The 60,948-nt window shown below is 41.3% G+C and overlaps 4 protein-coding genes across 4 annotated transcripts in view; 3 read left to right on the top strand and 1 right to left on the bottom strand.

The window, feature by feature from the left end:
- The first annotated feature begins 407 nt into the window (after positions 1 to 407).
- On the top strand, positions 408 to 5,227 carry slc2a11l (solute carrier family 2 member 11, like). Its single transcript, XM_056433186.1, is given in 14 exon segments — positions 408 to 425; positions 917 to 1,065; positions 1,148 to 1,176; positions 1,318 to 1,378; positions 1,380 to 1,445; positions 2,057 to 2,070; positions 2,073 to 2,090; positions 2,093 to 2,195; positions 2,276 to 2,353; positions 2,355 to 2,415; positions 3,396 to 3,500; positions 4,034 to 4,087; positions 4,089 to 4,162; positions 5,065 to 5,227. Coding segments are annotated over 14 exon segments (993 nt in total).
- An 857-nt stretch (positions 5,228 to 6,084) lies between these two features.
- Positions 6,085 to 13,871, top strand: nt5c2l1 (5'-nucleotidase, cytosolic II, like 1). Its single transcript, XM_056432813.1, has 18 exons — positions 6,085 to 6,312; positions 7,230 to 7,303; positions 7,493 to 7,610; positions 8,213 to 8,308; positions 8,793 to 8,884; positions 9,086 to 9,143; positions 9,272 to 9,365; positions 9,454 to 9,507; positions 9,586 to 9,669; positions 9,771 to 9,806; positions 9,897 to 10,004; positions 10,087 to 10,153; positions 10,338 to 10,508; positions 10,604 to 10,655; positions 11,106 to 11,166; positions 12,453 to 12,629; positions 12,748 to 12,830; positions 12,915 to 13,871. Exons 1-17 carry the CDS (start codon positions 6,251 to 6,253, stop codon positions 12,826 to 12,828), a joined length of 1,485 nt encoding a protein of 494 aa, XP_056288788.1. The 5' UTR covers positions 6,085 to 6,250; the 3' UTR covers positions 12,829 to 12,830; positions 12,915 to 13,871.
- A 13,300-nt stretch (positions 13,872 to 27,171) lies between these two features.
- sppl3 (signal peptide peptidase 3) lies at positions 27,172 to 49,803 on the bottom strand. The gene is made up of 11 exons (XM_056432824.1): positions 49,273 to 49,803; positions 36,466 to 36,543; positions 35,562 to 35,650; positions 35,357 to 35,476; positions 35,076 to 35,154; positions 34,171 to 34,283; positions 32,636 to 32,742; positions 31,126 to 31,289; positions 30,711 to 30,889; positions 30,401 to 30,510; positions 27,172 to 29,849 (listed from the first exon to the last, which is right to left on the bottom strand). The coding sequence occupies exons 1-11, from the start codon at positions 49,296 to 49,298 to the stop codon at positions 29,778 to 29,780; spliced, it is 1,137 nt and encodes a 378-aa protein (XP_056288799.1). The 5' UTR covers positions 49,299 to 49,803; the 3' UTR covers positions 27,172 to 29,777.
- Positions 49,804 to 57,657: 7,854 nt separating this feature from the next.
- Positions 57,658 to 60,948, top strand: part of gnaz (guanine nucleotide binding protein (G protein), alpha z polypeptide) — a 26,991-nt gene continuing 23,700 nt past the window's right edge. Inside the window, exon 1 of the mRNA XM_056432863.1 lies at positions 57,658 to 57,865. The gene's annotated coding sequence lies outside the window, so the exon portion shown is untranslated. The remainder of the gene's footprint in view (positions 57,866 to 60,948) is intronic.

Raw genomic sequence — 60,948 nt, 5'->3', positions numbered from 1 at the left:
CATTTCAGTGCAGAGTTAAAAGTCCTCTGCACCAGTTTAATGTGGGCTTGAATTGATAGGACTACAGACATGACAACAACCAGACAAAAAACACAGTACACTACCCTCCTGGTAGGTACGATTTAAGATAATAGTCTTTCTTATCTTTAAGATGAAGGTTCGCTCTATGAAGTAAGAGTGTATTAAGTATTACAAGTGATGCTGTAGCTTGCAGAAGTAACCCAACCAACATGACGAATATAGACAATGCAAAATGGGAGATTTAAGTAAAGGTAGAAGTAGGTTTGATGATCCAACATGTCTGATATCAAATTAAATGTAGACATGCATGATATGTGCCATTATAACTGTTCAGTTTTGTCGCTGGCATTGGTGGGTCATTTCAATATGGATTCAATGCATCTGTGATGACTTCTCCCTCTGCTGTAAGTAAAATATGAAACATATAAATCATGGTAAACTGTCAAGAACTTTCTTAACCCTTGTGTTGCCTTCGGGTCATTTTGACCCGAATCAATATTACACCCTCTCCCCGCCTATGGGTCATTTTGACCCGATTCAATGTTTCACCCTCCTGTTACCTTTATATTTACTAACATATTTTACCCTTTGGGTTCAATTTGACGCCAGCAATTAAAACCTCCAGAAAATTATTAGAATTAATATTGTTTTCCAAGTTTAAGTGTGAGGCACTTTATGTTTGTTTGTTGACTACCGAAAGAACACCGACATTAAACATTGAATGGGGTCAAATTAATCCGAAGGCGGGGGGAGGGTGTAATATTGATTCGGGTCAAAATGACCCGAAGGCAACACAAGGGTTAATACAGCTATTAAGGTGACTGTGAACACACCACTTGATACACAACATTATGCGTGGATAACTCAAATGAAACTATGAATGTGATAATTACAGTTTATAAAGGAGCTGGTGAATAAAACATGTCTACTGAGATACAGTGTCTCCTTCATCTGGTCCTTCACTGTGTCCATGTTTAGCATCGGGGGGTCACTGGGGTCACTGGGGTCGCTGGTGTCGGGTCAGCTAATCTCAAAATATATCAGGTCATTGGAAAGAACGAGAAAAGTTTACGTGTACCATCAAAATGAAGTTTTAGCTTTTGTTTTTATTTGGCTTTGGCCTCAGGGTTTCACAGTCTTCCTGTCCCACAGAGAGCAAACCCTTTTATTCAGCAATGTTGGGGCTATAATTGAGCTGTGTTGACGGTCTTGAGACAAACAAATTCACCTGATTATTTGTCACAGTTTATTATTGACTCTTCTTTAAATGTATGTTTCCCTATTGTACGCCTCTAGGAATCAATGTTGCAGCTCACATCGTGTACGTTATGGAACGTGTCCTGAAGAGCCTGGAGGGAGGGCGCGGTGGCCATCTCTACCTTCCTCTGCTTGAGGAGGTTCAGTGGTCAGCTGCTGGGGATCAGGTGAGGTGGCCGGCGTCATGGATACGGTGAGTCAAGGAAAGGGTTGGGTGGTTGGTTCAAATGACAGCTCCCATGTCTCAGACCCATTGTGTCCTCTTTAGGGGGGGGGGGAACATAGATGAAATCTTAAATGACATTGGTTTATTATATAGATGTGTGTTCTGATACTTCTTAAGGAAACACTTAAAGAGTGTATGTTTTTGGAAAAAGAGCATTCCATGTTAATAATAATATAAGTTCTAGTTATAGTGTTAATTGCCATGCAGCTCGCCTGCTTACACACTGCAACATTACTCGTCACGGCCTGTTGAAGTCACCCGATAAACAGTGTGACAAAACGTCCGACCCGTGTTGATTGTCAATCATATTGTCCAAACATTCAACATAACAAACACTGTATACAAGCCAAGCTTCTATCACTGCAAATTGCAAACATAATTTATTCTGTATTTATTTTAGAGATGAAATTATTTAGGGTCCTGATTAAAACTCAAGGACTATTTAGAATGTTTGGCCACATCTTTGAGTGAGAATAATTCAGTAATAACAATGGTGGTCCTGTAAATGTTCATCCCGCTCTGTCACAAGGTCCGTTGCCATTGCCCTTGCAGTGAGTTGCTTGGTACACAGAGAGGTGGCCCTGGCTGCTGGTTTCAATGGTTTTACAGCGTTACTCCAGCTCTCCACCCTGCCCTTCCTGCCAGAGTCTCCCAGCTTCCTGAAGGAGAAGAACCGCCAGGCCTGCGAGAAAGGTGTGAGATGGCATTTTTTGGCAAAATAATTGATCTGTAGAGTCCTTACCTCTTTAATCTTTGTTGTTCCCCTCTACTGGCTCTAAGGAGGCTTTGGGGCAGCAATGACGACAACAGGGCTGTGGAGGAGATGTTGGAGGAGAAGGCGGCCCTCAGGGATGGAGCTCGTCACCGTCATCGTTGTCTGCATCACAGTGCAGCTCCGTGGCATCAGCAGCGTGAGTTCATGTAACACTCAGAAGGAACACTGTGCACACGACCATACAATGTTAACTGCACTTTGGGATACAGTACATCACTTTGCATCATCTGACATTTCAGCTCTTTTTAGGTAATGTAGGCAGCAGAATTAATGATCCGCATAATCCCTGCATTTCCTAAACATGAGAGCTATTACTTGCATTGTTCACGTGTTGAGCAAAGAATAAAGATGAGACTTTCAGTCTGTGTTCGTGTTATTCAGACAGAGCTGGAGATGACATGTACTGAACGGGATCATGTTGAGGCTGTATATCTACAGTGTATGGTTATTTAAAAGTATTTGGGCATTTTGAGAGCAAGCGAGGTGAGATGAAACATAACTGTCATGTCAGTCCCTTAAATATTGGGCTAACCCAGGAGCTGTTTAGCTTGTGACTGTTTATGACTGGAAACACAGGGAAGCGGTTTGCTTGGCTCCTTTTCAACATAACGAAATATACCAACGAGCACCTCTAAAGCTCACTCAACCAACACTGAAATGTAAAAAAAAAAACTTGCCCCATACACCACCGTACAACTCTGAATGTGCCTCTTTTTTCATTTGTGTACAGATTAGGTAAACAGATTAGGTCAAATATTATGTGAAAATAATGTATTTATTCTTGAATAGGACTGAACAGTCGTTTACTCCTGTTTCCAGTCTTTGTGCTAAGCTATGCTAACCTCCTGCCAGCTGAAGCTGCAGCTATATATTTATAGCTATACATTTATTGACTTCATTTTCCATTTTCCAAGCTGACCAGACTTTTGAGTACATTTACTTTTAAAAATAGAAACTTGAAAACACCCAATCACTTGCTCTTCATTGGACGTTATCCTGTTGTACATGTTAAACAAAACAAAAAAATAAGAATGTACACATTTACGAGTGTATTCATATTAAAGGGGCTTCCAAATAGACGTGTGCTTTGGTTCTTATTCAAATACTTCTCTCCAGGTGTACTTTTATTCTGAAGATGTGTTTGGTGCAGCAGGAATCCAAGAACACCAGTTACGTTACGCCAGCGTGGGAATAGGGCTGTGTGAGTGGGCCACCTCTGCAGCCTGTAAGTCTTATTTGACTGATTGATCTATGACAAACTGGGAAATTATTATTATCATAATATCCTTCCGACATTTTGACATAGATGTCCTGTTTATCTACTATTTCTTTTTGTGATTTAGGAAAACAATTGTGAAAAACAACAACGCTCCTCTTCTCTCACAGATGTCCCCCCCCCCCCCCCATGTGACGCCTGTCCTACAGTCAGAGCTCCCCTCTGTGGTGAATGCTCTACATTTGTTTCTAAATGTCCTGCTGTTAGGAGGATACACGGGACAGTCTGCAACATCCTCCTCACTGTCACACTCTGTACCTGCTAGTGTGTCAACACAAAACAAGACACCGTCAGCAGCATATATTTCTGCATATTTGGATGTTTAAAAGATGACGAGTGATGACTGACACCAACTCAAATAACACATCAACTCAAGCAGATTTCAAAACTGATCTATTATTATCATTCAGGTGAAATCAGATTAAATGCTTCACTCAAACCGATTAATAAATGTCTCTAAAAAATGCTTTCTTTCCAGGAGAAACTGCAATACTTTAGTTTTCTCATGTTCCTGTTTTTCTGCGCCACCTGTGGGCCGGTACGTGAAGTTCAACGTCCCTGAGACCAAAAAGCTGGCAGCACTGGAGATTGCTGTGGCGTTTGAGGAGTACTGGGCATCACATAATAGTCCAATCTTTAACATTATTTTTATGTAATATTGCAAGCACATTGCAAGCGCTGTTTTATATTCAAGTGCTCTTATTATTTACCCAAGGACAGCTTGGCATTGTCAACCATAAACCTATTGATGTGTTACGTTAAAGTCTTCGTGCAGTTAAAATGAAAACATATGCAGTTTTATATGCTGTGATTGTTTAAATATCTGAATAAATAATTCAGTTAATAAATGTGTGGACTTTATACTCAGTTCTTAAATCTTAAAAATAGTCCAGGTAAGGACAACAACGTACTTAATTTCAGATCATTCTCTGACATAAGGTACATGCAGATATAGAACACATCTTCCTCACATGGGAAATCTTTGAACACACACTCTTCAAGGCAGACTTGAAACTTCTCCAGGTCCACAGGGTGCAAACAATCCGCCTGCGTCCAGGTGAGGGATCTGCAGGCAGTATGGAGGGTCGTCCATGAGGTGATGGGGAGTTGTGGACTTGACAGACTCTGTGGTTGTCCCAAGTCAATACAACCTCTTTAAGTTCTTCCTCGGAGGAAAATCATATTCACAAAGATTATATGACCACAATGCCAGTAAAGAGACAGGTGTGCCTTTTCCTGCCATGTAATTAGCTGCAGTGCAATACAGCTATGAAAAATGTGGCTGAAGAACCCACAAATAAAAAAAGTGTTTTCCATTATTATGTCATGCCTTTTATTACACAATTCTCTGCACACAACACAGGCATGACTTTCTTAAACAAGGTCATTTGTGGCTCTAAAAAATATATTGGGCAATAGCAGGTATACGTGTCAATACCTGTATTGTCTGAAGAAAACAAAACTTGTTTTGTCTGAGAAGTAGTCATCTTCTCTCAGTTTTTCCAATAGGGCCATCCAAAACGGGACTCACTCACTTCTCAAGACCAGCCACCATCGCTCAATCCGCTGGTTTCTCATGCTTGGACCAAAGGTGACACTGGCTGTCAATGACGTTGGCCACCTGAGCCACATCGGTTTCATTCGTTCTAGGCCAGAGCTGCTTCTTGCTTAAAATCCTCTCAAGGGTGCGTTTGCTTCGTACAATCTCATGTGAATTAGCAAGCAATTGAAGTATTTCATCTGTTGTAAAACCACGTTTAAAGTAGTCTTCAATGTACTCACCAGTGGCAGCTGGCCAATAGAGGGCCACGGGGCCTGGCCCCACCCACCTTTAAAAAAAAATTATACAGAAATGATAATAATAATGAGCCTTTACTCAATTGTTGTATCATATCATAAATCCCAGCTTACAGTATGCCAGCACATATGTGCAGTGGTGAAACACCAGTTGTCAGAAAACGTCTTACATTAATAATTACACTGTAAAGGAAGCATGCTGTCTCCAAAACGTTATCAAGAAGCACTCGTCAGAAATGAAGATGTACAAATCATACGGTGAACAATAAAACACGAGACATTCTTCAATCTCCCCTAAATCAAGTCTTTTTTTAGGAGATCATGGAGATCCTAAAGAATGTACATACAGATCTCGGGCTTTTGGTTTGTTTCTGCTCCACACATCTGTAAACAATATGTTTTTTATGGGGGTTTGATACTAATGCCAACATTGTTGACACTCCTTCTGGAGCCGACTTGTGCGGTTTAGCTTGAGGTGAAACTTAAGACACATTAACGATTCAATTATCTGGCATGTTTTGGCTTCATGAACACATTTCAGCTGTTTGGATCACAGCGGGACTGATTTCCATCAGGGAACTTCGAGCTATTACGTGGGCGTGCAGCCCCGGCACATGTGTGTGCCTCTGATAACACAATCTGCAAGTTCAAACCTAAATGCATGTCTTGCAGGACGAGTATGTGACGCGTGCTCAAGGCGAGAGGCACCATGCAGCTCCATTCAACCAGCCAACAGGGAGGAGTTGGCTTCTGTGTGATGGAGTGAAAAACACTCATGTTCATGCCTTACAAATGTGGGTGGAATTAGTTGACTGAATCGTGTTGCAGTTGCATGTGAATGTAACTCGCATGCAGGAGTTGGACATCAGCAGGCTTTGCGAACAATTTGAAGGGCACAATGGACTCAGATCCCAGCATCTCCTCTGAAGAGCCCAAGGCGAAGAGAAGCTTTGACCAAATGTGAGTCCATTTGATTTTATCAATGGAATACAATATTATACTCTGAAGTTAAGAACAGCACTACTGCTTATAATAGTATCCTTTCAACTTAACTCAAGTTTTGTCATTTTTTGTTGTTGTAATGTCTATGTCTCATCGGTCCCAAAATACTTTATTTACAATCCATTATACACATTAATAATTCTAATAATTGGTGTTGCACCCGATAAGTGACTATCTACAATAAGCGTGCTTGCATCAGAAACAAAGAGAGGTTTCCTCAATGTCTCAGCAGCAGAAACCCTCTAACCAAAAACTGGCAGGTTAGTTATTGACAGCCACCTTATAACTAACTGTGAGAGGAGGATGGGACTGGGGTCCTGCAGACTGCAGGCCTCACTCTCTCCGTCAGGGTGTCACTGATAAACAGCAGCATCTGGGAGCAAGTGGCCCAGGAAACCATGTACAGTTGCACCAGTCAACAAAGCAGTAAGTTAGAAAACACACCCTGGATCCTTTTATTTGTACATTCTTTGAAACAGTGGTGGGAGATCGTTGAGGCAATGATAACATCTCCACCCAGCTCCACCCTTGCTGCCAGAGCAGGAGCCCAGGGACTAACATTCTGATAATTGAGGTCAAAATGTTGATGAAATATCTGGATTTCACCGTGATGTAAAGCAACTGTGAGGAAACCTATTAATGTCACTGAGGAGCAACAAACCTTGACCTGAAAACCACAACAAATGCTCTCTTCGCCTGAGATGACATCTTCTCACAAAATACACCTGATGCAAACAAGTACTTCGACATACCTTTCCTTATTAATCCTCATTGGGCGTGTGAATGAACCCATGACACCTCTGAGGTCTATTGCTCAAACATGTTTGATAATGTGTCTGCAGACTTCAGCTGTGGTGTGTTGTGTGTCATCGCAGGTTGTTCGTCAACAGAAGTGTGAGCTTGGAAAACATCCAGTGCTATGGATTTGACATGGACTACACGATGGCGAGTATGTACCTTTGTGTGTGTGAAGTACTCTGACATAATGAGGAGGTTATGCATTAGACCTGTGTCATATGACTCTTTACTCTGCCTTTAGGGTTGTCTTTCTTTTCTTTAACTGGCTGCAGATTCACTGAAGTTTTGCTAAATGATGTTTCTTTGTGTGTGTGTGTGTGTGTGTGTGTGTGTGTGGCAGTATATAAGTCTCCTGACTACGAGAGCCTGGGCTTTGAGCTGATAAGAGACAGAATGGTGTCTGTGGGATACCCTCATGAGCTTCTGCGCTACACATACGACCCCAGCTTCCCCACACGGTCAGTTTTAAATGTTCCTCTGTAAATGAGATGCATGCAACAATTAAGTAATTAATTCATCTGAGGTATTGCAGAAATAGAATATGAAATACATTTTATTTTTTAAGTTTCATTGTCTCTTATCCAGGCAACACACTTTTTGAAGGACATATGTTTTGTACGAATGATGTAACCAACAAAACCCTTTCCCCCCCAAAGATTACTATTGGTTAAAAGTTTTAGGATAAACCCCTTGAATTAACCATCGTGTTTTCAAAATACTTATTCACAAGCAATAAATCAATCATCGGAAACTATTAGTCAGTTAATTAGTCAGTCTCTTATAAAAATAATAATCTTTAACTACAGTGAGAATACATTTACTGTTAATTTTGTCAGCAAAAATGACACCCAACATCATCTTGGTCTTCAGGAAATTATGATGGGCAATTTTCAATATTTCATAGATCAATCAATTCTCTCAAAGAATAATCATCAGGTTGGTTGATAAAGAAAATAATCGCTAGCTGCAACACTGAAATAAATATGTCTGCCTCCTTAATAACTGCATCAACTGTGAGTTCATGTCATATCTTGTTAACCTCCTTTTATTTAATCCTCAGTGGTTTAGTGATCGACACCAATTTCGGGAACCTCCTGAAGGTGGATTCAAATGGGAATGTTTTAGTCTGCAGTCACGGCTTCCACTTCCTCAAAGGGTAAAGTCAAAATCTTGGCAGAAAATATAGCGCAGAAATGTGAATGAAATGTGGCTTGATGCCGGACTTCTTCACTTGGAAACTCAGGTGAGATCAGACAGAGACGACTTGTCTAATCGATTAAAGTCACCTCTGAAAGTTATTTTAAAAATAAAATAAATATTAGAGGTGACTTAGAGGTGAAGTAGTTCAAAGAGATGTAGATTGGGTAAATTGGAAACTCTGAATTTGGATGTGAGTGTGACAATCAGGGTCAATGATACTCAATTAAAAACAAAAGAGTCTGTGTGATCGCAGCATGACGGTCAGCTGGGAGGAGCTGGCTCTGGTTTCAAACCACAGCAGCAGATAAGAATGACTTTGTCTAATTTAAGAGATTTGTACGAGATTTTCATCCGATTTTCAAAAAAATTTGCACATTTGTTTACAGTTAGCGTGTGTTTGTGTTTACAGTGTTGACCTGTGTTACGTTTGTGTTCCACAGAGAAGACGTTCACCAATACTACCCCAACAAGTTCATCCAAAGAGATGACACCGACCGTTTCTACATTCTCAACACTCTCTTCAATCTTTCAGGTATAAAATGCACCTGAATAAATGTGGAAATTGACCCACGATTAATATTGTGTGTCTCTCCTTTTTGCTACCCCAAACTCTTGAGAATTAAACATAAATAAAATACTAATTTGTACAGAAAAATGCAAAAAAAGGAAAGTGTTTGTATATAACAAAGCAATTTAAAAGTGCTCCTAACCTGTGTTTTCATGCACCCTGCAGAGACGTACTTCTACACCTGCCTTGTGGACTTCTTCACAAGATGCACCAGATACACAAAGTAGGTGGACTTGTTTGCCTCATTAAAGCTTGACTTTTCCTTTTTGTTTTTCAAATGAGTTATAAATGAACCGGTGAATTAATTATCAAACTTCAGCTCTCTTTTATCTGCTGTTGAATTTCTCCCAGCCTCCTGAAAGGTTTCCAGCACGGCGACTTGTTTATGTCCTACAGGAGCATGTTCCAGGATGCTCGAGACACGATGGACTTCCTTCACGACTCGGTGAATTAAAATAACAAATTATCATTGAAAAAAATGTTTTCCCCCCCGTTGGGTAATGAGACTTTGTCTCTAACTATGTGCTGTATAGGGAATCCTGAAGGACAGAACTATCAAGAATATGGAGAAATATGTGATTAAAGAAGTGAGTGTACTGACAAGATATTGCACCAAAATGACAACAAAAGAAAGATGAAATAAAGAAATTAATGTGTTTTCACAGCCAAATCTCCCTGTGCTCCTGACACGGATTAAAATGGTGGCCAAGGTCTTCCTCGCTACCAACAGTGACTACAACTACACTGAGGTGAGCTCTCAACTCATAGGGAACCATGACTACCACTCTTTCCCACATATTATAGGAAAATAAAGAGACATCCAAAATGTGTTTCCTCCTTCCTCGTCAAGGCCATCATGACATATCTGCTTGAAAATAATCCAAAGGTAAGATAATTTGATCTTTTTAAAATGATATATAATCAGAAAATGCCAATTTCATTGAATCGAATCAATTTAACGTGACTTAACCTCTAGTCTGGGAGTCAGAAAAAGCCCTGGCGCTCCTACTTTGACCTCATCGTGGTGGACACCAAGAAGCCCCTCTTCTTCGCAGAGGGGACGGTGCTGAGACAAGTGGACACGGTATGAAAAAGACGGCTACTGTAGACGCATATACATGTTGAAACTACAGCAGGTTTTATTAATGTTGCATTATGGGACGCAGGACACAGGAAAGCTTCGGATCGGGACGTACACAGGCGACCTCCAACATGGAACCGTTTACTCCGGAGGTGAGATTCAACTTTCATATATTCATTGTTCAGATATTCCTCCTTTAATTTTTCTGGAGGTTTAGCCTGAACACACAAACAGACACAAAGCAGCACACACATGACACACCAGCATCATCTCCACAGCGCTCATAAGATACACATAGCAGACATTGACACAGATCAAATCTGTTCTGGAATAAAGGATCTTCAGACATCATCTGTGACTTGCTGGACGTCCGAGGGAAAGACATCCTCTACGTCGGCGACCACATCTTTGGAGACATCCTCAAATCCAAGAAGCGTCAGGGCTGGAAGACGTTCCTCGTCGTACCGGAGCTCAACAAGGAGCTGCGAGTGTGGGACGAGAAGAAGAGTGAGACCAAGTAGACAATGTTGTTGTTGTTGTTGTTGTTGTTGTCTATTCTTTTGGATCACTTCAAACTCTCGTCGACTTTCTTTGTTTTGCAGATCTGTTTGAGGAGTTGAAACGTCTCGACATCTTCTTAGTTGAACTTTACAAGTGAGTTCTTCTGGTCTTGTTCCATAAACAACACTTAGTGAATGTTTATAAGGTTTAGAAACGCCACCTGAACTCATGAATGTGTCTTGAGTTCATTTAAATTGATTGAGCACATCATCATCTATGATGAATCAATGATACCCTAAAAATTAATTACCTGAATACTATAAAACATTTAATCATTTGTCAAATATGATTTGAATAATTCCCGAATTGTGGCATCTTCATTTGCCGTAATGCATTTAAAAGTATGAAGGAAAACAAATTATTGATTTATTCTCAAATATTTTTCATTTGTTGATGTTTTAAAGTTGCAACATGTGCCACTTAACATTAATATTATTCTACTAATGTCATAAAAAACTGGATTTAATTGATAACTTGCTACAAGAGCTAAGACACATTTACATGAAGCAACAACTGACCGGTCTGTGTGTTGGTCGCCTGAAGGCATCTGGACAGCGGCAGCAAGGAGGTTCCTGACATCCGGGCCATTCAGACGAGGATGAAGGTGAGAGAACAACTTCAAGTTATACACAAGGTTCATTTAGAGACCCCAGGGGTTCATTTAGAGACCCCAGGGGTCTACCACACAGCTTCAGTTATTCATATTACATCACATCTAAACTTCACGTGGACGAAGGTTAAGGAGGTTTTGGTTGTCCATTTAAATTCTTCCTCTTTTACATAAGTACATTAGATTATTAACAATGCATGAAACAATGGGACATTTGTTGCCGAGGAAGTTTTTGGTATGATGCCAAATTTGCTGGTGAATGTTTTTGGATCGAGCGACATCACCTCCTCCACCTCACAAGGGATCCAGCCCTGGTCTCCTTTGTTCTTGTCCTCTTCCTCTCGCTGCCTCCATGTTTGCAAAGTTCTCAGAATACAGGTGAACTAACCTGATGAGTTGTAGTGCTCAGGCTCATGTACTGATTGGTGCTTCATGAACGTCTCATGTGTGTTTTCAAAGTGTTTTAAGACATTTCCTTCTTGAACAAGTCTCTGGTTTAAGAAAGTGTTTTTTGAAGAAGTGTGTTGCACATGTTCAAACAAAAGGGAAAGCAGACAATGTGTTTGGACTGTTGTTGCTTTTGTTGAAGGCTGGTTTACAAAATTAAGGTGTTGATGCTTTTTTATTAACATTCACTTTTTGCGTGTCTTGCAAAAAAAAGCACAAGCAGTGTTACAGATGTTTGAGGTTTTTTTGCAACAGTTACTTTCTAAAACTGGTTCCTGCTTTTTGAAATTTAATTATATTGTTGCAACACAACTCCAAATAAATAGCTCTGTCCAGATGCAAAAGGCACACTAATATTCCAAGTATAAAAACATTGGCATTTCGAAATATTTGTTTATTATCTAATACGTATCAGACCGAACTACTTTAACTTAACTGCAGTCCTCACTCTCTGCACTACCGGCCTCCACAGTAGAGCACACCTGAGTCCTATTTATAATCTCAACGTGATAATTGCTAAATGTGTCTAATTGGTTACAGGTGCTCTCACACGTGCACTCGATGGAGGTGATTGCAAATTGAGTGTGGTATTTCAACGGCAGTGTTTAGCTAATACCCAGGTATGTTGTTATTGTTAATGATGTGATAATGTGCACGTGTGTGTAGTTATTTGCAAAAAGGTGTGTTTAGGAATTCAAGCGTAGAGCAGACAACGGGCTTGAGCGGACTTGGCCAATTAGATACACGAGGCTCGTGTTCGTGTGTCTTTGTGTCAGTTCAACACTCAGTCCGGGTGTTACTGCCGCTGTGGTTTGTTGTGTGTGTGTCTGCAGGTGCTGACCTACAGAATGGACACGTCGTACGGCCAGATGGGCAGCCTGCTGCGCAGCGGCGCCAGACAGACGCTGTTCGCCAGCCAGCTGATGCGTTACGCGGATCTCTACTCCTCCACCTGCATCAACCTGCTGCACTACCCCATTAATTACCTCTTCATGGCTCCCCCAGTCCTGGTCAGCCCTCCCCCTCTCTCCCACCCGCATACGCATGCGCCTGCACAGAAAACCAATCCGTGTTCATTCGTAATGTATCATAAAGCTCATTGGTCGTCTCACTCGTGCACTCTTTCAGATGCCCCACGAGTCAGCGGCGCAACACGCAGCGTCAGAGCTCGCGCGCACCAACAATATTACCCAGACGAGCAAAAACTAAAGGTTGTTGTCATTATTGCAGTAGCGAAATATCTCTTGTCCTCTACTGAATTGTGTTGATGCTTTATTATCGTTTCTCTCTCGCAGTGCTAAACACAGCTGACCGACATGTGCCATATAGGAAGGACGTGAGAAGAGGAGTATTCAAATGAATCCTTGAACTGATGATTGGGCTTGTTTGCACCTGTGCTTGTATCGAGGGTTTGTTGCAGCCATGACGGGCCTCCTTTACCACAATAAACTAACAGTGCTCCACCTAGTGGATATTAAGTGCTATGACATGCAGCAAGATTTGGGGATTGAAAGCAAAAACAGATTGAGGGTTATTGTATTAATCTGTCGTAATTTGTAGTGGTACATGTGCACTTTTTATGTTTGTGTGATGTTTTTTATGAATAAATACATCATTATATTGGTTTTAATTTAAGTACAACACATTTGACAGCATGCCAGTTTATATGTCATTAGTGTATCTCAGTGAATATTAAAGGACATCCTCACATAATCATGTTGTCACTGTTTTAGAGGCTTTTGAGACCCACAATGCACATTTTTTCGTATGGGCCATTTATTATATGTAAGTAGTTCCAATGAAAATTGGTCACACAGAGGTCTGTGGATTATTCAGAGTAACCAGGAAACAATGGGAAAGACACATTGCTTTGGAGTTTTTCAAATGTAATGTTTCAGCCCCACAAATCTCCTTTTCCTTTTAACAGCCAGAAATCTCAAGGACACATTATGTAAAACCTGGGGCAATAAGTGGTTCAGTAATATCTTTATTCTGTTGGTGTGAACTGACCCTTTTAGGTTTGTCTTTTGTACTACATCTGTTGTCCACTGGATGGCAGAGAGTCACCTCTTTCTGTGTGTGAGTGTGTGTGTGTGTGTGCGCGTGTGTGAACTGGCTGATGATCAAGTGAAAACTGTTTTATCTGACAAAACAAAGATTTGTCTCTTAACACAAGATAACACAAATAACTGTGTTTACAATGTTATACAATAAAATGTGTGCTTCCAACAGTAAACTCAGTACCTCATCTACTGGCAGGTTAAACTGTTTTTATTTTGCTTTTGGCACACACACGCAAATTATACACACACACAGACACAAATTATACACACACAGGACCTCCCTCTGGATCTCTCTCTGGCTCTAACAGTCCTCCCACTGGAGCCAGACCTTTATCAGAGAGAGCTGAGAGGAATTAGTCTCTCTGTTCATTACTGTGTAAATGGTGTCGGTGCTCACGTGTGAGAAATGAAGAAATCCTTTTCAAGTTCTAAATGTTTGAGCATTTTTATGGACATCTTGACATGATTCATATGAATTTGTGATAATCTATTATTCTTTCAAATGAATCATTACAAGCAAGTCTAATAAATGAGCCACGCAATACATGTATTGGCACCTCCCACCTACACGTACACACACACACACATACACTTTTCAAATTGATATATATCTTCTCACCTGCTAGAATACTCAGCTTTCATCACTCCTTTTTTCATGACTTCTCCACTGCGTTCTATCACAGGACATAAACTGATCTTAAGAGTCATCTGACCTCAAATGTTTAATGAAAGATAGGGAAACAAACGACTTTTTAATTGATGCAGTCATTGATTTTAAATGCAGTCAGACCTTTGATTCTGTGCTCCATGTCCCGTCCTTTGGATGTTATTAAGCCTCCACTGTGAAGCTAAAAGATCAGCCTGACACCAGAATAACTATCTGAGTGGAGATATTCAGGACATTTGAACTAAGGCTTGGTATCTGAATTTAATCACTTAATTGTTGCGAGAAACCGCCGGAATTAACTTTAAATAGAGTTCATGCTGATAACATTTAGTCTGTAATCAAGTCTTGCTTTTCGACTTGTAAAACTCTCTCCTGACTAACACACAGAGTTTATAACCCCTCCTTCCTCTCCGAGACAACATGCACTGTGATATAAGAGCTGCCTTCTCTCAGCGTACCTGTACTGAAGAGGCGTTCCAAGTATCAGGTTCTCGGTGCTGTTGTTTAGATTCACCGACAAGTCACTCTGCAGACAGATCTGCTTTCTTTAAAATAATACAGTATGATCACACTTCTGATAATGAGGAGGAAGAGGAAGCTGTTTGCAGTGTTGATCATATCCATGAACACAACTTCAAATTTATTACAAAACACAGGAAAACATTTTGGCAAAAGACATACTAATCATACATAAGTATAAATGTTAACATTCAAGTAGGAATTAAGTCAGATATGGCTTCATATTCTTTTGAAATATACTGTATATATATTTTAAAAGCATTTTATGTTTTGGCTTTTTATAAAGAATGTAAAAAATATTCATGTATTCATTTTCACAGAAGAAACCGTACAGTAAACCTTTTCAACTTGTGCCATTATATTTAACTGCCATATTCTAGATGAATGTAACTTTTTATTTTTTTTACATTTCCCAAAATTCACTTTATGAACGGTGTCAAAATAAAGTATTTCAAAAAAGTGTGGCTGCACTTCCAAGAGTTTTATCTATTGAGGTTTAAAATTAGACCATTGTTATTATCTGATCTGAGAACAGTAAAGAAGCACTCATTCAGACTGTGATGATATATTTGCACTATTTTTTCTGAAGTGAGTAGGCCGTTATAAAGGCCTGAGATCACAATGTTTCAACATAAGATATACAAACATTTTTATTAAGAATACCATTACCGTTTATTTTCCTTTCGTATGCTAATTATTTTTAATGCAAAGTTAGTTATACATAAGTCTCAGATTGGCCATTTCAAGCCTATATCTGCTTTTTTGACATCTGATAACCAAACAATTAATATATTAGCTATTTTTATAGCTTTCCTATAAAACAATGAGAAATTGAAAACTTTTATGTAGTCATCTTTATTCAGATAGAAGGCGTCAGAAAATTAACAGCATTTTTCTTTCATAACAAATGTTACATAAACCACAGAAATTAAAAACATGTGAAATTCTCTTGAGTACATCAAACTTTGTTTATTCCATATTAAAATCACATGTTCAAATCACAGTTACACTTTTCTTTCCAACAAATTTTCTTGAAGTGAATTAATTTGGGCTTTTGAAAAGCTTAATTAACTAATGTAATAAAAACCTGTCTACTCATGAACAGCTGGGTCAATGACATGCCACAAAAGAAAAGAAACAAAAACATTTCATGCATAGCAATTTGTTTTTATGTATTTAATGAAATGCAGATGCCATTGTCTCACTGGCTTGTGTTCTCTGTAGTTTTATCTGCACATGAAAAAGCTGCACAGCAAAGCACCGCTGACATGTTGGGTTTCATAGCAGGATACTTGCTGCTCTATGCAGTCAGATAACTGCAGAAGCACCACCGTCCCCCATTCCACACATTCCAGGATTTCCCAGCAAGCATTGCAAGCAAGCCTAAACAAGTCACGTTCTTTACTCGGGGAGAATTTCACACAGTCAAGTGACTGAGGTCTCCATTTGGCTTCCCAATCACACAAATGCACTTTTACATCTTCTAAAATTCAAAAGTTGGGGTTCATATACCACAACCACTCGTTCACCTGGAACACTATTTTTGCAGCAGTGACAAACATATTTGTGTCCTGTATCTGTTTTTAATAATTACGCGTGTCCTTCTGCTGCAGCTTGCAACAGCAAACTGGACTGTGGTGAAACCTTTCCACCCGGAAGGGTCTGCTGACAGTCTTCAAAACAAACAAACCTCTTTACTTGCTTACTTGAAGGTTCAAACACGAGGCACACACACACACACACACATCTAATCTCAACACAGAAAGAAAGACAGAAGAGAGGGCCTTACTCTCTACATTCCTCCCAAACCTCCCCTCCCCCCATCGACCTGCTACCACTGAGGATGCTCAAAAACACACATCGACCTCACCCACCCACTTTTTTTTCTCTCTTCTCCCAACTGCTTATTTTACCATCAGGACACCGATACACACCGTCAGTGTTTGGTGTGACGACAAAACAACGTAAAGACAAATAAACTCGGCAGGCCGAGCAAACTGCGAGAGCATCAGAGAACTCCTCTCCGATAACAGACTCGCAAATCCAGTTCAGATTATGGAAAAGTTTTCGTTATGACCTAATCTATCGATTTGCCCGTCTGGTGGTCACGTCACAAGTAGCCGCATTTTTCATGAGCTGTGGTGTAAAATAAAAAAAGGGGGTAAATGACATCCAAATAATGCACCACGACACATGATGGGAAAAAAATGAATGTTACAGTTGTGAAAAAAGCATTATGGAATTAGTCTTCTTCCTTTAAAATGCACATCTGTTCAATGCTTTTGTGTATTTTAAATTGAGGTCATGGGGTGTTGGTCAGCCTTCAAATGTGCGTAAACTCTTCTGTAAATACAGAAGTGGGTAAACAGTTTAGGGGGGTTGCTCTGCGCCACCACCTGCTATCAGTCATCAGCTCCACTTCTACACAAACGAGCCCTTTCGCACCAGTTTAGTGTGCGCTGAGGCCAAATGCTATGACAATACTATTGCACTGCTAGAATGGATGGTACAGTAGTGCAACATTGTCAAAGCAGCTGACCTCAGCATGTGTCAGCACGTGGACAGCCATTCTTCACTGCCAAACTCCAATTACATTTAAATAAGCAACAATGCCATCTGTCTGGATGGACTGTTCGTGTTAAGAAAGAAAGAGATATGTATTATAATTTCAATTAAACTTATTTATTTGGTCGAAGTAACACAGGCGGTTAAGTGTGGGCTAAAAGGGGAAATATAAAGTTCATGCATTTGATTTTTTTGAAAATCTCAACTGCTACAAAATAAAGCACAATAACACAGTTGAGATCGTCGTCCACCTCATTATGCTAGTTAGTAAAGACAACGTTGCTCAAAACCACACAAACACCCATGGTGACATTTAAGGACAGCCTCGGAGCTCCACGTGCAGGTTAAGTGTTAAGGCATGAAGGTGTGGTTCTGTTTCATCAGCCAATGCCCTTTTAATATTGCACTGCTCACCTCAATGTCCAGTAGTGCAACAGAAAAAGGGCAGTGGACAACAACATGGACACCACCAGACTCCACTAGCCTCCAGTTACAAAATAACATGAAAATAACACAAATTACACCAATTGTAAACTCTTGTCTCGAGTAGAATCCAGTCGTCTAACTGGATTTTTAGGTTTGCAAACTTTACTTTTTTGGAATTTTTACTAAACAAAATTAGCCTATTAAGATGATCTGTTTTGCACCAATTGAAACAAAACGGGATATTACCGTTTTTAACAATACAACTGTTCAGAGGTGGAGTTAAACTTCGTTAATTAAGCAGCATTGGTTACCCTCTCCCTCGGAGAATGGGTATTTCCCAGCATGTGGGGCCATACTATTCTTTCCAGTGAATGACATGCATTCTAATTTGGGGGGAGAAATGGGGGGTTGGAGACAAGGGGGGCGACACACTGACGATAGCTGCCCCCTCCATTCCTAAACTATCAAATACATGTTTTTAAAAAAAGAAAGAATTTCAGTATTATAATTCTTCCTTGGGAATAAGCTCAGAAATAAAAAAAAAACAGGCTCCGACAAAATAGAGAACTTTCATTGCTGCAACAAAAAGAACTTCAGAAAAAGTTGCATTTTTCCTTTCCCAGTGAAATGACTGAGCAACAAGTTGAAACAACGCAGACAATTAAAGCAAAGCAGGTCCTGCAAGTTTGCATAATCAAGGCGATGTTACACAACATATATACTCTATAACATGAAAGGGAGAGAAAAAAAGGGACGCTGGAAGCCTCGAGAACACCATGCAGCGTCCTCGTGTCTCGCATTATTCCTGTAAAACACACCAGTGCGTGTTGCGTTTTATTTGTTTTACCTGTTCTTGAAGCTTTCCTCCGCCACACACCCCGGTGGCCTCACCGCCTCCTTCGCGGTAGAAGCTGCTCGGCAAGCCGTTCCTGCCAGATCACAAGCCCCCCCGCACAATACTGACGACTTGTTAGATTGCACAACCGCCTATAGGCTGCATACACGCGCGCGCGCACACACACACACACGCGCGCCAGGAACCGTGGAAATGTTCCCCCTCAGAGACCCATTACGCTACGATAACAGCACCCCCCCCCTTAAAAAAAAAAGGCGCATGACCGTTCTATCAGTCCACCAGACGATAAATCGTCCGCTGGTCAAGTTTCGAAGCTTCCAGATGCGCAGGGCGCGAGGATCGACTCCTAACTCCTATGCCCGTTTCCTTACCCTCGGTCGCATAAATAAAACACACAATCTTTGCATGTCGACCTGTTTCAACTTCCAAGTTTGCACTGGGGCTCCGGACAATTTACGCAAAATCGGCTACTCCTCACAGTGGACACCCTCCCCCTCCTCCCTCTGCACAACCACCTCCTCCTCCTCCTCCCCTCCTCCGAAATCATGAATAGTATCGAGCCAAGGGAGGGACGATCCGTTATCGGGAAAAGAGAAGGGGAAAAAGTTGTCCATATACAACAAAGAAAAGCAACCCTCTCCACAAACCACTCCTCGCGGTCCTCTGCTTCGTGGATTCACGCCGTCGGCGCTGAAGGGCTGCGCGCGACTCGAGATCAAATGTGCGGAGCTCGAAGAGTCCGAAAAAAGAAGAAAAAAGGGCAAGTCTTCGTTCACGAGCACACGGCCTCTCGGATCCGGACTCCATCTTTGACTAGTTGACATTCAGAGCCTGCCGGAGCAAATTCCTCGTTTGCATGCCTCCCGCTGATTGGCCTCTTCCTGCGCTAGTCTTTGCTATATGATGAGCCATTGGTTTGGGTTCGGCGTGTTCAACTAGTCCAGCGCGATTGTGATTGGCTGTGCGCGAGGACGCGTCACACCGTACAACGAATACCTGATTACCTATGTCCCATTCACAAATTTCTCATCATATCCCCCCCTCACTGTATCTGGATTCTTGACCAATAATTAATTTCTTTACGTTTTGGCTCAATAAACATTTCAATGGGGATTATAATTAGCCTTAAATTGGCCTCCGGAGGCGCAGTAGCGTGTTCATTATAGTTCAAATATGCACTAAAGCTGGTTTATCTTCTAACCCATGCAGGCACCGCGGATCAGGCCTTTAATAGGGATCGATTTAAAAGAGTGACTTTTCATAGACAAATAAAAATGGAGGCGCTATTGGCTCTTGATTCCGATCTATATGGATATGATGGCGCATTATAAGCGAATTTAACACAAATGAAAATGAAAGTCATCGACGAAAAATACGAAATGGTTGTTGAAGTGAGACAAAGATCCGGGGTGGAGCCCGCGGGAGGAGCGTGTGTGATATGGTGTGTGAGGGATCAATGGTCGGATCAGATCGCACGGTGCGGGAGGCGGGACCGATGGGCGCCGCGGCCCCTCGCGACCCTTTGATTGACGCACAGAGAGGAGTAGCGGGCTGTGAAATTTGGCATTCCTGGCCAGAGGAGCTGAAATAATGTCATTATCCAGTGGGAGAGGGCCAACTTTTTACTCCCCTCACATCCACCCGACAGCAGCTCTGATTGTGCAGCCAGTCAGCAAAAAGAAAAAAAGAAAAAAAAAGGTTTGATGTAAGGCGGGGCGTGATGAATCCGGTGAAGGTTTGGAGCAGTGATGCCCCCTCTTCCTCCTAAAAAGACCCTCATCAAACTAGAGGCAACGTGTCCTGTCAAAGTTAAGACTTCTAAAACTGACATTTAGTTTTATTGTATCTTCTGTTTTCATTAACGCAGATGACAAACGTATTTCCCTTTGCCCATACACTCATAAAAACACAGATTAATGAGGTTCCTGTTTAAGTGGCTGAATAATAAGGTTATTGAATGGGTCTGCAATTCACATCATGAATATATAACGACACTGATTATAAGTATTTATCTAAGACACAATCAAGATGAGGTGCTCACACTGTGGAAATATGTGAATCCATATTATGACAAATTAAAACTAACTGGAGATAATTTGCACATATGAGATTAATTTATGAGGTACAACTATTTTAAAAAGTGCTTAAATGTGTGAAGTTATTTAGCATTGTCTTATATGTTTAATATCTGCTTTCATAAAGAGAATACAATGTAATCATTAGAAAATGTAAGATAATTCCAAATGTCCTTTTAAGTGATTAATTAGTATTTTAAAAAGGATTACAGAAGTTCAATGTTTTTAGTTCCTTTTCCCTTCAATAACACACGTTTGTTAAAATCATTCCACAACAGATGAAGAACACATGCAACATAACTAATGTATAAATAATTGTTTTGTTGAAATGACTGGTTGTTAGAATGTTTTTTGGGCTTTAAAATATAATAAACTCAATAACAGTTACATTTATTTATAAGTAAAAAGTAGCTACCGAGAGAAGAATGTGCACCATATTCTTGTATTTAAAATGTCAATAAAGATCAATGATAACATTACACTTTTAAATAAAACATTATCCGATTAAAAGAGATACATAAGGTAATTGAACAATTTCCAAATCCATTTTCCTTGCTTTGAAATTCAATTGTTAAATTAAAATGTTTGGTTTTTCATTCTTTAAAAAAGAAAAATCCAACTGCCACTAAATAACTATAAATTATTTTTTAGCAAAACATTGAAAAATAACAATAATTAATTCTTAAATGTGCCTGTCCTCAGAGATCCAGAAAAAACAATTTCATATCTTCATTTCATTCCTGATTGAAATGCCAGATGTGTCTTGTTTTCATGGATTTTACCAAATTTAATAATCATACACAACTTTAAAATTATTAAATTTAACAATAATTGTTTTCAATTATGAAGTAGATTCAAAGTAATGTAATCAAATGTATTTTATGTTGTTGAAAACGCAACTTTGAGTGAAAACAGGCCTACAAGCTCAACATAAGTGTTACAGTTTAAATAAGTGCTTTCTTTATACCAAACTTTATGAAATCTAAAGAACTAAATCAGACCATTTCATTAGATGTATTTTTAAATAATTGTAAATCATAGGTTTTCAAGTTGAACAATGATCTTTTGTTTGATTGTTTTGCTTCCTGTTTGGTTGCAATGCAAGTTTTTTGTAAATACATTTTGTATTTACAGAATAAAGACACTGGGAGCTCAGACCTGTCTAATCAGGTTTGATCCACAGGAACAAGTAGAAGATATACAGATAAGTATTTTTAAATGTACCTTGTTTAAAGCAGTTGAGATAAGCAGTGAAAAGAGACAAACAAATGTTTTGGAGAGCCTTTCTTCTAAAAATGAGCCTGAGGTGAAAAGAGCCACAAAGCACCACTCCCTGACTTTAAACTGCTGCCTGTGTGAGGTGTCATGGGGGCTGAGAAAAACCTTTTAAACATGGGAGTTATTGTTCTCTCGGTTTTTTTCCAACCTCCCATCCTCCGAAAATTTACCTCCTTTCTTCCTCTGCCCTTTAACCTCTCCCAACCCCCATCCCTCCATCTCACGTCTCTCTCCACATTCCCCCTCCTTCCTCTCATCGGCCAAAGACCAAACAACCGTGATGGATGGATCGTCATTGATAATTTCCCACCACAAAAAAAAAAAAAGGTTAATGGAGAGGGTTTCTGGAGGGTGGGGAGGGGGGAGGAGGGGGGAGGAGGGGGGCGTGAGCTTTCTGCTTCATCTTTTTCATAAAGTAGTGGTAGTAGTAGACCCCACCCTGAGCGCCCCCCCCCTCCGTGCACCCGGGCTCTTCCAAAGAGGGCTCCCCCCTCCCCTCCTCCCCTCTGCCTCCCTCTTGAAACAGACTCTATGGACTGCATGCATGACATTCCAGCTGTGTGGGTGGCACTGCCTTTTTACAGCGTCTCCAACAGGGCTCCTAAAGCACAGCAGCAGAAGAACCTCCACCCACGATCCATCTTCAGATACACTTCTCCAATCAGGAGCTCTGCTGTGCTCCCCATGACCCGGGATTTTAAACTGTGAAACGTCATGAGGAATATTGATATTTAGTTATCCAAAGGTTAAACTGTTCATAAAGCAGGATATGTAACAACAACAAAAAACATGTATTTCCTTATTTGCCTTTAACCCAGGTCTTCTTCACCCCAGGTCATCTTTAACAGCTTCATTAAAACACTTTGTAGAAGTATTTCACCAGCTTGATGCTTCATGACTTTTCAAAACAATATACGAAGAAGCTTTTGTAACTGATGAATTAAGGACTTATACGGTACTTCTCCAGGCTGGTAAACCTGGTGAAATACAAAAGATGTCCATATGCTCTGTGTGTGTGATGGTTGTTGAAAGCACGCTGCACAACGCCTTCAACATTTGACATATAGGTCTATTTGTATTTCTGTTATGGAGTTGTGTAACAGTGTGTTCACAAGAGGGGGAATACACTGTTCTTTCAAAATGTGTTTAATTAATTTGTATTTAATTTTTTCCTTCAAGGAAGACCAAGTTACAAATACAGTAAACATAAGAAACATGCTACCAGACAATAATGCAATAAAATTACAAATAATGATACAAATAAAATAAATTATATAAATTGACACTTAATATTGGATGGCACACTCATTGGTACATTTGCATGGGTTATTTAGACAGGAGGTTGCTCAGAGATTGTGCAGGGGTAATGCCTAAGGTCACTTTAGAGCCCTAATAAATTGAGGGCCCTTTACAAAGTCCAAGAAGGAAGTCCACATCTCTTCAAACTGTGCGTATTTTCTTTCAGTGAGTATGTTGTAATAAACTGTTGACCCTCTCATGAGTGACATGACTATGAAGGACAACATGCTGCATATGTTTGTCTCACAATTACTTTTTGTCAAATAAAGGGAAAGTATAAATGTTCACAAATATAGCTAGAACATGAAAAACATTTCATTTATGTACTTTTCTACATATTTGGTTTTCAGGAGGTCAGAAGAAAAGGTTGACTTTAGTACTTCTTCAGTATTTTGGAAAGTTAAGCTAATTTCAACAAAACACAAATGTAAAATGTCTTTTTACAAAATCAAATGTTGTAAATTCTTCAAATTGGAACCCTTCTGCTTTGAACCATGTGTTTTGCAAGATTGTTGAACACAGTGGAAAAATAACTGCTCCATCCATAAGTTCCAAAATAACTTCCTGGTGCAATTTAAGCAACAGACAAAAAAATATAAAAAATGAGCACGTGTTTCCACAAAGTAAATTTCAACTGCAAACCTGAGGCAAAAAACTACATGAGCTTAATCTTTAAACTTCCATGTAGAAAACCTTCTACACATAATACTTTGTGATTCCACACCCAATTGGACTTATAGAGTCCCAATGTAATGTTTGCCTCAAGGTGCTGTGCAATCTGTACAGCATACACCACCCTCCATGTCCACTCCACAATACCCTCCATTAAATCAATTAGTCATGATCCCAGAGGATTATCACACACAGTTTTTTTTAAACTCCAGATCTGCTGCTGGGAGACATCGATTCTTCACCGACAAACAACCGACTTCATCCATAAGTCACAGCTGCCCGCTGAGTGTACGTCAAGCTTGTTTTTTCCACGTTGCACCGGGCGGGCGCATGAGCAGAGTCCAAAGCATGAAAAAACTCAACCCCATTAACTGAACTTCAGAGGAATTCCTCACTTTACATACGGAATGCACTTTAGGTCAAAGGGCAAAGGGCCAGAGGGGAATCCACCCGCGCCCAGGCAGGCAGGCCTTATTTAAACAAGCCTGGAATGCCTGGTCGGGAGAGAAGAGAAGAAGAAGAAGAAGGGGAAGGAACCTCGCTGCCATTAACATGAGCAATAAATACCAGCACTTTTCAAATGACCTGCACTGACTGACTTCATGTGCCACTGCCTCTGAAATGTCTCATGAGTGTTTCACTCGATGATCGGGGGTCTGTGATATGAAGTCCACATCTCTGAATGACTTGTACAGGTACGCAGTCAAAACCCTTCAAAATACCCACTTCTTCCCCTACGTGGCTTTGAGGTCGAACAATCCTCTTATTTCACTCTGTCCGACAGAATCACACACATTATTTATGATTTTGTTATTTAAGGATGCACTGTTTTATCAGATACAAAGATTTGCACCATTTCATACACGTTTCCGTCACACTTTAGTAGATTTAGCAACTTGATGAATTTTCAATCGCAGTTTGTTTGGGGTTTGAAGACTATTCAATGAGATTGAGATGACTGACCCACAAGAGGGGAAAACAAACTGCACACAGGATTAAAACTCTTGTTTATTTATGATACAGTTTTGATCACGATTCTTGAAATTCATGCCGTCAACTTGCCGAGCAAAAGACGGACTTCCTCTCCTTCTAAATGAGGAGCAACACTGCTCCTATGAGCCCGCTGATTGAAGCTGCTATTGCCCAGTTCAGGATCAATGGGAGGAAGAGGAGTCTACGAGCAGCTCTGAGCATTACGAGCGTGGGCCGACCCGTCTGCTTTTAGGACCATCTCGCCAAAATGTCCTACAAATGACGTGCTACAATCCCCATGGCCGTGGTGGAATTCTGTCCACTTCAGGGCTTCAAAGCTGCACAGGACTCGTTGGTCGGTCTGGCCAATAGGTGAAGAGGGGTGGACCCTGCCTGCCTTGACCTCGCCGACCTGCCCCGACCCCTCCCCCCCCATCAACCACCCACCCAGTGTCCTGCTCCTCATCCCTCCCCCCCCCCCCCCATTGTCCACTTCATCCATCCATCCATCTAGCCAGCCAGCAGGTCCGGCTGTCAGCAACAAAGAACCCCTAAATATTCAGATTCAGCTCCTTTGAGAATGAAAACACAGATTGTAGCTCGGGTTCAGCTACACAAGAGGAAACAGCCATGTGAAATGAGTACTCGTGGTATCTTTTCACGACACTGGAAGTTCACAGGAGGCTGAATGGATTTGCTGAATGAGCGTAATCTCATTTTCCAGAAAAGTGCCATTCCTTACGCCGCTCTCCATTCACAAGTCTGCTCTGACACAAGCGTTTATATACGATACTTGTCATGGGATTGTCCACAACGATGTTATCACTGAGCAGCTAAAGTGAATCAGACAAACGGCTTCCTATGCGCTACAGATATGACCGAAGAGCATTTCTGATGGTTATTCCCGTTCTGCAGCAGCAAACTCTTGACTCAGCGTCTTTGAGGCAGCCATTTTCCCACGAAGGCTCTCAAGACCTCTCCCCGCTGCAGGAACCAATTACCTTTCTTTGATGAGCGCATGCCTTTCCCTTCAGTTAACGGCGTGTTCCAGGGAGGATTTCCTTCTTTTATTGTTCTGATTGTGCAACCTCTCATGTCAGGAGGCTTGCTGTGGAAACAGGAATTCGACACGTCTGCGGTTGGTCTGCATGTTTGTACATTTAGCTTTAAAGACGCCGCTGTTTGAATATCATTATTCTGGAAAAATGAGCATATCATCTTTGCTGAGATTTCAATTCATAAAACATGGTGAGCATTGTGTGTTTGGGCACAGCCACTACATCAGGCCTTTCATTATTTGGTGCTCAGACCGTGTTTTCAGATATTTGTGCTCTGCTGCTATCTGCTGGACAAAGTATAATTAACACAGTCTGCAAACTGCCGGTGAAGAGTGAAGCCGATGTTGTATGATGCACAACACAATCCTAAAAAGCGGTTTCAGACACTGGAACCTCTTCCGGATGCAGTCTGGAAAACTAGAACATCGATTAAACACTTTTTTAAAGCTACATTTATTGTAAAGAATGTTGGTTTTAGAAATATTTCACCTACATTAGGTGCCGTCTAGAAATAATTATTGGTTGGAACAATTGTTTTCATCAAGGCAGCAGGTTATAGGTTTGAGTTAATCTTATGTACACCGTGTACTTGATAGAAGTCAATTCATACTTGTTGAGGCAGGGAGTTTATTACAATTAACAGTGTGTCATATTGTTTTTAGAAATATGTGTTCAACAATGTGCGAGCAGCATTTTACTGGTCAAGGGTGCAGCTACTTTAATTAGTTTATTTTTGTTAATTAGTTTAATTTTCCCCACCCTGAGGGTCTGGCCCCCGTAAAATAAATCTGGGGCATTGTAAGATGATTAATGAGGGGGAAAAGGACAAATTGGGTTACATATTTGGTTTGTTGTTATTGGCCATCAAACGGTGAGTTCAAATGAAACCCTCTAAGAAGTTTAGAGGGGAAATCTCTTTATTGAAATCACCAACAATTCCATACAAAAGAAAACATTTTTGAAAAGTTGGGAGCAACTGGCACCTTCAATGACTTGGGCTTATTTGAATATGAAAAGTAATCACAAGCTATAGTTGTCAAATAAATGAAGTGGCTGCAAAGCAAATAAAAACCGGTGCGGCAAAGAAAACGACACACTGGCGTTACAGTTAGTCATGTTTATTTACAGCAGAATCCTGAACGAGGAAGGAAAGAAGGGGAGAGGGCAGAGGGAACGGGTTAGGAGACAACGTGTTTTAGATCAAGCGCTTCAGGATTCATGATTCACTACACAGTTCTTAATTTATTTATCCACCCTTTTTCTATACAGAATCCATTCAGCTATAATATCAACGGACCAACAGAGCTGGAATCCTCTGCTGGAGGGGAGAAGAGGTGGAAAGAAAAGGAGAAAAAAAACACTAAAGAAAAAAAAGAAAAATAATTATACTAACAACGGGGTAAGAAGGAATTCATTTTCTATTAAAAAAAAAACATTTTCGTTGTCAATTATTTATGTCTGTACAGATACACACATATATGTATACGTGTGTGTATATACATACATATATATATATACACACACACACACACATAATTATGTATATAAATCTATATATTTTCTTTCCAAGTCCATGAAGAGGTGAAGGCGCCTTGTTGTTCCATGATGTCCGAGTTCAGGCCGCTGCACTGAGCGGCAGGCCGGGTGTCCCAACCTGACGGCACTCGGGTCATAATATTTAGCCTTTGTGAATCAGTCACAGGAGGTCAGCGCTGACCAATCACAGTTTTTCTGACCTGCGGCCTTTGTCCCACCCACTCACGCTGCTCTTTGTAGGCGACTCATAGGTCCAGCGCCTCGTGTCGGCCAGCGGAGACTCAAAACTGCCGCGGCCCCTCCGATGCAGTCTGAGAAATTATACACTGTACATTTAACATGCACGGCCAGATAGCATCGAAAAGTAAAAAACAAAAAGCCAGCAAACTGCATCGTCCGTACATCCCTCCGACTTCCCGCTGTGCAATAACTCACACTTTTTCCAGTATACATTAGATATTAACTGACAAGCACCACAAAAAAGTGGAAGGACCATTAAAAAAAAGAAAAGACTGCCAGGGACCAAGTGGTGACAGTAAAAACATCTCATGGGTGAACTTTTATTTCCTATTTTGATTTCTGAAGGGCGTAACTGATCACACTCACACACACACACACACACACACACACGGTCTTTATCGATAGAGGGGAAGTTCAGATGACATGTGCTGTTGTGCTGTTCCACTGACTTCTGTCAAAACGTATACAAACTGATCAGATACCACCATGCTCAGACATTTATAATGTCTCAAATCAGATGCTTTTCGTGTCTCCATGGCCATAAATACATGTACATTGAGGATGTGCACAAGAGAAATTACCCAGCATGATGTATGATGTGGTTTCATGATGAAAAGTAACATATCATACCTTAAAATGAATTCAACATTCATTTATTAGAAAAAAAAAAACACTGTTTACATTTCCACCTGTCCGAAGAAAGACTGATAAAAACAAAATTGCCCCCTGTTGAGTTTTCTGTAACTTTTTTACAAGTTAGACACAAACCGTTTCCATTGGACATGTCATGTGTGTATGACACCGTTTGATCCAACACACGAGACACTAGAGCACGAAACAAGCTTTTTATCAACCGGCCGCCGGGGCAGATGTATTTTTTTCCTCCCCAAAGATCCATCAGCTACGTTTCTATCACACAAGCCAACACACTTTAGAAAACAACCTCTAAGTGATGGACGCTCACCAGTTGACACGACGAAACCGGCAGCCGGAATTTACCAAAATCCAGCTGTTGGCTGGCGTCAGTTTCCCGCCCTATTCAACATGCTCCCGAACACAAACTCAAGTTACCGCAAATACACATATATACAAATAGAAGTGGCCCCTAAAATGCTGGGGGCAGCTTAACAATTTATAATGCATTTCTGTATATGCCAAGAATAAAACTTTTTCGAAATAAAATACATAGTTATCTGTGAGGGCGGGGAATGGGGACAGCGGATGAACAGAGAGGAGGAGGGTGGGGCTCGGAGGGAGTGTCGGAGGGCGGGACGACGGGACACATGGAGAAAGCAGGGGGAGGAAGAGGGAGTCGGATGGAGGGGGGGACTCTTCTTCTTTACTGTGGCGCTGCTCCCGAGCACGGTCCTGTGCCACTGCAACGCTCCACCTCTTCTCAGTTTGTTTAAATCATTCTATAATAATAATAATACTAATAATAACCACAAGAATGCTAAAAAATATATATATAAACCCCAGCCATGGCTCACAACCCTAAGTCCACAAAAAGGGGGGGAGGCCTGGCCCTCGAGTTCATCCGAGTCGGTGACAAACAGAGATGCGGAGGAAAAAAGGAACGGGAAAGAAGGACAACGCAGCGAGAAGGAAAAGGAGAGGGCGAGCAAGGGGAGCGGGGGGGGACACACACACACAAACACAGCGTAGGCAGGATGTGCTCTAATGAAGAGGAAATAAACAGAAAAGAGGAAGTGGCGATGAAACGGGGAGGATGTAGGGACCAACAATGAATCGTGTTGGGGCGTTGTGATCCACACACGGGTGTCCTTCTGAGGGGTTTCACAGAAGATTGGCGGAAAGCATGAACAAGTGATGACAACATGGCCTCACTGGGAGTGCGCCCGCTCTCCTTCCCTCTAATTAAGGTAAAGGATCAGCAGTCCTCCCCGCACGGGTCGTTTCTCCCAGGGTGCATCATACCTCCAGGAAGCGGGAGCTGCTGGTCTTGGTGTGGAAGGGCTCGGACCACATGCGCCGCAAATCCCCCTGTGGACCACACAGTTTGGACACGAGTCATAAGGCAAGTGTCTTGACGCATCCTCACTGACAAGCCTAGAAAACGTCTGTTTAACCTTTTATCGAAGTCAAAATAACAATTACGCTCCTGTGACCAGGTTCCTTCAGTCAACTGGAAACTTTCAAAGACGTCTCAGAAGAAGAGGCTGAGTTTTGAGGCCACAAAAGTTAAAGGACTATCATAATCCGATGCGGATTGTTGTTAACCTGATATTTCATCTGTCGTTTAAAATTTCACAATCAAGATTACAGCCACTTCACTAAATGAAACATGTTCACCAGTGTAGAGGAAAACACGATGCACTTTACCAGGAAGTGTTGCCACTCATAGAACAGACTGTATGTGTGAATGACATCGTTTCAGTCAGGAATGTATATAAAACACGCTGCACTGTTGAAAACATTGCAAAGAAAATCCAACAGTTATATGTACTGCCCTCTACGTCCTGGCAAAGGAACAGTGAAGAATTCAACTCCTAAATCGTGCACCGCTGCGACTGCTTCACCTTGACCTCTCGTACCTTCAGGTAGGCCATCGTGAGCAGAGGCAGCAGGGTGAAGGGCACCAGGTAGAGCAGCGCCGGCTGAGCGGCACGATGGATCCTGGAGGCCACAGTGGCGGTCAGCAGACCTGAAGACACAGCCGCATCATCGTCAATCACATTATACTTTGATTTAAGTAGAAAAGGAAAGGTGAAACTTCAAAATGTGTTTTTGGAAAGCAGCAACATAACAAAAGGCCGAAAAGGATCCGCTCGAAACACACCAAACACTGTCACGATAAAAGCCGCGACCTTTCGCATCCATCCGTCCATCGATTGCTTTTCTTACCCACAAAGTATCCGATGAGAGTGCAGTGGAAATAGGAGACGCGCTGCATGCGTCCGGACAGAGGCACTTCCCCATTGGCTTGCTTCTTGTAGTTGTCATAGCGCAGGACGAAGCACAACAGCAGGCCCGGCATCACAATGTCTCCGATTCCCAGCATCGAGAAGTGACTTCCTGTGGAGCTGCACAGGGAGGAAAAACATGGAGAAAAACATTTGGGACGGCAAAATACAGAAACACTAGAAACTTGGTTCAAAGAAAGAACAATAAATCGTAAAATGTGCACGGTTTCTGTAGATCCTGAGCCAAATGTAAAATCGGATCCAGAGCTCGACAGCCATGCCAGCAGCGGAGTTCTAGCGACAGCAGAACATAAAAAGCGCTGCATTGTTTCCCATCACGGTTCCACCAGTCGTACCTGGGAAAGACCAGTTTTCCAGGTAGGGAGAGACGGGGGACGTCGCGGCCCAACCCGGGCCCCAAGTGGAGCTTCCGGGACAGAACGTCGATGGGATTCTCAGCAGGTTGGGTGGCGACTTTGACCATCACATTACTATTAAATATGTAAGCTGAGAAGAACACCTGCGGGGAGAGAGGGGAGGAATTCAGCCACTCATGTCGACACATCTTACTTTTCCAGGGGCCAATGATGTCTCATCATTAATTATTTTGTCAAACATAATGTCATAAAACACATAAGCATCATAGTCATGACCTTATGAAGACGAATGTTGCCAGTTTGGTATTTGAATAACTTTATTGGTTGATCAATACATTTTACTATTAATAAGTGTGATTGAAACGTATGTATATGTAATATATATATATATATACATTTGTTCTATATTTTATATTAATTATCTGATTTATTTGCCAATAATAATTTTGGATAGGAATATATAAGCATTCTTTGCTTCTACCTATACCTTTTGAGTCTTTCTGTTGTTTTGTATATTATATAGAATAATATTGTATTGCAATGATTGACTGAATGAAATACACAACAAAAATACACAACAATAGTTTCAGCTCTAGTTTATGTGGCTGATTTATATCTTAATCAGACTCAATCGCTGCTTCAACTTCTCAAAGCAGGTGGAGATCATTTATCCAATTTATCTCATGATTGTCTCACGTTAAATTAATGTGAGCATAAAAAAGGTCAGTGGGGAAATAACACAACTATTCAAACAAAGGTATAATTATGTGAACGAATCAGATAATACAAGCAGCAAGATGCTCATAGTTTTAGATATTAACTGATTACTTTGTTCAGTGGTTTAATGACGTTATGGGGGAAAAAACAACTCAAACAAACAAAAACAAAAAGCATGACTTTGCACCTTTGTCAATCACTAACCCACTGATGCAAATCCTCATAATAAAATCCCCTTCTATCCCGGTTCCCCTTGGCGTTGGTGCCTTTGTGTCTTGTGCAATCCAAAATAGGGGCGGGTTATAACATGGCTAATAATTCAAACCTGAATCTACTAGACGTGAATGTTTTATAATTCCTCAGAGGAAGTTGTTGATCGTCCTAATTATGGCGTGTAACATGCTCGCCTTCCTCTTCATCGTTTATCTTCTTAATTTACATTCATGAAGGTTTTTGCAGAAGGCTCTCTTGTATTCGTTCAGCCACGGGGATGATCACTGCATCAACGCTAACGACCCACTTCTTTCTGAGCCTGGAACATATAAAACGAGTCACTTCCTAAGTAGCAGACTCGAGCTGGCAGGGAGGTAACGGCTCATGTACGTTTAAAAAAACAAAACACACGAGTGAAAACACCCTGATTATCAATATAAGCTGAATCATTACTATTTTGTTATAAGTTTGATAGAAAGCTATTACATGTAGACATTCTTTTATTGATTGTGGATGTCAGCTGTGATCGGGGTGACGGTTTGGATGGGAGATGACTTACCCAGAATACGTCATAAATGAGCAGTCCTGACAGCAGCAGGCAGGACACCTTCAGACTGGGAAGCCGCACGAAGGCGATCATGGCCACACACAAGCCCATGGCTAACGCTGCACAGAGGGAACACACCAGATGGTAAAACAGTTTTAAATGAGCTGAAATGGCAAAACGGAGCTGATTCTATCAAGTCTATTCAAGAAACATTCATTACTGTGCACACAGGCCTAATGAACTAGTCAGACTATTCTGATGAAACTCCTGTCTGAATTGACCTTTGGGTGCACATGGAATGATCTGATGAGTCACAAGATGGTGTTGAGGTGACACATGAGAGTGTGAGCGGGTTTTCATGCATGATGTGTTTAAAGTCATCTAGAGTAAATGTTTACTCCAGTGGCTGCATTTCACATGTTAACAGAGGAGTCTGTAGAGTGGCATGCGCTTACTATAGCAGGTGTAATGGTGACAGCAACCCATAGGGGCACTGTTACACTATGTCACTGGTTATAATGCAGAGACACACAGCATAGCATCCTTGTACGGTTGATTTAATTACATTTTTTAAAACTAAGCATTGAATGTTTATTGTCATTGCATATATTTAGTTTATGTTATGCTGATGTTAGATTGCTGCTAGACAGCCCATGTTTACAGGTGCATGTGGGTGAACAAAGTCTTTGTAAAATGTTATATAATAAAAGGTTAAACGCTCACGCATACAAATTGAAGCAGCATTGTGTGTGAGATGAAAATATTTTGTGAATTTGACATATTCTTCTGATGAATGTCGACTTTCAGAATTGACAACCCTCTGTAGTCAATGGAAACATTTGGATCACATGATGCAAATAGTATAAAACTAATAATATCATTGACACTTGATGTTTATCTGCAACTGTGCAGAAACACGGGGTTAACACTGAAACAACTAAACAAAAGAAGCTGTGCAGCACCCAGATATCCATTTAGAAATTGAATACCAATGAATGCTTCGAAGCTCGAGTACAGCCCTCAAAGGTCGTTTCCAACGCTTCCACACATTTTTCTTAATTTTGTAATCACATTTTGATTCTTCGGATCATTTTCCAATTCAAATCGTTTGAACTTTGCAAGTACTGTTCAGAATGCCGAAGTCAACTGGGTCAAATAAATGAACCACATACACTTTTACTTTTCTCCGTTTCGTCACTGAGATCGCAACTTTGAAAACATGTGAGCAGCTGACCGACAGTGTTGCATCACACTGCAATAAGAGCCTGAAGATAGAAATATTCATATTCATATTGTATGATTCATGATGAGAAACTGCATTTTGTCCAGACTCAAAGCCTCTATTGAAGACTGAGATGGCTCCCGACAATGCAATTCAAGTGAACCACACACCACCCGGCAGTTCAGAGGAATGTGACTAATCTTTGGATTCTGCGCAACCTGCTGCAGAAATATGTTTTTGGGGAACCATGAATAAAATAAAATGAAACATCCTGATGGGAACTGAATTCTGGTGGACGGCAACACTGGCAAGAGTCGCGACGCACCGTCCATGAGGAGCCAGTGTCCAGTCAGCACCCAGATGAACACCAACAATAAGGAGAAGGCGAAGGAGAGGAGCTCCGCCAGAGTGAAACGCCCACAGCAGCCAAAGGAAATCCTGCAATAAGACGAATAAGACACACTCTGAATGATACAGAATCACCATAAGAAGACACCAGGAAGGTGAGGATGAGTCATCGGGAAAAATGTGCAGACAAACATTTACAGGCGGTTTACTTTCACGCTTGCGTAGTATTTGCATACTTAACGATGAGCCGAGAACAAAGGTCTCTTTAAGTGAGGCAGTGGAGCCAGTGAGACCCGGTGAACACCACACAATGTTCGTAATTCATAAAAAGGATTCATCCAGTAGTTTATGGATACTCGTCAGCGACAAAAGGCTCGGTGTAAATTTAATGACGAGGGGACGGAGATGAGTAAATAATAAATGTGCAAAACACAACCTGAGCAGCTTCTATTTACGAACATATATACACTAAATAACAACAACCATAGCACTCAGTAGAAAAGAGGTTTGGGGTTGGAGGTTGGGTCTTTACCGATTCTGTAAAGCAGACAAACGGTTTAGAGAAACGAGAACGCTCTGGATCTGTAACGAGAGGGGAGGCGTTGCATCCGGTTATCGAGCGGCTGCGTTGTGTTGTTGGGGATTCCTCGTGCTTTGGATGACCTGAGACCGGCGGCTATTACAAATGTTTTGTATAACGTATGTAAACAAAAAATGAACCGACATTGGCTTATTGACTGGTATGAAAAGGCCGTGCAGACAGTTTCAGTTGTAATTGACAGGAAGCTGATTTATGCTGAAGCCTTGTTGAAGCAGCCTGAAGCAGTTTGAGCAACAACAGACGAGACTTCGAGACGCACAGCGTTGACATGACTTCCTTACTTGTTCTGTGGGGAGCAGGGTTTGGTCATATACTGGCACATTGGCAACAAGAGGAATGCAAATGCAATTGTTGCAAGAACTGAGGAGAGAAGAACAAATCACAGCAGTGAAACCAGAGGCCGAGCACAACTCACCGCTCAGCACAGACACGTTCTGTCAGTTCCACGGGGCAGCCAACAGTCTTTAGTTTCAATGCTGCCCCGGCGTCGAACGACTGAACAGAAACGTGACGCCGTATTAAAGTATTTCTCCTGCCGCTTTGTGTTATGCGCGGCTCTCACCTGCCGTGCAGATGGTGAAGACCACCTGTACCGAGTCGAAGAAGAAGAACATGACGAGCAGAGACACCGAGGCGCCTATGGGCAGGAACAGGGCCTGTGTGGAGTCTATAGTCTGAATACCTGCAACACAAAACAACATAAGTTAGCTCTTGAAAACTCAAAGAAAATTATTTGTTGTGTGTGGAAAAATATAAAAGATACATACACTCACTGTTGTTGGTGCCGTTGTTGAAACCTGGCATGGGGTTACCGTCTTTATCCTTCTCCTGGTTCTCACAGTCCATGTTTAATGATCTGCAGGAGGGAGGTAAAGAGAGAACGTGTGTTAAACATACTTATTCTAGGTGAATTCATTAGTTAAGGTTAATGCGTATTCCCTCTTTACAGGGATTTTACTGAAGACATTTTGACATGTCACAGGAGGAAAAACACAGAAGTCAATAATGAAATGAATGATGGCTGAATTGTTTTTAGCCGCTTCAGTTTCAGGGTCCTGGTGTCGTGCATGCGGGCTCACAGAGACACTTGAATAGAACATTCATTATCAGAGCATTAATGTTATTAGTTACACTTTTGCTTTTCCTGCTATGATGAAGAAAAACACATCTGCTGTTAAAACTGTCTCACACTGGGAACATCTCACAGTGCAGAGTTGAATCCCAGAACATCACGTTGGTCACGTTTCTATTCAAATTAAGCAAAACTTGCAACAGATTTTGCAAAACAAAAACCAAACTGATGCATGTTTTCGTCCACTAATATTATGCAAGTGTGAGAATAAGAGGTCTCGTTTTAATACAGCCGTGACTAAAGGCAATATGTTTTGGGTTGTCTGGTCTATTTTTGTGAATGTGAGCTGAGGTTCGACTGGATGTGACTTCCTCCGGACAAAAAGATGAAGTTCGCATCCATCCTCTGTCCCTGATAGGCTGGGAAAACATTGGGCGCATTTTTTTTGGTACGTATGAATTAATACACAAATTATGACTTAGTATCACACAAATGTCTAATGGGATAAAATGATGAAGTGGAAATGATGACATTTGAGAGTATGGGTCCTTGCTCGTGTGCAAAGAAGACAGCTGAAGATTGTTTATTTAGAGACTCACCTGAAGCTGCCATAGACGATGAGAAGAATGGAGATGAGGAAGGTGGACACCTGGCTGGAGTCAATTAGGGAGTACGCCCTAAAGAGGACAGAGAGAAGTAAACACCACCGTCACCTTCCTTGCAATACTGGAGACAAAAGTACACACTGGCTTTGCTGGTAAATGTTTAGTACATCACAAGTTTATTTATTAGCATTCCATTGATAAACTGAAAAAAAACCATGGCTTTAATTTCTACTTTACAGAAGTCACTTTCGTCAACATCGGATGAACAGAAAAATAGAAAATACAAGTGAATCAGCCTTAAATACACAAATGGTCTTGTGAAAGGACTGCGAGACTTAAAGCCCTCGTTAATACGCTGCTTCCTCTTTTTTGAAGACTAGCATGCCAACGATAATTGTAGTCAATGATTCCAGATGCTGCACTTTGACAATCTCACATCAGCTTTAGCAATCCTACAACCTCCACTTTGAATGTCTGCAGGTACACGAGTTACATTAACTCCTTCAAAGCAGCCAGAAAAGCCCTTTCCAAGCAACACAACTGGTGCGTGTGGACAATGGTTACTCGGGAATTAAGATTAAGTACAGTAAGCATTTAACAATGTATATAACGGCCAACGGACCTGTGCCTTCTGTATATGGGGAAGTGGGTTGAACCAGCTCAATTTAATTGTTCCACTATAATCACCGTCGTCAAAATGATAAAACTAGAAGACTTTAAAATCTTTTTTCAGTGGCTATCTACAAGAAAACACACACATTGATACCACCCACTTCAAGAAAATGCTGTGTTGCATAGAGCCAAAGATATTATATATATTTTATTCCCCTGATATCAGCAAATGTGACCCGTATGGTTCTCGGCACATTGGAAACTCTCTACAAAGAGGGGGGAGGGGGGGTCCTCTTCTTGCAACAACAATATTGTCTTCTAAATCTTAACTGGGCCTTTTGATGTAATTTGGGAGTATATATAAATATATATAATTAATAATCATCAAATAGCTTTGGTTGAAAAAATTTACATTGAAAGACATGCAATTCAAAAGAAGAAATCAATTCTTATATTCACATAATGTTGTATTTATTATAATGTACAGCATCTTGCTTTTTATAAAAGATGCTTTCTAAATTTGTACCATTATTATTATTAGTTGAGTTTTAATCCGTATTAAACATTATGAATCAGAATGTATAGGTTTGTATTATATATTTAATGAAAAACTAACAAGACCCTGACCTGAAACATCACACAGGTATAAATGTACTTAACAAAAATAAATGCCTGAAGTCATGAACGCATAAGTCAATTGACCCATTGCAATGTCCCGCCCCTTGAATGCAACGAGCCAATCATTGCCCAGCATCGGGCCGCTCCGACTCACTCTGTCCCAAACTCAGAGAGAAAGCAGACGTCTCTACAGGCAATATCTCCAACAATATTTTGTATTTGTCAAGTATTTAATTCACAAAACAGTTTAAAAATAGGCTTTACCATGTGGTTATTTCTAATAAACTATTAAATAATGAGGAACATGCTATACTGTGATATGTATCATTATTGAGATATGCAAATACATGTCGGTCCCATTATACTCATTTAAAGTGTCATTGCCTTCTTTCAGTCAGTGCGGTTAATTAGTTTGACAAAATGTGAAATATTTCGACAACATGATCATGCACTCCTCAAACTTCTCATAGCATTAATACCAGCGAGTTAAGAATAAGGGTATGTCTGTCCTGAACGTTAGTGGTACTATACCAAAGACTTTTCCTTTACAGCCATCTGAAGGCAGAGATTGTTCGGGTTTAAAACTAAAACTTGAAGACTATTCCTGTCCCAGACAACAACAAGTTCCCCTCAGGAAAACTCCACAGGATTCCTTGGCACCATCAGTGCGTCAAGTCCGGGAGCGCTCTGTGATTAACGGGGTAAACGTAATGAATGGGATTGGCCGTCCAATGAACAGCCTCTCATGCACCAGCCTAAAATGTGCTCCGACTGGTCCCAGGTGCGCTAATCAAGCCTGGCCATGAAACTGCTACACACCTGGCGGGAGGCTAATCAGTTTCACTTTTCTCAGCACATTAATACGCATGTAGGGTTGCACGGTGTACCGACACTAAAAACGATACGGTTTTGCATATTTTTAGTATCGATACGCACAGATCCCTGACATGCTGCCCAGCGCGTTGACTGCAAGGGGGCGGGCAGCTAGGGTTGGGTACCGGAAACCGGTGCCAATGTGGTACCGGTTCCAATACAACCGGTATTACCCGGACCGAAACGCAACGCACATTTCGGTGCTTCTTTCCGGTGCCTGAGCCGATTGAAATTGAAAAAAACTATTGTTGTGAACTTCTCTGGTGACTCCGCCCTGTCAGCAGTTTACGAGCCTCTCATATTTAAGTTTGACAGCGGAGGCTGCGCCGTGTGTGACGGCGTGAACCCGTGTCGAGCACACCGGCGTCAGGCTGGACGCGATGGGGAGACCGTCATCGGTTCCCCTGAACACGTGGAGACCGATGATGACGAGCAGCCTGAACTCAGATTAGTACCGTAACGTTGACTGCAAGTCTTGCATTCATAAAAGTAGGCCAATAAATAATAAATTAGCCATTATAACCATGTTTGAGCTACGAGCGTGACAGTCTGCTAGCAGATGTGTTGGTGTACAGCGATCCCGGCTGTACAGGACTGTCTCAGAAAATTAGAATATTGTGATGAAGTTCTTTATTTTCTGTAATGCAATTAAAAAAACAAAAATGTCATGCATTCTGGATTCATTACAAATCAACTGAAATATTGCAAGCCTTTTATTCTGATTTATTGCTGATTATGGCTTACAGTTTAAGAAAACTCAAATATCCTATCTCTAAATATTAGAATATCATGAAAAAGTATACTAGTAGGGTATTAAACAAATCACTTGAATTGTCTAATTAACTCGAAACACCTGCAAGGGTTTCCTGAGCCTTAACAAACACTCAGCTGTTATAAATCTTTTTTTTTACTTGGTCTGAGGAAATATTAAAATTTTATGAGATAGGATTTTAGAGTTTTCTTAAGCTGTAAGCCATAATCAGCAATATTAAAATAATAAAAGGCTTGCAATATTTCAGTTGATTTGTAATGAATCCAGAATGCATGACATTTTTGTTTTTTTAATTGCATTACAGAAAATAAAGAACTTTATCACAATATTCTAATTTTCTGAGAGTCCTGTATACCCGGTGTTACCGGGAATATAATGACGGAGGAATAAAGACCGTGGGGCGTCACTTTGTTTCAGTGGAACTCTCGCTGTCAGAAGCAAAACTTTATTTGTCACGTGTCATCTTCAGTCCCTCTGATTGGTTGTTGTCTTTGCCCATCAACACAGTGACAGGATTAACCCTATAAAGTCTGCACATGACAATACATAGCACATCATATAATGGAGAACATATATTGTGTATGTTAACAGTCTGATATCCGTTGTTTGTCAGTGCTCCATGATAACGGCTTCTACAGGGAATATGGCCAAAGAGGTTTTTAATGTCCTCATTGTGCGTTTAAAAAAAAGAAGTATCGGTTCAGGCACCGTTTAGGCACCGGTATTGTTTTAAAAGTACCGGTTTAGCACCGGTATCGGGAAAAACCCAAACGATACCCATCCCTAAGGGCAGCTGTGCGCTCCCACAGGCGGCGCCCTGAGAGAGCGCACAGCTGGGGAGATAACATGGCGTCAAGTGACGGAGCTTTTTGCCGACAGTCCTCGGCTTTTCGTAATAAAAAGAAAAGATGCCAGAAGTTAAATCTGGAAGTACTTTGGCTACAATACAGTGAAGGAAAGCCCACTGACATCCAGAGACCCGCCTGCTAAACCTTTCAGACGGACACCCCAAACTTTTCAAAGGGTTCAAAGAACGACCGGTAAGCAATGTGATCGTAAACGAGCTCGCCCATAAACAGCCTAACACGAGTAGCCTTAGCCGAGTATGACGACACGCCCGTATGATCACGAGGCCACCACGCACCCACGTGGACGGAAGGAAACAATTGACGCAAAATGGCTACATGCTGGTGGATGTTAAGCAAATTATTTTTAGTTCAGGAAAAATTATTATTCCATGAATTAAGATCAAATATGAACTCTACGATTGGTCATACTGAAGGAATTATGTAGTCATCTGGTCAGATAGACAAAAGGCCGACATAGCCGTGGATAATCAATGCTATGATGGCACCATGACGTTTTAATTTGCTGTAGGCTAATACTAATATTAATGCCATTTGTTAAGTATTTAAACAGCTTGGCAGGAACAAGCTGATATAAAGGGAACCATACAGATGTTTTATTTATTACTATTATAGATCAATATACCAGTATCGTATCGTATTTCTGGTATCGTATCGAATTCTGGTATCGTAGGTATCGGGTATTTCTGAAATTTATGGCAGCTAATCGTATCAAAATTCTAATTTTGGTATCGTGACAACCCTATATGCGTGTGCATGTAAGCTGTCACACGCATGTACGTATATATCCAGGATGCAAAAACGGAAATAGCTTGAGTGCCACGGTCTGTGCTTGAGAGTTGGAAGCCGTGGAAACTAAAGTGTTGCACAGCAACAACAAGGACATATGTGTTGAGGAAGTGGATCTGCTGCTCGAACACAGACGTAAAGACGTTACCAGTGGAAACATTGTTTATTCAAGCACATTTATTTTGAAAGAGCAATGGCCAATGGGGAAACGCCAACACTCGTCTCACCAATGGTGAAGCTTTATCATTCACTGAGTGACTTCCCAAAAATAATCTGAATTCTTCTTGGCCTACATCATCCCTTTGCAATCTGTTGTTGTGTATTGTGAGAAAGACGAGACCAAATGACCAGACGCTGATGAGGGACATCATAATGCAAGTCCTTGTCCAAGGGATGCCGTTAACAATAAGTATCACTAAAGATGGTGGCATCTTCGTTCTGGTCCAGGAGAGACAAAATGGACTTGATGAATATGGCTTTCAAAAAATCCCATTTCTACAGCATGCATATATATATATATACACACACACACATATATTATATATATATATTGTGTTTCCCCTACCATTATAACAGGGTGGCGCCCCGTCACCCTGAAATCTCCGCCCGCCACCCTGTAATTTCCTCTATTGATCGTCTACCTACTAGTGAAGTCATACAGGTTGCGGTTGTAAACATTACATATCTAATTTATCCTAAAATGATATTATTGCCAAATGTAATCGGGTTTCTAGCTTGCATGCTGACGCTGCATTTAAGCACCAACTATGATCTGGGGCCTTGCCGCAGCGTGGACTTGTCCTGCAACCTTGTAACGGAGGCCTTTTCTGAGGGCAAAGACAAGCCTGGCATTGTGAAGTGGCTTCATGCGACTGGTCCAGATTTGACCCCAATGCTGACCTGCCTGTCTCCTGTCAAACTCTCTGGCCATGGGTGAGGAATGCAGTCTGGAGTTTAAAAAACCAACCAGTGACCCCTAATAATGTTATCCCCACCTCCCCCCAGATTTCATCAGGGTCCTATAAAGCACCAATGCATCAAGCGCTGACATGTAGTAGCTATCAGCAGATGCATACGGCTGGCCTAAGCGCCGAGGCCCTTCTATTCTTTAGAATAAGCATTGGCTAAATCTGTAATTGTCATTTTATTTAAATGTCTTAATTCAGTATTCAGTACAAGGCTTCACATAGATCCAGTGATCTGTGTTCGAACCAATTGTCCCCAAAAATCATGATCGGAACATGCTCACGATAAAACACCCCCCATTTCCATTGTAATAAGACAAATAAAACTGGGGCCAAGATATGTTACATTTTCTAACAATCCTGGATTTGATACAAAGTGCCCTTGGACAACACGACGCCAGAGGAAGACGGACCAGCCAACTTTACCCCGCAGATATATTGTATTGATGAATGTTGGCCGATAACAAGTAATTATTATTGCATATTTTGTCCTTCACAGAGCAACACATATGTTTCAATTGTAAAATGTTACACTCCCTACAAACTCCAGACTATTTCGAGGGCTCCGTAGCAGATTTCAGAAGCTCTCACATCTGCAAGGCGCAGATACATTCGGTGGAGTTTGGCTCAACAAGTGAATGTTGGATTGCAGAATTTCCCGCTCACTATATAATAAATAATTGAGTGTTTATCATATCAAGAATAATAAATGACACTAAGAGAGCCAAAGCGACAGGGTGCAAAGTGCCAGAGGGACAGTCTTTTTAAATCCACCGCACAGGAAAACCACATGAGCAAAAAGGAACAACGGTCACGAGTGGAGGCCGGTCATCTCTGCCTGAACGGGCTTCACGTGATATTTGTTCCACAACGAGATAAAGTGCTGAAAAAATCAGTCGAGTTGAATAAACATTTGTAACAGTTTCTTCTACCATACAGTGAATACACATGGTTTTCCTCTGCAACATAAGGTATAATGATTTATTTACATTCAGGGTTCTTACACATTTTGACCAATGGATTTCCATGACTTTAAACCAAATTTCCATGACCAAACTGAAATCTCGGTATAAACATGAAAACTGTAGAAAATGTTGCGTATTGAGAGCTATCGCTGGCTTATATTTTGAGCGTCTTTCTTTAAAAAAATATATTAATTATTTCAAACTCGGCGTAACTGAACATGTGATTTAAACAAATTTCCATGGCTTTTCCAAAACTTTTATGATTTAAGTGTTTTCCATGACTTTTCCAGGCCTGGAAATGGCCATTTTAAAATTCCATGACTTTTCCAGGTTTTCCATGACCGTACTAACCCTGTACATTGATAAAAACAGATCTGAATTTCTACCTACTCATGGTAAGATAGAAATGCACAACATACCTACACAAGGAAAAGCTCAACAACCATGTAGAAAAGCCTGGTTATGCCCATCATCATGGTCTGAACGGGGCTCATGAGGAAACACATTTTGGTTTGGTCAATACAAGTTACTTCATTTGGATTCTACGCAAACAAGTTAATAAAAGTGCACTATTACTGATGTGTAGAAATTTCAGGACCCGCAACTTAACTCGGCCATTTTCTGCTGGCATACAGTGAGAACTATTTCAGTTCCGAGGATCGCCGAGCTGCATTACGAGTTCTCTTTCAAGTACTGACCGCGACAACAGACCTCGCATAACAAGGCCCTGCGCTCTGATCGTTTTTCATTCTGGTGCGTATGTGACGCAGGAATTCACAGGTTTCATTGTGATGCCGAGGGGGACAGAAAACAAGAATCTCCCGTCTCCTTTCATTCATCCAGAGGTAGAGGAATGACGACAGGGTGTGGAGCAGCTGAGGGGCAACATGCAGTTCACGATGGTTCTTTTTTGTAACTACTAAACTACGCGGGTGAGACCGTTTGGCCTGAAGCATCAAGGCAGTGATTGAGAAGCCGGCGTTGCTCTTCGACACACAGACCCCAACGATGTCACTGCCTCACCGTCAACACAGCCGGCAGATAGACGGCTCGTCTAATCCACCACGGACCTCATTCATATTCTAGCATCGAACTGGTTCGTCTGAATTCGGCGCACAGCGGCCTGTGGAACATGGGTGAGATAAATGAATGGAACATTTTAAACGATAATACAATCCCGGACTGTTGCGGGCTGGATGGCGGCCCAAAGTGCCATAAGACGTCCTTGTTCACGGACAGACGAGGTTTTCAATAACACGACTCCAATACCGTCCTCCGTCAAGCCAGTTGCATGAATAACCATTAAGGGTCACCAGGCCCACAATGGAGGCTTTTACAAATGCCGTCCTGTGAGGCATGGATTTAAAAATTATTATAATATCTTACTCAGTTCTCACCAGATTATACGCACGGAGAAACAAAATGGAAGATTTTGCATATATATTGACTTTCACGCACTATTATTCACTCCAGTTTACAGGAGCCACTGGTTGAAGTAGCCGCTGGACCTCCTACAGGGAATTCACATTTATCTGCCTCCACTTTCTCATCCAATTATGGATGTAATGGGTTACATCCTTCAGGTACAGGAATGTCATTTGTGATCAACAATTACCCTTTTGCCTCTCTAAAAATAAGTACACCTCCCCCGCATTGCTGCTGTGCTGTGTGTTTACACACCACTGTGGCATTTCCCCCTCATTTGAATGAGTGTTGATAAGGTCTCAACATGGAAATGAATAGAAAAGAATGACAATGGCATGTGGAGGTTGGGCCCTGCAGAATGATGTCTCTCCGCAATTGAGGTAATACATATCTATATTAGCTGCAACTCAATTTCAAGACTGGAGGACCAGATTTAATTATTTTATTTAAAGACCATTTTCAGGCTCAAGATGCATCAGACCCCCCCCCCCCCGCCCCGTATGTCAAAATCAAAACTATTTAGGCTTTCAAATTCTGACGGCTAATCTTAAGTGGCGTTTCTTTTCAAGATGAATGCAACAGGTATTCAGAAATCTGTCAGATTCCAACAAAGCAATGAGTGCTCTGAGCCAAACACGGCAGCATTAGTTGTCAATATAGTTAAAATACACTGCCGCGAGAGACTGGATGTGACGGTGCTTTTGGTCATTTTTGCTGTACAACATTCTCATTGAAAAAGGCTACAGAGGCTCATTTACACTAGATATTTATGTTAATTATATGTGAAGACATGGTCTAAAGTGAATGTGCTGAAGTCAATATTTTCCACATTCAACATCACATCCTTTGGCTAGAAAGGCAGATCTTGATCTAGATTATACCATGCCAAGTCTAAATAATAGGATTACAGGCCAAGATCTCAATAACCATGTTTATTGAGGAAGAATATTTCTAGAATTCATGAATAAAAAGGCATTTTTCCCCCAGTTATGATCGCATGTTTATATTATTGGATATCAATAATAAACAAGATTGACAAACTTTTATAAAAATCAGTGTGATAATATTTTCTGGACAATATCCTCAGAGATGTTTGGCTTTACAGTAACGGAGTGACCACACCCCCCTCTGGTGTGTATGTATTCTGAGGTAATAACAGGAATGACGGAGCAAAACACACAAACGAGCTCTTCTAACTCAAGACTGTCTGGAATTTCAAATGAAGAAAAACTATTGTTGTTGATGGCAAATATTTTGACACATTTGCTAATAACGTTGCACACTTGAACAAACCGAGATTAGCTTGTACAACGATTCGAAAGGCAGTCAAAACAGGCTGCGGGGATGAGTTTGCCACTTAACATGCTCTGCTTCTGCTTGTGATACTAAACAGTCAGGATCACGCGTGTAAAAGTACATCAAAGGATGTTCTCCACACATGGACAGCCAAGCGTACAAATCATTCGTCCGTACAATCCACAAAATTCACTTTGACAGACGAGTGCTAAAACAATCAATTCATCAGTTCGTTGCAAACCTTCTTGTGAGTATTCGTCATTATTTTTGACATTTTCTGAAGCAACATTTGAACTATATTCAGCCAAGATTAACCTACATCATTTGTGGGAAACACACATTTCGAGGCCGACATTTAAACTTTCAGTATGATTGATGTGGTTGTTCAAAGTTAAGACTTCAGCTGGCACTGTGGGCAGAGGAGTTTCACTATATGATGTTTTCTTCTCTCCTTTGCAGCACAAGTTGTGAATGACATGTTCAGGCAAAACATGTTTTAGTACTCAAGTTAATTTCTTCTTTCCCTTTCAAATAACTACATTAAAAGCTGTCATGCGATTGCACCAACAAGTGCAAGACTGATCGATGTTTCCCAGATCGAAATACAAAGAGGAGTGGCATACTGCATTTGTCATTTGCCTTGATGGACACGCTAAGATAACTGCAAAGGTCGGCTCTTACTTGCACAAGGTACCTGAAACGCTGCACAACTGAACATGAGGACGTGTAATTAGGAGAAAACAACTCCATTAACAAATAGCTGTGTGTGACGATAACACAAAGCCACCTAGTGATGGTTTGGACTCAAGCAAGCTGCAAGAAAGCGACCTGCAGCTTGCTGAACACGTTATCAGACTCCAGCTGGCAAGCTCTCAAAAAGATACCTACAGAACCAGGTGTACCAAAACAGGTGTGGCTGTGGTTTATTTTTGGGCCAGTCATCCAGGCAGGCGTTTGACAAATATAAAACTGCCTGCACACGCAATGTCATTAGGTCTGTATCTTCAGAAACCTGCTTTAGCCAAGTAACACTCGTACAACTAATTATATTATTTATGTCCATGATCGCTTAATGTAATTGTTTCAAAAATGCATTATTGTTTTTCATGCTTGTAAAGCAGAACTTAAGTGAGGGGTACGTCACAACTTCTTGGATGTTTGTACCTTTTCTGCTTCCAAGTTGATGGAAGCTCTGGGTTGCGTTCAATGGCTTACGATGTGGAACAAAAACAGACAACTGACAGAGGTAACATTTTCAAACAACTTGTGTTCACCGAGGATATAAAACTGCCACCTGTTCATTTGAAAACCGGTAAAAAATAGAAAAGAGTTATGAAACTTTAGGTTACTTTACCACACTGATGTTGGTAATAGACAAACTACTGAGCCGGAAATATGGAAGTGGTGAAGTTAGATGCAACAGCAGGAGCATTTTCCCACCACACCAAATGCTGTGTTTCAAGGGTTTTACACTTCTGCATACTGAGACATGAGAATATTTGAAGATGTAGTTTTGCAGTCTTGAAGGAACATAATTCAAGACGGGGAGCATTTCCATTGCCACTCAGCGGCTCCCAACATGGCAGCGCTCGAGCAGCACTACCTCAAAAATGCTGACAGAGCTAACAGTGTTTACCTGAGGGGGAACCTACGGGTGGGTACGACACTTTTACAACGACTATGTCGGTCGGGACGGCGTGATTAGCTGTAACCGCCAAAACGAGAGCAGTGAGAAGCTCGTGGGGCACGCTCGCATGCATGAACATGCTCAAAAAGTGTCAACAAACAAAGGAAAGCAAAAAGTAGCAAGGATACCACCTCAGAGTGAGAGTGACATCATTCTCTGCTCCAGTAGACATAACTCCACTATAGCTGTTTGCTGCTATATTAATGCGCTGAATGTCAGATTGTTTCTTGAAATACACATACTAGCTCACAACCTAATACCTTTGAAATAAATTTAACTTAAGGACATTAAATAAATAATGCAACCGATCATGTGACACTGCTCAAAGACTGCATCTTGACATAAAGTGCAAAAAGTTGGGCAGTAATTTGACCACATTCGCTATCTTGAGTCTGCACACAGTGGTAAAAAAGCAAGTGTGACTAAATTAAAGCATGAATATAAGCTTCAGCTGTTTCGCCACCTTTAACCATTGCTCAAGGTGAATATACATTTTACAAAGACTTTTCCATTGGCTTTGAGGCTAATTTGAATGACCATACATTCTCTAAAACGTCTGTGAAAAACAAGAATCGTAGTCTGGCGTTGGCCCACAGAAAAACGCAACATCTAATGCTCTGCCCAAACATTTATGTATTAGATCAAGCAGTATAGATTTTTGTCAGTGACTTAACGGAAGCACAGACACGCTATTATACAGGTTTTATTGAAGTCAATTTGCATGACTTTAAAAAAAATTTGGGAGATTCATTTATTTTTCCAAAACTTCTCCAAACCTGGAAACTGTTACAACCATCTAAAAGTGAAGAGCAATTTCCACAAAAGTGCAGCTTTATGACAGTGTTTTTATGCAAACTAGTAAGTCAAAAATATTAGTCACAATGTTAACCTCAATAGCAGAACATGCTTTGGTAACCCGATATGAAACCAAAAAAAAGGCATAACATGTACTTGGAAAAACACTGGTATTTCCAGCAAATATTCACAATGACATTACGACATTTCGGTAAAACCCATAAGATCAAAACACAGCATTTATGTGGACCTCCACCATTCAATGAACCTCGTCTGCTCTTGGATACATAAGACGATGCTGCTTTACGCGTTATGGCAACATTTAACCCGTGTAGTTGGGATCAAACCAGCATAATTTATCCAATTGTATTAACTAGGCCTCACTAAAGTCAGGACATATTAATTCACGGGGCAACGCATTTCAGTGATCACATCATCTGCGTCTGGCTTCCTTTCATCCATTCCTCACCAAGCACTGCCATTAAACTACAACCATCACCTGTTTTCAAGTCGGTGCACCTCATATTTCAGCACACATCTTTCGTGACACCCTGTCTTGTGTCACAAATGCCAACCTCACGCTCAAAACGGGCATTTGTTGCACACGACTGCGATGCCAGTGAGCTAGCTTAGCTCCACGGCGGAACCTTTGTTATTGTGTGCAGTGGATCCACGACGAATGCTAGCCATCCAAAGCAGCGAACGCCGATCCGCTGGCACAGAGAGTGTGCATTACTCGGCTCGACGCTGGCATGCGGTGTCATCGCACTGACGACGTTCGCCAGCTGGTCCTCCGCCGACTGGTGAACATGCTTATCAAGCCGTTAGCTCGGCAGCTAGCTCGCAATAGAAGGGGGAGCTAGCTTAGCGTCAGCTGGTGAAGCTGATTAGCCGCAGCCAGCTAACCAGTTAGCCGTTAGCAACATCACAGCTGCAGGGGTGACATGGGATTAGTGACATTTTACACGCCGCGCGGTGATAAATGCACCAGAAGGAGTTTGTGTGAAGAGCATTTCCGTGAAGTGTGAGGAATACAGTGTGGTGGGTTAGTGACCTATATCGCGCGGCGGCGGCGGCTAACGCACGGTAGCTACTAACATTACTACGAATCGGTAGCGCGGTGCCTGTGCGCACTCACCAGGATGAGTAGCCCTGCTCCGCCATGTCGCCGAAAACAGCGGGTTCCGCGACTGTGGCGAACACAGATTCAGGTCCCGGTGACAACCCGATGGGACCTCGGGGAGGTTTTCTGCGTATCCTTTCACAATCCAACGTCCTAGCAGTTACTTTGAGGTGACAACATGACGATACATTCCGGCAGGCAGCTAGCAGTCACTAGCTGGATATCTTGCAAATTGCAATGGGAATGATGGTTTGCAATCGTTCGGTGGACAAGACAAAGCACCCCGAGAAAAAAAAAAACCCACTGATGTTATATTCGTCAGTTTCGCTAATGTCCTGCCGTCACCCCAGCCGTGAGGGCTTGGTCTCCAACGATGCTACACCCAGTGCAAATCCATATCCAGCATGATATATCCAGAATAAATTCAGATATTCCTCAAGTCTGCACCCCGAGCTGTTATGGGAGACGTTCAGCTTTGTTTTCTATGGCGAGTCACGGGAACGCGCAAAATCGCCCTGCTGTAGCGCTACACGAGTAGGACGTGCACTGAAACGCTGGCAATGGTTTCCCTTCAGCTGGCAGCATTGCAGCTTATTACATACACCTACAACTGATACGCGAGCATTAAGCCGATTAGAACATTTAGTTAATGGTTATACATATTTTAATTATTTCCAAATAATTTGATATAATCATAAACGTGATTTGGGATTACTGACGGAATACTGACTGACGGACAGCTCCTCTGTATTATACTGATTTAAATAAGAAGAGACAAGGGTTACCCAAAGCACGTTTTGTGAATTGCGTGTGTTTATATATAAGGTATATACAAAGAAGATCTTATATAAATTAGCCAAAATGTGCTTTAGGCCATTTTATGTTAGTTTAGCAAAGAAAGACTCGCCCAATGGCTTCTGTCACATAAATGGTTTACAGAATTACCTTCAACAGTTTATTATTATTATTATTTGTATCAGTTTTGCTCCAGGGTTTAATGTCACTCGTAAAAACTCATACATCAGATATAAATGAGGCTATGATACATAATAAAACACAGTAAGATGAAAACAATAATGGCCTATTAAACATTATGTTGTGTTACGCAATTTCAATACATTTAGAATGTCCTGAAAATACCATCGGCCTTACTCATTTCTTTTTTCTCTCTCCATGTTTTTATTAGCAAATCCATGTGACGCACCCTTAGGCAGATTCATTACAAAAATGCTGGATCCAATGGTGGCCATAAAAAAAGGAAACATCGTTTGGGTTTTAGCAGTTAAATAGAAACAACAAGACATTTTTCTACGGGAGACAGATCCCAAGTGAGTTCTCTGATCAGTGTTGGCAAACAGCTCTTGCAGATTTGATGCTCTCTAGATATATAACAATTACATAAATTACCTTAAGTTTAAAACTTTCTCAAGGTGGTTGAGCTTTTCAGTGATAACTCTTAGAGGCAATTACTGCAGTCAATGAATATTATTGTATATATATATACATATATATATATATGTATATATATGTATGTATATATCTAAAGCTCCTCAGCGAAAGGTCAGGTCCTTATTGTTACCACTTTGTACCTGTCTAAAATAGATTACCATTCCCCTTCATGAAACTTTCATCAACACTGCCTTAAACTTTTTGTGTGAACAAACATGGTGATTCACTACATTTTGCCATTTGTACTAAAGCTCCACAAACACCCCAAGAGGCTGCAATATACAACCCTCGATATAAACTGTTGGATGGAACTAACAACACACCATTTGTATTAACCACACCGGAGGCTCAAGGGATGACAATGGCAGACATCAAGTCAGTTTCAACTTCAGTCCAAACTGATATATCTCACCAACCACTCGTTGGATTGCCATTATAGTTTGTATCCATGGTCTCCTGGGAAGTCTCCAGACTTTAATCATCCCCTGATGCTTCCTCTAGTGCCACCATGAGAATGCCATTGTGGATTTGTAGTAAACTATGTGGTAGATGCATTTGGTTCAGACATTCATGGTCCTTTTGAGTTTGGTAATCCCCGACCTTTCATCTTGCGCAATCATTGTTTCAAAATGTCAAAATTGTGCAATAATGTGTTGGTTCTATCAAACAGTTTGTTGTGTCTTCATAATTAGCATGATCACTTACTGAGGCTGTTAGCATAGTTCTGGACTCTTTGTCTTGTTCTGTTCAAGCAGCCTTATCAGTATGCAACTCCACTGACGACTGAGGTCATTTGAATCCGGAGCCAATAAAGATAAACAACATTATGAGTCATTTAATTCTGGGGACTAGAATATCTACAGCAAAACTCATGGAATGAATCTGAAACATTGCCGTGGTTGGTCAGGGGGAAATACACAAGCTGATGCTCGATGGATTGATGGAATAAGAACAGGAAGATATTGTTAAATACAAAGTGTGTAAGGAGTACATTAGCAACGCTCTGACCCTCAGTTAGTGCTCAATCGATAATATAAAAATCAATCGATAATATAAACAAATTATATAATTTGAAAAAAGAAGCAAACAGTCACAGTGATGTGTGCTTGGCTATACTGGAGCACATGATCTGATTGTGTTGGCAATGGTATTGGTCAAAAGGAAATTGTTTATGTTACAAGAGCCAGACAAAACACTTAATTTATATAGCCATGTGTGGTGTAGACACAGCTGACTGTCAATGTCCATTCAAACTGTTCAGTGAAATTAACCGCCCATGTGAACCCATGAGCGTGCTATAAACCACGTGCAATAACATTCTCCTCATTGAAAGTCGACAATTACACGGCTGCAGGCATGAATAGCATTGCAAAGCTTTTAATTTCCTGTCCAGATTAAGTTAATTTTGCAAAGAAAATGTGCAGCGAAGCCTTGGTTTTCTTTCCATCATCTCCACTGTTAAATATGTGTATTGATCTGAGGAATGTTTTACTCACTGATTCAACAGGAAACTTTCTTAAACGAGGTTAGCTGATGCCAGACCGGAGAGTGTCTTTCCTGTATGAAGATGGCATTAGAGTTTAGAACGGGGTCAACGGGATTCCCTCTAGCCAAAGAGTGTGGGGATTACCACATCCTACAAACAGCTGATTTTCTTTCAGATTACATGCATTCTGTTCTCACTAACATTGCATATCCACAAGACATGTAGCAGCATTGAACAAAAGGTTTATTAATTCAATGGCAACGAAGGCTTTTTTTCTGCAGCTTCCACCGAGCTACACTCAGCTATACCTTATCACACAGATAACATTATTTTTATTTAGTGTCCATCCCTCTCACCTATATAGCCAAACAACAGCTACAAGTTCTCGGGGTTTAGATAGAGGCATTTATAACAACTACTTCACTTTATTTAAGATATGACAGGACACACAAATCATGTAATTTAGTGCACATGATAACCATATTAAGTGATATGAGAAGAACACTGTTCTACGTTGATGATTATATCTGTGATAAAAAAGTATTTATTTACATTTTTAGAAGTCACAACTCGACAAAGAGAAGAATATCAAAGATGCGTTATATATAAGATTTTTTTTAAACTAAATTTTCTTTATATATCGATGTCAGCTACATAATGGACACATATAAATGTCAGTGTAATGTAAGTGCAACTAAAACACCGTGGACATGAGTACATTAGCTGGCTCACTGCTGTGTGAGTACTCAAGATTAGCACACAGGTGTAGCCATTATTAAGTAAATTCATGAGCAACTTAAACAATTTGGATATTACATTTGGCACAAATTGGGCCACCGGTTTCAAATTAAAAGTTTAGTTATTTCCTAAATTGAGGTATACTTGATTGGGATATGTCAAACATTCAATTAAATAATTTCTAATTCATATAAATCCTATTTTTCGTACTTAATGTTTTGTGCTCACTAACACAAGAATGCATTCAAATACCAAATCTTCCCTTTTAACAGTGTAGTACATCAGCTTGACCAGTAGATGTCAGCCTTTACTTTGAGAAAGTGGACAAGCGACACGGAGACCACAACAAGTCATGCAAATAGAAGGAGTTGTCCAGAAGAGGAGGTGCAATCTTCCACACTTTGTACTCTCCTTTCCATGTTCCCATGTTCATCTTTATATGAACCAGTTGGTGCTGTAATGGATGCAGGTACCACATCATCATCTTGGATGTACTTTGTACAGGACAGTTGTTAGCAACGTGTACACTTTATAGAACAGAATTATGGACACAGATACTTTCAGCTTGCCCTCTTTCATCCTCATCTGAGCTCAGTAAACACATCACATGTTGCCCTTCCCACAGACAGACGCTTCAGTTGTCTCCCTGATTAGCCGACACATCTGAACTGGTTTAATGTGGAGAGTGGGCTGTCATTATTGTTGTAGATCTGCAGAGAGCTCTAACCTCTAGGTCATGTGATTGCGAGTAGCAAAAAATCTGTATGCATTGTTTCTGTATACTCATATATAGTGAATTAATTTACTATAGTGAATGACTCCAAATCTAACAATGTCGGATAAAGTTTCCTCTAAGAATATATGCGCTATAGGTGCATATATTCTCAGAGGAAACTTTATCCGATTTAGAGAGAACCAATTCCTAAGAGAATGCAGTAATACATTCATTGGTCACTTAGATATTTGCAATGTTACTTACTCTTATACTTTATGGCATCCATTTCAAGTCAGTAAGTACTTTTTTTACATATGTTTCCACCTTCAAACACTTCAAACACGCAGCCGGTTGGTTATAGTTATTGTATTGCAGTGATCATTCCAAACATATCTCCGGGGTGGGATGTTTGGTTTAAAATGTGGGATAACGCACAAATCGCTTTGGCACAAACCACTTTGTGTATTTTGTTCGGACTTTGTTAGGGTTCTCTGTGCAATGCCGACCTTTAAGAAAAGCTCATTTTCTAGCCACAAGTTCACCGTGTGTTTTGTGACATGCCTTCCACTCAGGCAGGTGTCAGTCCTTCGCTGTGGATCACAAGACCAAAACAGCAGTGACACAGTTTACGGTCAAGGACACCGCTGGCAAAAGCAGAAGTGACTTTCACATCCCTTTGCTGCACACCGTTCTCAGCCTCAAATGGCGTCACACTGGCTACAGATCTCTTTTCCCACAGCAAGTTTAACTCACGCGGAACAAGTCTATCCGAAAGCAAAGGAGTCATCGCAGACAAATGGTTCGCTAAATTAAAAAGGAAGAGAGACTGATGACAGAATCTGTAGCGTGCAGTTGAGTCAGGCACTCTGCAGCCTCTCTTTCCCTTTCCTCTCAAGCTGAGTCCGGGGGGGACGCCTGTTTGAAGCTCTCCCCCTGGGCTCCAGGGTTCTGTGGGATCCGGGTGTGCTGACACTGTTATCACGCCTGATATGAGAGCCTGATCAAAGCTGGCTCACTCTGCCTGACCGATTTCCACAGGATTAAGGATTAGGGAGACAGGAAGCTGGGAGAGGCACAGAGACAATCTGGGAGAGACTAAACGGGATAGTGAGGTTCATGGGGAGTGAACGCGATGGAACAACGTTGAAGGGGTCATGAGGCACTGGCATACTAAAGACAAAGTCAGTGAACAAATAAATCAGTCCACTCATAGGAGGAACAAGAAGAACACTCAAATGAATACAATATAAGCGCTTTGTGTAAAACATGTCTTTTGAAGTGAATTATAAGATATTTCTGGCTGACCTTGTGGGCGCTCAGTCGCCTTCGGTTACAAACCGAGTCCTCCCAGAGGGCCGAGCTGCGCTGCAGCTCATGAAGTGTTAAGTCTGACAAAGCCTGCTGTGCTTTAGTAGTGAACTGTTGAAATACATTTTAAATCTAACAGTCATCCAGTAAAAGGAACATATAGTAATCTAAATATAAAAAATATGTAGGCTCGTGCAATGTTTTACCGTCACCAAATGACGAAACATTTTTATTTTAGAAAAACATTTTAAAAGAAGGAAGCATAGACGGAGCACATTTTTTTATTACAGCAAATATCAGAACCAATCACAATCAAGGGTATTCAGGGGACATGTTGCTTGATAGGTTGCTCTAGAGTCTTAATTGTGATGCTAGTTGTTACAAATATTTATTTGCAGTGACACAGCTTACGGTCAAGGAGACCTGTGATTATTAAACACGTGTGTTTCATTGGACAATAGCATCTTTAAAAAGTAACAGGAGACAAACATAGTTTAGAGAACCTTTTCAGGAGGCAAAGTGGGGGTTAAATGGCAGAATGACATATTATCATTGGCTGTGACCATCAGGAACTTGACTGATTCTTATTATCAGTCTAATAGATCTTCTCATTCAGGACTGATTGACACATTTTATAATCAAGAAGATCAAAACATACACAACCACCTAGAGAGGCGTCTCCTGTGTGATGTGGTCAGGTGGATCGCCACAGGTTTGACCTTTTGAAGGTGAAACATCAGCCATTGAGCCCAAGTGGAAACAAGATAGTTTAGAACCAAGGCGATGGTGTACGGGCTATCTTCTCTGAACAGGCACTTGTCAGACGTGTTTTAATGTGACTGAACTGTAGAGGGACATCCCACTGTGGCTTTGTGGCAGACGGCCGTTACATGCACCGGACTTACATTATGTACTATTGTCTGTAGGTTTCCGTAACTCATTTTTGAGAAGTTTAGAGAGTTCAGTTCCAAAGCCAAGACCGAGAGCTGATTTGAACTCATTTCTGCAATATTAAATGGCCACTAAAGGAAGCGACTATACACTACTGTTCAAAAGTTTGGGGTCATCCAGACAATTTCGTGTCTTCCATGAAAACTCACTTTTATTTATCAAATGAATTGAAAATTGAATAGAAAATATAGTCAAGACATTGACAAGGTTAGAAATAATGATTAATATTTGAAGTATACATTTTGTTCTTCAAACTTCAAGCTCAAAGGAAGGCCAGTTGTATAGTTTATATCACCAGCATAACTGTTTTCAGCTGTGCTAACATAATTGCACAAGGGTTTTCTAATCATCCATTAGTCTTCTAAGGCGATTAGCAAACACAATGTACCATTAGAACACTGGAGTGATCGTTGATGGAAATGGGCCTCTATACACCAATGGAGATATTTCATTAGAAACCAGACGTTTCCACCTAGAATAGTCATTTACCACATTAACAATGTATAGTGTGTATTTTTGATTAATGTTACCTTTATTGAAAAAACAGTGCTTTTCTTTGAAAAATAAAGACATTTCTAAGTGACCCCAAGCTTTTGAACGGTAGTGTATGTGGAGCTTGAGCGTCTGTTGAAGGTAATTGATGATCATAGTGAGGGAGACAGTGACAAGGAGAAATAATGGGGACAATTACACCACCTGCCTGCCAGAACAGATTAAAAGGGCTGGATGAAAGGTCAGGTCGAGGCCAAGTTGCTCACCCCCCCACCAGATGTGCGCTTGCTTTGGCCTATAGCCCATTAATGATCTCACAGTTCATGACACCAGGGTTGATGTCCGGACAATTTCATTACATTACACACCCTGAGCAATCTGATCTGGGGATTTTTGCCGCTGTGTTTTTGCGTGTGTCAGGAGGAAGGGAGGAGTCTTTTGACACGCTGGTGGCATCCATGATGACAAAGCAACAATTCACATCATGCTCCAGCGCTGCGATCATTATCCATGTGTTTCCGTGTGTTCATGCATGCACGAGCTTCTCTGTGTGCTGCAGTCAAGCAAAACACACATCGATGTTTGAGTTGTTCCCAGAGATGAACAACAAGTGTAAGAAATAACAACAAAAAGCACCCGTTCACACCCCATGGCACGCTGCCTCATTTGCCCGAGCCTCTATCAATTCTCGGTGATAGCCAATAGCAATAAAGGAAGTGGTCCCACTGTCACAGAAACAGTTGGCACGGAAACAGCACATTACACCATCGTCCAATCCCCCTCCCATTCCTTTGTCGTCATTTCTCCCCTCCCCTCTCTTCCTCTCCTCTCCAGTTAGTCCCCTCCTCCTCTTTCCTCTCTCCCTATCTTGTATGTTGTTTCAGTCATCAATGAAACACAACCAATCCTGCTGCTGGTCAGCAAACCATATCATACCTCCAGATCTACTCACTGTATCATCTCCATTCCAGCCGGAGGGGCTCAGATTTCATAATGGTCTATGTTACCCTGATAGCATGATATCAAGATACACTGGGTGCTGCAGCAACCCCATCAAAGCCTGGTTCTCTCTCTCTCTGTCTGTTTCTTTCATAATTTAATCCTGACCATTTCCCCATTCTCTCTCGATCCCTGCTGACTCCTCCCTCCATTTCTGTCCTGCACTCCCTCTCTCTGCCTCTCTGTCTCTGACACACTCAAACACACGCACACATATATATACACGCCCTCCACCCCCATCGCTGCAGTGTCTCAACTGCCTCGGAGCAAACGAGAGAGGATACAGAACGCAGACGTTAATAAGACAGAGAGAGAGAGAGAGAGATGTGCTTGAGTGTGTCACCCTGTGAATATGAGGAAGATTTGAAGATGAAGCAGCAGGACTAAAGGTGGATTGCACAGAGCCTTTCTCTCCCTGTAAGGGCTTGTCTGCAGTATCCTTTGTAAATGGATGCTGGCGTGTGAACACGGTAAGCCTGACTCTTCTCAAACAGACACACAGCTTCTTCTTTTTTTGTGATCACCACCCTGCTGGTTCTGGTTTGGACACAGAGGAAGAGCAAGATGCCATTTCATTGCAGTGGTTCTGTGGAGGGCGAGTATGTTTTCCTGGTAGAATAGGGAAGGTGATGTTCAGAGATGGCACCAAGGCAGTGTCCAGTCCCCTCCTCCACCCTGCTAGCTAACGGACGCTGCTCTTACATCTTGACTCATCATCTCCCCAGAGCATCCTCGATCCATGTGGAATGTTTTTTATCTGAATGCTTAGTTCCTGTAATTACTGTATGTAGGACAAGTGAAGGATGCATCAAAGATGTGTGTGTGTGTGTGTGTGTGTGTTTGCGTGTGTGTGCGTATGTCTATGTGAGTGTCTGTCCAGGCCATAAGATAAGAAATGGAAAGAGGGTAAATGAGAGAGTAAACGCACACTATCAGGTATTCGGTACTTCCAGCGGGCTTCACGAGATATTGACTGTACATTTGCAGTGGGAAGTGTACAAATCCCACGAAGCTCGCAGGCACTGGGGGTAAGTGGGCACATTTTGGTTTGACAGCAGCGCAGGAACATTGTAGAATTAGAGTGGAGCTTTCTGTCTGCTGTTCTTTGGGGTACATTTACCTCACCATTCATTAATAATCTTCCGTTGGGATTTATTTGGTGAACTTGTGTCAGTTTATGAAATCGTAACGGGGAGATTGGGCAAGTGGGGAGAGAGCACAGCATGTTCTTTACAATTCTATAATCTGTTCTATCTTTCACAGAGTTTGACTGTATTCCTTCGATGGGGGTTGGGATCGTCTGTGCAGCATCAGGAGAGCATGTGTATTTGTGCGAACTGTATGTGTGTTTGTGTTACATGAGAAAGAGAGAGAGAGAGAACCAGTGCAGGGAGGGGTCGAGGGGCTGGGGGGGGGTTAACAGCAGGGAGGCAGATGGGGCAGAGGGGCGGAGGTTGATGCAGCAGAGAGCAAGAGTGAGAGTGAAGGAAAGAGAAGATTCGGAACAGGTTGGATGAAAAAGAGGGAGAAAGGCCGCGATTGTTTCACGTCGGTGGAGAGACAGCGCTTCTCTGAGCATGTGAGAGAAAAAAGAGAAAACGCTGGATGTGCCTGTGACTGAGACATCTTTGAATCAAGGCGAAGATGGTGGATACATTCCACCATGCCCTTATCTCTCGAGCAGGACTGATACCAACATGGATCAGAAATAGATTGATACTTTTGCTGAACCTGTGGCATGTTGCCTGATTCACGTTTGTGATAAAAATGCAATTATACTGGATAGGAATATTGATCGCTGTCATAGTGTAATGCTGACAGCTTGGAATACGCCTTTGTGGGGAGCTGCAAGTTGAATTCACTGTTTGTTATTAATGTTTAGCATTATGCAATTAAGATAAGCAGTTTGAAGCACGATATTATTCTCTACCATTAGCTGAGATGCATATATATCATGCTTCATTTCTTTCTAACCTCAAATGACCACTATTGATAAATCAAATATATTAACATCCTTATGTTCTTTCAAGTCTAGATGACTGAAAGCGTAGTAAAGTGATGTATTGTTGTCGGTGTAATCAGTGCAGTATTGGTTTCATTAAAACTTCAAAGGGTCCGAGTTGTGATTTAGGGCGTTTACCAGAATGTGCAGATACTTAATTCTTCATGATGCAATTTCAACAAGATGCACGTCATGTTGCTTTCATGTCAATGACTTGAAGAAAAACAGCGGCCCATAATATCACAGCCAGAATCAGAACCGCATGCATAACAATAAATGTTTTGCATGCAAACAACATTTTGTCGTCAAGACAGTACGTCGCCGTCGGTGTTTTTCAACCACAATTCAGAGTGACTGTTGATTCTTTCCACTTGTGATCTTGTTCTCCTCTTATTATCAACTACTAGTCTCCATAACTATGTGACCACGAGAAGACAAACCAAGGTCACATCAACTGTGACGAAAGCTCCAATCAACCCTAATTATTAGTGTTGAATTTTCAGTTTTCTTCTGCAAGCAAATGAATGATTATTATAAGCTGTCAAAAAATGTCAGAGATCACTAATGACCTTGGCTTTAAAAGGATGGACGACGAGGTCCAGTGTGGAATATAAAGGTTAATCACATGCTTCCCTACACACATGCACACACGCAAACACGCACACACACACTGAAACATGTCATCGTACCCTTACTCAGACTTTTAAAAATAATACTGAACATATAATTGGATGAAATACAATCGGTCCGATTTTGATAAAGTGTTCTTTTTCGCCAAATACACAAACCTCAACATGAATTCTTAAACCAGCATAAAGTAAGCGTGGAGCTTCTTCCAACCGCATCAACAGCTGATGTTTTTGTTCTCTTTTGTTGAAGATAAGATCAGATAATTCTTTATTAGTCCCGCATTGGGGACGTTTATAATGGTAATATGCAGTGTTGTGCCACTCTAGCAGCCTTGTTGCATGTCAAAATGTGTGACAAAACCTATGCTGAGTTGACCTCTTTCCACCTCCTTTGTTACTTGCTACATCCACTCCACTTGGTGACATAATGGCAGAGGCAGCGGGGACAGACTTGGTTTTAAAGGGACAGTGGCTTTTGAGGTGGCAGCTCGAGCACTGAGGAGGTCAATGTCACCTTCCGGTGCACTTTCAGCCATCTTACACCTTTTAGGTGAGCACACAGTCGACTTGGGCAATTAAACTCAGCTCTATTACACTTAAGTACCAAGGGGGCCAAACATAGTTCCCTTGGCATCCTACTTTATAAAATGATTAATGTAAGATATCACTTTTCTCCTGGAGAGGAAGTACAAGGATTACATTTGCTTTCGTGGTCGTGAGCATTAACATCGAAAGGGTTCTTGCAGAACGCCATTAAACCATGGAGGAATTATGTGCCCATAAAGTTCAGATCTCTCAGTTGCTTTGTCACTCTGTATTTTCCGACAGGGCATCGCTTTGTTTCAGCCCGCTCGGCATTTGTGTTTGTTTAGGCCTTGAGTCCCGGCCAAGGTGTCACCTCCTGGGACAAAGTGTCATCCTC

Source organism: Pseudoliparis swirei, chromosome 15 (genome assembly GCF_029220125.1).
Source record: "Pseudoliparis swirei isolate HS2019 ecotype Mariana Trench chromosome 15, NWPU_hadal_v1, whole genome shotgun sequence".
NCBI classification, from domain to species: domain Eukaryota; kingdom Metazoa; phylum Chordata; class Actinopteri; order Perciformes; family Liparidae; genus Pseudoliparis; species Pseudoliparis swirei.
The sequence above is the reverse complement of the archived record's forward strand: the minus strand, read 5'-3'. Positions and strand labels throughout refer to the sequence as shown.

What these genes read in the sequence shown, in the direction of transcription:
- nt5c2l1 (XM_056432813.1), top strand. Translation starts at nt 6,251, where the DNA reads ATGGACTCAGATCCCAGCATCTCCTCTGAAGAGCCCAAGGCGAAGAGA. An exon ending in GTGACTACAACTACACTGAG is followed by an intron (nt 9,670 to 9,770) that starts GTGAGCTCTCAA and finishes TTCCTCGTCAAG; the next exon opens with GCCATCATGACATATCTGCT. An exon ending in TGCTGAGACAAGTGGACACG is followed by an intron (nt 10,005 to 10,086) that starts GTATGAAAAAGA and finishes TATGGGACGCAG; the next exon opens with GACACAGGAAAGCTTCGGAT.
- sppl3 (XM_056432824.1), bottom strand. Translation starts at nt 49,298, where the DNA reads ATGGCGGAGCAGGGCTACTCATCCTG. An exon ending in GAGCAGGGCTACTCATCCTG is followed by an intron (nt 36,544 to 49,272) that starts GTGAGTGCGCAC and finishes TGTCCTCTTTAG; the next exon opens with GGCGTACTCCCTAATTGACT. An exon ending in TCTCATCGGATACTTTGTGG is followed by an intron (nt 30,511 to 30,710) that starts GTAAGAAAAGCA and finishes CTGTGTCTTCAG; the next exon opens with GTCTGCTGACCGCCACTGTG.